Source organism: Hylobates moloch, unplaced genomic scaffold (genome assembly GCF_009828535.3).
Source record: "Hylobates moloch isolate HMO894 unplaced genomic scaffold, HMol_V3 SCAFFOLD_36, whole genome shotgun sequence".
In the NCBI taxonomy this organism is placed as follows: domain Eukaryota; kingdom Metazoa; phylum Chordata; class Mammalia; order Primates; family Hylobatidae; genus Hylobates; species Hylobates moloch.
In genome coordinates, this window is record NW_026652311.1 from 1,565,388 (window position 1) to 1,637,476 (window position 72,089).

At 40.1% G+C, this 72,089-nt stretch overlaps 2 protein-coding genes across 3 annotated transcripts; one reads left to right on the plus strand and one right to left on the minus strand.

The window, feature by feature from the left end:
- Nucleotides 1–2,507: 2,507 nt before the first annotated feature.
- LOC116463433 (P2Y purinoceptor 3-like) lies at nt 2,508–3,604 on the plus strand. The gene is given in 4 exon segments (XM_032146532.1): nt 2,508–3,182; nt 3,185–3,490; nt 3,493–3,561; nt 3,563–3,604. Coding segments are annotated over 4 exon segments (1,092 nt in total).
- An 11,495-nt stretch (nt 3,605–15,099) lies between these two features.
- On the minus strand, nt 15,100–39,488 carry MFSD1 (major facilitator superfamily domain containing 1). 2 transcript variants are annotated; one of them, XM_032146535.2, is made up of 16 exons: nt 39,228–39,488; nt 37,187–37,239; nt 36,086–36,198; nt 34,480–34,522; nt 34,099–34,166; nt 32,275–32,383; nt 27,484–27,586; nt 24,378–24,476; nt 23,803–23,914; nt 22,472–22,528; nt 21,985–22,141; nt 20,604–20,701; nt 19,899–20,011; nt 18,077–18,124; nt 16,814–16,871; nt 15,100–15,251 (listed from the first exon to the last, which is right to left on the minus strand). In XM_032146535.2, exons 1-16 carry the CDS (start codon nt 39,388–39,390, stop codon nt 15,248–15,250), a joined length of 1,398 nt encoding a protein of 465 aa, XP_032002426.1. In that variant the 5' UTR covers nt 39,391–39,488; the 3' UTR covers nt 15,100–15,247. The 2 variants fall into 2 exon arrangements, with proteins under 2 accessions (XP_032002426.1, XP_032002429.1); XM_032146538.2 differs by lacking the exon at nt 36,086–36,198 and having other exon boundaries at nt 37,187–37,235.
- Nucleotides 39,489–72,089: the final 32,601 nt, after the last annotated feature.

The window sequence follows — 72,089 nt, forward strand, 5'->3', positions numbered from 1 at the left end:
CTCTGACTCTCAATTTCCTCATCATAAAACAGGGATAATAATGTTTTGCTCACAAGATTGGTTCTGAGGATTAAGTAAGATCACGTGGGTGGACTGCCAGACCCAAGCCAGTACTAAATCATGGTGGATTCCCGCCTCTGCTTCCCTCCAAGAGCCGACACTGAGATGGGAAGTCAGCTTCACTAGAAAGTACTAAGCATTTTCCAGCCCCCCAGCATGAACAAATTATAGAATACAAAATGAATGAAAACGGCTTTTTTACTCGCCCAGCCATAAAAGCTTTGCTCTCCAGATTTTAAAGCCAGGGAGCAGGGTGGTGAGCCCCTCAGCAGGCTGAGGCATGGAGAGCCACCGTCCCCCCAACCAACCTCAGAATGCCAGTCCTCAGCCTCATGCTCACCTCAGACCCTCACCACCCACACAGTCCTCAACATTGTAGAGCTCAGAGACTCTCTCAACTCATCTGGCTCATGCCTCACATCCAATGAGGCCCATCACTCCTGCCTCAGCAGCGTCTCCTGCTCTGCATCCACCCTGCATGGGCTTGCTTGGGATACTGGTCATCTGTCACCTGCGTGCACTTCAACAGCCCCGCACTGGTCTGACCAGTCACTCTCTCTGTTCCAGGCCCAGGACCATGTTGCCATCTATATCTCCTATACAGATACAGGAGACGGGATTTGCTATGGGAATTGGCTTGAGCAGTTATGGGGCCGAGAAGTCCAACGATATGCCGTCTGCCGGCGGGGGAAGCAGGGATGCTGGCGGTGTGGCACATTCTGAGTCAAAAGGCCTCAGAATCGGGGGAGCCAATGGTATAACTGTCTGAGGCTGAAGGCCTGAGAACCCAGAGGGCAGATGGTGCAGGTCCCAGAGTCCAAACGCCAGTGAACCTGGAGTTCTGATGTCCAAGGGCAGGTGAAGAGTGTCCCAGCTCCAGTAGAAACAGTAAATATGCTTTTCCTCTGCCTTTTTTTTCTATCCAGGCCCTCAACCTGATTGGATGGTGCCCGCTCACACTGGGTGAGGGTGGATCTTCCTTACTCAGCCCACTGACCCTCACGCTAATCTCTGTCAGAAACACCTTCAAAGGCATACCCAGAAATAACGCTTTACCAGCTACCTGGGTATCCCTTAACCCGGTCAAGTTGTTACCTAAAACTAACCATCATAGTAGCCATATCCCATCACTGTCCTGCTAAGACATCCTCCTTACAGCTGCTGACTCTCCTGCCCTCCCTGGACACTCTGTGCCCTTTCGGCTTCTATTCCCTTGGGTGTGCAGTCCCCCTACCCAATGCCTCTCACCCATCTCTGCTAGCAAGCTCATGTTTCTTCTCCTAAGCAGTTCAAATGCTGCCTATTCTAAGAAGCCTGCCCTCAATTCCCTCAGAGGAGAATTCGCTGTTTCCTGCAGATTTTCACAGCACTTTGTTGACCAGTTTTCCACAACATTTTACAATCAGCTGTATCCATTTATGTCTTCCCCCACCAGACTGTGAGTTCCTGGAAAGCAAGAGCTGTGTCTTATTCATCTTCATGTTCCCAGTGCCTGACTCAACAAATGCTCAATAAATGTTTGTTGATTGACAGAGTGAATGAAGTCTCTGTTTCTTTGGTTCTGTCTATATTATAGTTTGCAGGCAACACTCAACTTATCCCCAAAATTACCTAACTTACGCTTTTCTCTCTTCCCTTGTTTTAACCTGTCTTTCTAAATATTAAGCTTCTAGTATGAAGCCCCAGAATTAAACATCTTTCAGTTGCCGTGGGCTCCATGCTGATTGGCTGGCTCACACGCTGACTCCCCTTCATGCTCTGCACATGACCTCCTTAAGCTACTTGGGCCCACCTATTGCATTTACTTTGTCAGCAAGGAAGGAATAAGGAAGAAGTTCCACCTGGCTTCATGGCTCAGATTTGTTTTCTTGGATGTTCAGATGCTAAGATGGTTAATAAGCAAATCGGCCTCAGTATTCAAATACTCAGTTAAGAAATACTGAAAGAGATACAAATCAAAATCCTCCAGCAGAGCCTGTAGGCAAAACCTGGGCTTTCCCTAATCCTCTCTAATCCCCAAGGGTCACTTGCTACTCTACTATGGTCTGTGTGGTTAGGACCAAACTGTGGGCAGTTTCAGCCCCTGGGAATATACCTGCTTCTCTGGCTAGAATACCTCCCCTTGGAGATTTCCTGACTCTATGCAAAGGATTCTAGCAGGAGGAGACACAGAGCTGGAGGTTCTGAGTACCCTGTTTAAATGACAGTGTCATCCCACCATTTCTATCACAACCCAGCCTAGAGTAGACAGCATACAAGTCAATGTGAGGTCAACCCTTTGGACCTGGTAAGTCTAGACGCCCAGCTTTGGAAGATTTGGCCCTTGTTGAATACTCTATTTTCCTGGGGTTGGTCTCTTTTAAACAAGGTCTCTGACTAGACTTTGGGAGACAAAGTTGAATGCCGGGTTGAGACAGAGGCTGATGCCAGGCTGAAGTCATGATGCTATGCTGTCCATTTTGCTTCCTTCCAGGGGAAGCAGAAGCGGGAGCCGTTGTGGAGCTCTGCTCCTGGAGGGAGCCTCCTGGGACATGGAGAAGCTGGACACGAACACATCACAGGCACAAGGTCTCTGCCAGTTCTCAGAGAAGTACAAGCAAGTCTACCTCTCCCTGGCCTACAGTATCATCTTTATCCTAGGGCTGCCACTAAATGGCACTGTCTTGTGGCACTCCTGGTGCCAAACCAAGTGCTGGAGCTGTGCCACCATCTATCTGGTGAAGCTGATGGTGGCCGACCTGCTTTATGTGCTGACATTGCCCTTCCTCATCATCACCTATTCACTAGATGACAGGTGGCCCTTCGGGGAGCTGCTCTGCAAGCTGGTGCACTTCCTGTTCTATACCAACCTTTACGGCAACATCCTGCTGTTGACCTGCATCTCTGTGCACCACTTCCTAGGTGTGTGCCACCCACTGCGTTCGCTGCCCTGCCGGACCCGCAGGCATGCCTGGCTGGGCACCAGCACTACCTGGGCCCTGTTGGTCTTCCAGCTGCTGCCCACACTGGCCTTCTCCCACACGGACTACATCAATGGCCAGATGATCTGGTATGACATGACCAACCAAGAGAATTTTGATCGGTTTTTTGCCTACGGCATAGTTCTGACATCGTCTGGCTTTGTCTTACCCTCCTTGGTCATTTTGGTGTGCTATTCACTGATGGTCAGGAGCCTGATCAAGCCAGAGGAGAACCTCATGAGGACAGGCAACACAGCCTGAGCCAAGTCCATCCGGACCATCCTACTGGTGTGTGGCCTCTTCACCTTCTGTTTTGTGCCCTTCCATATCACTCGCTCCTTCTACCTCACCATCCGCTTTCTGCTTTCTCAGGACTGCCAGCTCTTGATGGCAGCCAGTGTGGCCTACAAGATATGGAGGCCTCTGGTGAGTGTGAGCAGCTGCATCAACCCAGTCCTGTACTTTCTTTCGGGGGGGGGGCAAAAATAGAGTCAGGCTCCTCCAGAAACTGAGGCAGAACAAGTTGGGTGAGTATCCAGCTGGGGGGAAGGAAGAGATGCCCAGGGGTGAACAGATCTGGGTAATGCCAAGGTGAAGCCTGGGGAAAACAAGCTCCAACACCACTAGCAACAATTTGTTTGTACACAGACGAGTGCTGGTGGCAGAGGGGCTCAAGACCTCCTAAAACTGTCCTGCTGCAAAGGATACTTTTATATTGATGTTAAGTGAGTTTAAAATAAGTGTATGGACAGAGCCACCAAAACAAAGGAAAACTTTCTTATTTTAAAGAGAGCTGACATTGGTCTCGTCATTCAGGTCTCAGCTCAAATGTCACCTTCTCAGAGGCCACTCCTGCCCACCCTAGCTAATGTTGACCTCTCTCCTCATAACCCAATCACTCTATTTCCTTATATATTGTCTTTGCAACATTTATTACTACCTGGACTTGTTGACTCATTTACTTATTTATGATCTCTTTCCACTGAAGTATAGGCTCCAATAGGACAGAGATCTCCTCTGATGGCTGACCCCTCATACCAGCCTCCATAGCACGGCCTGGCACATAGTAAGGGCACAATAGATAGGGGCTGAATGAATGAGTGAGCAAATGGACCTGTAAATGAAACCCTTACTATGAAAGAGCACCTTTGCATGGAGGAACTCATTTAACCCTCCCAATAGCTCCTTGTGGTGGAGGCCATTGTTTCCTCCATTTACAGAGAAGGAAACTGACACGCACAGCTCCAAGTAACTTGTCCAAGCTTACCCGTGGGAGAATGCCCAGATCATAGGGTTGAATGGAGCTTTCAAAGCCAGGCAGTGGCGTCCGAAGCACATGCTCCTAAGCGTGAAAGCTATGCCCCCATCCGAACACCAGCCTAGAGCCGTCCCAAGTTCTCCTTGACAGCACCGGCTCGTCATTTTAGGCTGGCTCGCTTGTTGTCACAGTTGCTGTTATCTGCAGAACACTGAGGAGACCTTGTGTGTTCTTTTACTACATTTCTTAACCAGTGTTTTTGTTAGGAAAAGCTCTGCAGGATAAAATGGGAGATACAGAGTAAAGTGGCTTCAAGAAAACTGATTCGCCTCATTTTTATTTAAATTTAAACATGATGTCAGAGTTTATGAAAAAAAATCTTCATCAATGTCTTAAGTCATAATGACGTTTATTCCCTAAAAACGCTTTAGTTAAGATGCAAGGTAATCCAAAAAGATAACCTTAAAAAAAACCTCTCATTTCTAATAATAATGATTTCTAAGGATTTCTCAGGTGTACCCATAACATTATCTAGGCTGGGCACAGTGGCTCATGCCTGTAATCCCAGCATTTTGGGAGGCCAAGGCAGGAGTTCGAGACCAACCTGGCCAACATGGTGAAACCCCATCTCTATTAAAAATACAAAAATCAGCTTGGCGTGGTGGCGGGTGCCTATAATACCAGCTACTCGGGAGGCTGAGGCAGGAGAATCACTTGAACCCGGGAGGCAGAGGTTGCAGTGAGCCGAAACTAAGCCACTGCACTCCAGCCTGGGCGACAAAAGTGAAACTCTTAAAAAAAAAATTATCTAATAATTCACTAATCTCCCTATGAAGAGAAGGTGGTTAAATTCTTTTTATAAGAAACAAGCATAACCCCTCATTACTATCTCACTCCAATTATAGGAAATGTCTGAGTAAACCATGTATATGCCTACATTATAACATTTTATTCTAAAAGTACAGTTTATTGCTTTCGAGCACACACAATAATTAGAACTGGACTAAGTGTTGCTTAGCAGAATTCCCCAGAATAATTGGTTTAACGAATAGGCAAGGATGTTTTCTAATTAGCAGGTCAGCTGTTTCCACATAAATAAATGTTTCTATAGGAGCTGAGAGAGCTTAAAATGTTTGCTCTTTTGAACATTCTCTCAGCTCTCTGGCTTGTATCATTAATTTCTGGCCCTTTCTTTGCATAACACATAGGCAAGTTTCAGCTGAGTTACAGTCCCAATTATCAGCCCTTACAAATTAATAAGGTTTCACGTTACTAGAGAAACCGGTGCACCAGGCTCCCCCAGGAAAGGCTTGGAGCCAGCCCACGCGCCATGAAGCCACTAGCTCTTTGCCCACCAGCCTTTCAACCCTGGAGGTGGAAAGAAAACTAATGCAGAATCCTCAGGATGCACTGTCTTTTCTAAAAATAAAGTACATTACACTCCTAGCCAAAGATTTCCTGCCTTTAAGTTCTTGTTAACCTATGTGCTCGCAATTATTTCTCTGATCCATATAAGGCTAAATTGCTTCTGCACTTTTTTGACCTACTTAACAGCAAAGTATAAACATCCATTTTTAACTTATTTCTGGACAGTTAGGATCAAAAAAGTTTAACTGAGTTGACATCGTATCCTGGGTTTTCAGGGACAATTATCTCAAGAGACTAGGATCAAACTAGGCTATTCCCTTCGGGAAAAGGACCCCATTGTAAGTAGAACTAGGAATCCATTGTTGAACCTGAGGCAAGACGATATTCATCACTTCCTTTGTGATTAGAGAAAACTCACCTGTAGATGGGGATAAGAAAAAAAAAAAAAAAAAAAATGTCCTTCCTGAATTTACCCATTCAATGCCCTCCACCCTGGGGAAAGCTGGGATCCTCAAATCTGTTATCCCCCTGGGCCCTTAGAATCTTCCATAATCTTGCTGACTGTTTGGACAGGTTAAAACAAAACCGAAGGTCAGCAAATACTAAGATGTTCGAAATACAGTCACTGGGGCTAGTATTTTCATATTGGATGAAAATATGATGGCTATAGCAAGCTACAAAAGTGCCAAACACAATCCCAACCCTTAAGGAAGTTATAGACTGTCGGAGAAGCAAAAATATAAAAACATACAAACAATATGGGTACTAATTAACAGCTTAAGCAGCTACGGAAGAAATTATGTCAGTTGTTGATTATCAAAATGAATAATACAGGCAGTAAGCGTTAGAGGAGTTTCAAAGGGGACTGAGAGCACTCAGGCTGAGAGGGCCATGAAGAGCCTATGAGTACACTGAAGGCTGGGAGAAATTTCAACCAGGAGAATGTCCTAAGCAGTGGAGAAAATGGAAAGAGAGATCACTGTGAGCAAATTTAATTTGTGTGAAAGTCATTGGTTGGTTCCTGAAGGTGAGGAGTTGGAGACAATGCTGGAAGAGAGGGCTGACATGTGATGATGAAGCCCCCCAATGCCAGTGAAAGAACCACTTCTCGTGCCAGCAGGAATCACCAACGGCATTTCAGCAGAAGTGTAGTATGATCAAAGTCATGATTTAGGAACTTAATCTGGCTGCCCCCCCATGTTTTGAATGAATTAAAGAAAACGTCACAGCTTAGGCTCCTTCAAAGTCTCCATATTGACCTCCCTTCCCTTCACAGCATCTCCAGATTTTCTTTAGAATAGTATTTTCCATACATCCCACCCTCCCCAATTGTCCACTCTCCCCTGTATCTTCACTTCCACAGAATAAAGCCCAGCTCCCTCACGCTGACATGCTAGCCCTGTCACAGTCTACTCCCAGCTGAACTCTTCAACTCATGGCTCTCCCACCACACCCTGTGGCTTCCAACCTCTCTCACGTTTGCCACGCACCTGTCATCTACCTCTTTACAATCCCTGACAAAGCCTTCTCCAAATGCCTACGTTCCCAACTTCCACAGACCATGGGCTCGGCATCCTCCAATTGCCTCAGACCTCTGCACTGCTGACTCTCCCACGGGGCTTATTCCCTTGAAGTTGACACGGGCTTCTTTATCATTTCAGGTCTGTTTTATCTCCCTCACAACTCCATTTTTCAACCCACAGAACATGGTATCCCAGCAACATTGCAAGTGTGGTAGGCAGTGGGCACGGGTGATGTCAATCATGAAAAGAAAGATGATCAATATTTAGAAGACCACTGCAGGGATCCAAGAATGCATTTAACAGGCAGGACTAAGGTGGCATAAGGAGAACTAAAATTTTTAAACATATTGGAGAAAACAGAAATAAAAGGATTATTTAAACACGGCTGGTAGGGAGACATAACAAAAACTACTCTGAGACTCTGAGCCACGGGAATCAGAAGAATGATCAACTAGCACCTAGCACTCAGTGGGTGGGCAAGGGAGGAAGGGAGGGAGGGGACTGTGTGCTGTTAGGGAGAGCTCAGATTTAGACAAGCTACTGTTAGCTGCTAGTGAGACCTCAAGTTGGAAATGCAGGGTGGAGGTTGAGAGACAACCGAATCTCAAGCTCTGGGTTTGGGGCCAACTGGGTGGGCAAATATTCAGAGCTGAATCAGAAAATGGTATCTCTGAGAGAGAAGTGAAGAAAAAGAACAGAGGACCTAGGATACACAGGAATCATAGAAAGCATGACAGAGCGGAGGACAGGAGTTGCTCTCAGATAACAGAGCATCAGAAAATCAAGTAAGTAAACAGTGTCAAGACACAGAGAAGTCAAGGGTGTTAACATGAAACAAACTAGTCAAAGAGAATGAACAGTTGTAACAGTTGTCTGTCTCTCGGCAAACAGCTCAAATGCCACCTCTTCCGAAAAGCCTCCCTGGATCACCCATCAGAAGGCCCTCTCTTCTCTGAACATCCTCCACACCTCTCTTAGCACATCTCCCCTTCTGCAAAGTATGAGAGGCATTATTTAAATCCTCTTATCTCCCTCACCCCCAGATCTAGCAGAGGCTTGAGCATATGGGTGCTCACTAAAACACTGAGGAATAAATGAATACATAGCAAATGCTTCTCCTATGTGTGCTTTTCTGGAATTACTGAAAAATCCAATTTATGAATGTGTGCCTATAAAACTAAATCACAAGTTGTTTGGGATTTATTTGTTCTAATACCCACCAACTTCAATTCAAAGCAATCCCAGGACACACAACCTGCAAGCATTCTCACTTTTTCTTTTTATCCCAAATTTCAAAGGCAATAAAAAGGGGAAAGTTTTTAATTGCTTGCAATTAAGCATAACCTGAGCTTATAAAGTTACGTATTCTCATTATCTTTTACTTTCCTATAAACAAGCTAAATCTCTTTAGTATTTGTACTTCCCAACTTTTTGTTTTGTTGAGGATTTTTTTTTTTTTTTAACGTATCAAACAACTTCAAAGGTAATGGCCTCAAAAAGAATTCCATGATAAGAAGCCAAACTTATGTTCTTGCAGCAAGCTGTAGCTGGGCATTTTTATAGTGGTTAAATCACGAACAAAAAGCAAAGAGTGCCACTTCAGGAACATTAAAGAATTGCAGAGTCTCAGAATGTTCCACTCTGCAAGTAGAAAAACACATTAATAAAGAGGCCTTTATAAAGCATTAACCCGACAATCAAAGAAGCAGCCTCTGAAGACCTTCTTACACTCTCTTCTTTTATAGCCTAGTTTCTTGCAAGGGTAGGCTACAATTTTTACTGTAATGTCTACATTGAATTCATACTCCAAATCACTATACCCTGGCTGCTGCCTACCCCACCACCCCAGTCCACTGAAATTCCTCTCAAAAACAAACTAATGACTTCCCAGTTACAAGTTAAACAGACACTGTCAGCCCCTATCCTCTCTACCTTTCTTGGCATTTGACACTGTCACTCACTGCTTTTTTTTTTTTTTGAGACGGAGTTTCACTCTTGTCACCCAGGCTGGAGTGCAATAGCACAATCTTGGCTCACCGCAACCTCCACCTCCCGGGTTCAAGCAATTCTCCTGCCTCAGCCTCCCGAGTAGCTGGGATGACAGGCACTCGCTAGAACGCCCAGCTAATTTTTGTATTTTTAGTAGAGATGGGGCTTCACCATATTGGCCAGGCTGGTCTCAAACTCCTGACCTCAGGTGATCCACCCGCCTCGGCCTCCCGAAGTGCTGGGTTTACAGGCGTGAGCCACCACGCCCGGCCCACTCACTCCCTCTTAAAACCTCTTTAGCTTCCATAGACTGCATCTCTCCCTGCTCCCACCGGGTGAGTGGACGTGACCCAGGACTCTGTCCTTGGCCCTCTCATCTCATCCCACATTCTTTCTGAGCAATCTCATTGACTCCCCGACGGCTCCCAAATCACACCCCAGAGCAATCCTCTCTCACATTTTGAACCCATGTTCCTGTTCATACAAATATCGGGCACCGCAAGCTCCGCAATGCCAAAACTAAACTCTTTCCTCCCAACCCTGCACCTTCTCGCCTGTGGTCTTGATGGCCGAATGGCACCACTGTCCACCCTAGGCAGGAATCTGGGAGTTGTCCTTAACTCTGGCCTCTCCCCCACCTCACATCCAGCAAATGACCACCTGTCAGTTCAACCTCTCAAGCACCATAAGCGCCCGTCCCTCCTTTCCATCTTCACTACCACTGCCTTAATTCAAGTCCCATCATGTCTCCAGCTTCAATGCTCCAACCTATTAACCATTCTCCTGCCTCCAAATTTGTCTCCCTCAACCCCCAATCCATTCCCTTCCTACTGCTTAAAGGGTCATCTTTCTAAAATTCAAATCCTACCTTGAGAATCACCAGCATAAATATCTTCCAGAAGCTCAAAAGATTACGATCACAATCCTGAACATCGAAGAAACAGACTTCAGTGATCTGCCTTGCACAACTAAATTCCCCACATGCCACTTTCATTTCCATTAACTAGCAGCCTCTCTCAGGATTAGCTCTGGGACGTCTTCTCCTCCTCCCTCCCATCCTGCACCTTCTCAGCTTTAAATGAGCTATCCTACTCACCCTTTACAATGCAGCTCAAAGATCACCTCCTCTTCAAATCATGCAGGTGTCCTAGGTTCTCTGAACCTTATTAAGTCTTGTCATTGCCCTGACAGCCCTCATCACGCTGTATCAGAGTCACTGAATCACTGATCCTCTGTCCATTTCCCCACTCATTCATGAGACCCTTGAGCAAGGTGGTCCATGCTTTCCACATCTCTGAGTTGCCAGGTCTAGCAAAGAGCCTCAGTCAATGATGCCAGACACGAAGACCAAGAAGCCCATGCACATCTTACTCAGCAAGCAACATGACATCGCCACAAGCATTATGCTTGGTTTTCCCCACTACTGTACTTCTTTGAATCATGAAATGCTAGCAAAGATAAGACATATCCCAATTTCAGAAATGTTAAAAGGTGAAAAACTGTCTATGAAACATATTAAGTAGCGTGACCATAAAACCTTATGTAGTCATTAGACTCGAAAAGTATTTTAAAAATCTAAGTGCTGAAAAATAAACTAGAACTTTCTAAGGTAACTCAAATATTTCCACATGAAAAGAACACACACGTTATCTTAAAAGGCAGTTATATTTTTCCTTTGAAACATTAAGGAACTATTTGTTCTGCATCCTAATTGTGGTGTCATAGCACAAATCTCTATTAAAATTCACAGAATTCTAAAAAAAAATGGAAGTCATGGAAAACATTTTAAGAGATAATATGATTGTCCTCAGGCCCATTCCCTGTACCTTCCCGTCCACTAAGCCTGGCCTCCACCTCCATGGACCCCGCCACAGTCGGAAGAGGACTCTTACCTTCCCTCTAACACTCACTCCACCTCATGCGCATGACTCTAAAATCCTGGGATGACCTGCTGCCAAGCCCACCTTCCTACTACCTCCAGCCACTTTTCTCTCCCCAGTTCTTGAGCCCTGTTGCTTCCAGCTCCAACCCAGTCTCTCTCTCATCCTCCTCCCACCCACTCTATCCACTGTCCATCTCTTGTCCACTTTACCCTGTGAAATCTGGACTCTACTGGGCTGGAGGTGGGGTTTCCCTTTTGTCGTGAAATTTTTCTTTACCTCTTCCCCAGGGCAGACAGGGTTGGCTTCCAAAGGTTAAAAACTATCTGAACATGGTAAGACATAGAATCCCCACAGTAATCAGATTTTCCTTGGAAAACTGAACAAGCCTCAATACTGGGGGAAGGGAGCAAGACTTGCAAGAAGTTAGCCCACACTTTCAGCTGTTTGGGATAACTCACTGACTTTTAGAAATTCCATAGGGCATTCTGTTGCCCCTCCAGGGTGCTTCATTTACTTACCACAGTAATGTGAATGCAATCCTGGAAGGCCCAGCTTGCCCAACCCATCAACTACACAGGTATGGAGAGATACATCTGTAGACGTTTTAGGTCATCCACCAACATACATCTAACATATATTAGCTATATCCTTATGTCTCATAAATTAAGAATGAGAGTGCTACAGAAGGAACTCTAGTGATCTTCTATTTTGCTAATAAGAAAATGGAAACACGAAAGCTACTACATGGTAAAATTTGGGAGACACACACCGAAGGTGATCCTCTTCAAAAAGACAAAATAACAAATGCCTACAAGTACATGATAATCTGAAATGAAATGTCCTGTAGGTCCACTGATTTTCATTACATAATAAATCTACCAAATCTATGAGGGGAAAATCAGTCTAGGGAATACAGTAGATTACCGCAGGAGGCAGCTGCCAAAACCTGGAACTGATAAAGATCCACTGAAGAAAAGACATGTGCACAGGAATACATGACCATATACACTAATACACTTGAGAGAAATAAACGCTAGTAAGTTATACTAAGTTTGGCTGTCTGGCCTACACGATGTCAGGGCTTTTTAGTATTTCTTACAAAAACTCAAAGCTTTCTTCCATGAACCTTTTGGCAGCAAATCACTGCTGAAGGCCTACAACCAAATCCCCACTGGGGCACTCAGGAACTCTCAAATGGAAGAGGGCAAAGGATATGAGGCTGGAGTTGAGGCCTTCCAGATACCATGAACAGCATGCACACAAGTTGGAGCTGTTGTTTGCTACCAGTGAATACTAGGACTAAAAACTAAAGGCATTGTTTCATTTATCCTTGATGCCATTCTCTTCCGTTTTGTCCCTGAAAATTCCCTTTACATGCAATTTTATTCCTGGCAATGCAAATTTGATTTCTAACTCATGGCACTGTTGAACTCCCATCTTCACCCCCGGAGTTCTTTGAAAAACACTACCTGTTACTTTCCTCCGTTCTGAACACTGTCACTTTTTTAAAACAGCAGGACTCAAACTTGCACTGAATTATATTCTTTGTGGGGTTTTTAAAACCTTCATTACACAATAGAGTTATTGTGAAAAAATCAGAAAATATAAATAAGCCAATAGAAACTCATTATTCAGAGACACTGGTGTACATATCATGCAGATATATTTGTTTCTATAAAAATGGCACCACTATGAATCTTCCGTGTAAAAATGCCACCAACATTATTCCATGTCAATATGTTCTCTAACAAAACCATTTAATGACTACTTAATATTTCACTTTAGGTATGTAATATGATGTACTTAACAAATCCCCTATTATTGTAAATTAGAGCGGCTTTCTATTATACTTTAGGCTATTATAAACTCTAGCAGTGAAGACACTTTCTTAAAATATATTTACATGTATATTCGTCTGATGGTTTCTTTAGGACAAGTTATTAGAAATGGAATTGCTAAGTCAAAAGGCATGCAGCCCACCACCATCCCCCTTTTAGGTCTTTTTATTCATATTGCCAATTCATCCTCCAAAAGGGTTATTCTAATTTACTCTTTTTATAAATCATACAAAAAAAAATTTATTTTGTGCCTACTTTTGCTAGGCACTATCAATACAATCATTGATAACAAAACAGACGCAGTCCCTGCCCTCAAGGAGCTTACAATCTAAGGAAGACACCCACAACCACATTATCACAGATTCTTCATTATTAAGTTGAGGTAAGCTAAAAAGGAAAACTGCAAGATCACAGCAACTTAGAAGAACCCAATAGACCCTGAAGGATCTGGAAGGGCTTCCATGAGGAAGAATGGTTCTGGGCTGGGGACTATGGTTTTCCGGTATAAATCAGGTAAAAACAGGTTCTAGAGAGCCTTGGAGAAAACTTTCTAAGCAAACGGAACAGTGTGGACAAAGCCTCTGGGAGGGAAAGGAACACAACCCATTTGAAAACATGTAAGTGGCTCACTGTGCTGGGGCACAGAGGCAGTGGAGAGACAAGGCAAGAGGCCAGGTCACATGGGCCTTCCAGCAGAAGTAGTGTGGACTTCTGCACTCTCCCCCACTTGTGAGATCAATATTCAACACCCATGTGCTGAAAACAGTCATATGGCAGTCAGAGCCTAAAGAACTAACAACTCAGTAATGACACATGTATTAGTCAGTTCTCATACTGCCATAAAGATACTACCTGAGACTGGGTAATTTGTAAATTAGAGGGGTTTAATTGACTCACACTTCCACATGGCTGGGAGGCCTCAGGAAACTTAAAATAATGGAAGAAGGCAAAGAGGAAGCAAGGCACATCTTACATGGTGGTAGGAGAGACAGAGAGCGTGAAGGGGAAGTGCCACACTTTTAAACCATCAGATCTCATGAGAATTCCCTCACTATCACGAGAACAGCATGGGAGAAACTGCCCCCATGATCCAATCACCTCCCACCAGGTCCCTCCCTCGAACACATAGGGATTACAATTCGAGGTGAGATTTGGGTGAGGACACAGAGACAAGTCATATCAATACAATGAACTGTAAGTCAGAAAAACAGATGTAAATAAAGCTGCCAAGCTACCTTGCGTAAGGAACGTACTTTCAATCTGTTCCCAAACATTTACGCTTACAATATCATGCATGTGCTTTAAACAATATAATCAGCTAAATATATTCGTTTAATATTTTGTCTAAAATATCTGCATTCCTTGACTTTAACAAATAATACGTTAAGGCTGAAAAATATTAAAAAGTATTTAAAGTTTGTCAGAGAAGCTTCATACTCTTATTTAATATTAAAAAAACCACATATGTTACTTAAAGTTCTACTCTGGAGAAAAAGCTACCCCCATAATCTTTCAATGACTGTAATTGGGCAAGTTCTCTTTATTCTAACTTGGGTTTTCTTCTAGATAATCGTCTGCATGAATAAAAGTTAAAATCAGTGTTTTTGTATTTTTTTTAAATCAAAGGAAGACATCAAGTACTCCGTGTGCAGTTTTTTAATTTATCCATGTACATAGGCAATTATAATTTGAAGGACACTTTTTAGTTATTAGACTATAAGAAAAACTGTACAGAAAGTTTATACTATAAAATTACATCCTTAAGTAATTAGGGTCCTCAGTAACAAAAAAATAAACTGAAAAGGGTCATTGCTCAGCAATCCACATGACTACAGAATAGAGCGCAAGCTATTGGTCATGATCAGAAAGAGACTTCATAAAAACATCTTCACATATTCCCTAGCATTATGCCCTACTACTAAAAGGAAGGCCTATGACAATGCCATTGTTTATTTTGTGTAACACAGCCCTTCTATTCCCCTCAAAAGTTTTTTTTCCTGCTATAAGATAAAGAAAAGGCTGTATCTCTAAGATATATACCTAATGAAGATTATCCCAACAGAAGCGCCAATGTTTTCCATTTTTCACTGTCCTTCCTGAAGTTCACCTGGATGTTCCACAGCAATTTTCTAACCCTTTCATTGTCGATTAGCCTACTAAAAGTAGAATTCTTTAGCAACACACAATACAAAAGACACAGGCTAACACAGGCCTCACAAATACACTTTGAAATAGGTATATTTGGATATAAATATAACTTTCCAGTCCATTATTTTTTCTAATGACTAAACTCTAAATTTTTAAAAATGGAGGTTTTCAAACCAACGATGTGTTAAGCCCATTCTCATGACACATTCATTTAAACTTCTCATCTGCAAAAGATAATGCAATAAATTATCAAAAAGAGGAAGAAAAAACCATGAAGCTCACCTGCCTTATAAATTGAAAACCAAGCATTACAAGACATGTAATAGCAAATATTAAGCTACACATTTTTTTCTGAGTAATTTTTTAACTCTTCTTGATTCTAAAAGTCACAAAAGATCAATGTAGAAAATTTGAAAAATATTCTGAGTTTTTAATTAATATTCTGAGGTTTCAATTAACATGAGATTATTTCTAGTGGTATCTTTTCTGTTATATATAAGTAATTGGGTTTAAAACAAGCACGTGACAGCATACTTTTTCTTGAATAAAATTAGGATATTATATTTGCATTTTAATCTTTTGTTTACTTAGCATACGGCCTGTTAAGCATCTATGACATTAAAAATCCTTCTAAAACATGGTTTTAACAACATATCACATGGATGTGTCATGATATATTTAACCATTTTCCCTACTAGACATTTATGTTGTTTCCAAACTTTTAACATAATATGACTATCATAAAGATATTCAAAACTCATACTTCTGATTATTTTGAGATGTATTTGTTAAAAGGGAATTTAATATGACCAAAACCACCCCCATCTCAAAAAAACAGACTATTCTACCAGATTTTAACCTAGTCAAAAGTCACAACAATTCCAATCACATGGTATATATATTTACAAATAAATGTTTAAAATCATAAAAATTTCAATGTGTAAAAATATTAGAAACAGGAAACAAAATCACTATTATGTTTCAGTATATACTTTTAGAAAAAGAAATAAGTTAACTTAATAACCACGCTATATACTTAAATCTCTTCCAAATGAATCAGAGAACACAGAACCACATATTGTTACCAGAAGAAGATGAAAAATTATCAACTACTTAAGAAAAAGAAAGTATCTGACAGAATGGAAGGGTAAGCCCAGTCCAGGACCTCAGGACGAAGGCCTTTCCTCCAACAAATTACAAGTACTATAGATCGATCTCTCTCTCTCTCTCTCTGTCTGTCTGTCTCACAGAGAGCAACTTAAACCCAATTATTTTTTTCCTTCGTTTTAAGCCTTAATATCCATTTTTAAATTTTCTGAAGCAAACAAGAATGTTGTTATAATAGTTCCACACACATAATAGTTAGCTCTCAAAACTCAAGGAAGACTAATCTCTTAGAAGTTCAAAGCCCAGGCCAGGTGCAGTGGCTCACATCTGTAATCCCAGCACTTTGGGAGGCCGATGTAGGCAGATCGCTTGAGCCCAGGAGTTCTAGACCAGCCTGGGCAACATGACAAAACCCCATCTCTACTAAAAATACAAAAAATCAGCCAGACTTGGTGGCACACACCTGCAGTCCCAGCTACTTGGGAGGCTGAGATGGGAGGACTGCCTGAGCCGAGGAAGTTGAGGCTTCAGTGAGCTGTGACCATGCCACTACACTACACCCTGGATGACGGGCATGAGAATCAAAAAAAAAAAAACTTCAAAGCCCAAACCTTGAAATGAAATGCTCATATTTCAGATTTCAAAAATAAAGACAACTTTTCACCCTTTTAATACTTACTCAGTATGGGAAAATTTTATTTCTTCCCTTTGTCTTGCAGAATAATTTAGGTTCCCACCTAAAACACAAATAAACATAGATCTTTTCCATATAAGTATTATCAGTAAGTAAATTTCAACCATACACACATACATGCAACTATTTGCATAGATATACTGTATTTTAATAGAAAAAGCTATCGACAATGAAAAAGTAATGGTTTATCTACTGGAACCTTCCCAAAGGGAAAAAATGAAATTCTTGTGTGATATAAATAATCACCCCTTAATTTAAGCATTTTTTTAAGTTTAGACTTATGTATTGCTTCAAGTGTTGTTAATTAGGACATTGTATTAATATTCAATAATAGTGAAAATTAAGAGAAATTAAAGGAAATGAACAGGTGTGGTGGCTCACACCTGTAAATCCCAGGCTAAGGCAGGAGGATTGCTTGAGCTCAGGAGTTTGAAACCAACCTGGGCAACATAGAGGGACCCCATATCTACAAAAAATTTTAAAATTAGCTGAGTGTGGTGGCATACACCTATAGTCCCAGCTGTTTGGTAGGCTAAAGTGGGAGGATCACTTGAGCCTGGGAGGTTGAGGCCGCAGTGAGCTGTGATCGCACCACTGCACTCCAGCCTGGGTGACAGAGTGAGACTCTGTTAAAAAAAAAAGAACAAAAAACTATTAAAAAAAAAAAAAAGGAAATGACCTAAAATTATTTACACAGCATGTATATTATATTCTACTAAATATATAATACTCTTTAGGAGCAAGCAGGTAGAAAAATTACTAAGGACAACATCAAAATCTTATCAATAACAACAACAAAAAAATGCACTAATGCATACAGCATGAATTAGCAAAAGAAAAAAAAAATCTGTAATTTCTAATTCTAAACCAAACATCTTGAACCTTAAAACGTAAATTATAGCTATAAATTTGCTTAGTTCTGATTTTTTTAAATGTAGGACAATAACACAGAGGGGCTTTAGGTTACTTTTTAAATGCTGTATTTCTTTATGTTAATATAAAAATAACATCTAAGATTTTATAAGAAACTGATCTGGCTAGAAGATTTAAAAAAAGACAGCAATTTTAATAAATATGAAGGCCCAGAAAACACAACTATATTTTACATAATCAAATGTGTTTCCATCATTATGAACAGAAAGTCATTACTGCATGGACTAAAGCACTGGCCCCCAAAGAGGCAGACCCAGAAACCCCACAAGATAATCCACTGCGGTTTAAGAAGCAAATATCAGATCTTCTACTTACCCCGGGCACGATTCACCAAATAGAGTGAGACCACAGATAAAAGTGACACTAGGAGTGAAAAAATATAGGGCCCTTCAGATATGTATTTCTTCTCAATGATTCCTATGTAATCAACCACAAAGCACAGCTTAGACACAATCAAACCTTTATTAATTGCTATTTAAAATAAAAATATTATTCCCATTATTTTATTTTCCAAAGGCACTAAAAATAAGTTACACACCATTTTCTCCAAGGGCTCCTCAGCCCAGGGGTGGCAGGGCCAGACACAAAGAAGTTGAGGCCCCTACAAAAAAGGGAGCCGATCAAGCCACAGCCCAGCCCTGCCCCTCTTTCCTCTCCCTTTCTCACTGCTGGTCCTTTCCAGGACTTACCAAAAACTCCTGCCAGCCCCCGATTGTTTATCATTTCAGAGGAAGCCAAACAGTAGTCTTTTGGGGGCTTTAAGTCTGAAAATGCCATATCCATTTTACAAATTTTAAGCAACCAAATATTAAAATGTGATCATTAGACTCAAATCAATCAAGACCCCAAAATTCAAGTTTTCCCTTGGCTTTTTCCTTTAATAAGTGAAGAACACTGTTTAATTTACTTTAAAATAATAGGGCAGGCCTATTATTTTATTATTTTGGCTCATGCCTGTAATCCCAAAGGCAGGAGGAGCGCTTGAGGCCAGGAGTTCAAGTCCAGCCTGGACAACACAGTGAGACAGCATCTTCACAAAAAATTTAAAAATTAGCCAAGCATGGTGATGCACACCTGTAGTCTTAGCTACTATGGAGGCTGAGGTGGGAGGATCACTTGAACTCCACAGCTCAAAGTTACATTGAGCTGTGATTGCTCCACTGCATTCCAGCCTGGGCAACAGAGACAAATCCTGTCTCTAAAAAAGTAATAATAATAAAATAAAATAACAGAAAAACATACTCAAATGGCACATTGTTTTCTTTGAGACCTGAGTATGTGCTGAATTGTGGACTGACATTTAACCACATGCTGCAGCATCAAAAATAGACAAAAAACATTTTATGATTTAATGTTTGAAATTCTTATATGACCCACTTTTTAAAACATTTATTTTTAAAACTTGATGTCCTTGTTTCTAAAACAAGCACGTTTATTTATGAGATAATAAAATGCACTCAAGGCAACTCAAAAGCAATTATCTGCAAATACCACACTTCAGGTATGGATAGTCTTTATTCCCTGTAAATGAAAACAAAGTTTGATAAAATCATCACTGTGGTTTGTCATTTTAAGCACAATATTGAAGTATAAAAGACATCTTGATGTGTTAAGTAGAATTTTCTTTTCAGATAAGCACAATTTATATGTATGGTAAAGATTATCTATGGACAAATGCTATTATTTTTATATATTTTTCAAGTTTCCTAATGCTTCCTATTTCAAACCAATGAAATTACAGGTAAAAACTAAATTATGGACTAAAAATAAAAGTCAGTTAGAACTGCCTAATGAATAACCATGAGTACTCACACCTAAATCACACCAACGTTTCCACATAGTCATACCAAGGATATACTCAGGACTCTTCAAATGTTTCCACTTTAAGTGGGAAAATGCTTTTTTTTAATACTGTAAATAGTTAAAACAGAATATGAAACCAACTCAATCACTGCCTTTAAGGATAGGAATCTCCTGAAAAATGCCTGTGAATCTTCAGAGGGCTAGAAAGTCACCAGCTATGAAATTCTAATACACAGGCGAGAATTAGGCAAATCTGGGAGATATGCCTAAGTAAAAATAAGAACATTCTGTTATGTAGTAAAAGAAACAAAATGTTGTCACACGGAATACTCACAAGAAACACAGGCAATGAAGAACACTTCTAAAAACAAATACCCCCGAGAATCCAGTATCATACCAGCAATGATGGAAACGATGGCCAACCCAAGATTCTGAATGGACTGCATGCTACAATGGAATATAAAGACACATTTCATTTTCAGAAGTCTTCACACATAGGCTAACACTTCACTATAAATATTAGCATCTGTGAACCATATACTATTTGTGTTTAGAGATGTTTTCCACCAGGGATGACTTGATTAGATTCTGGATTGGTTTTTATCCCATAACTATTTCCACTACTAGACTGCTCAAAGGTAAAAGAGCTTGTCTCATTAAATGCAATGTGGATTCAATACCTTTGTGCTGAATCAAAGAAGGGCCATGTGAATACCAACCACAGGTGCGGTTTCCTCCTTCTGCCTTTCTGTGCCAGGGAATGGACTCAGCTTCTCACTGAGAAGCCTCACATAAACAGGCAGGGAGATTGTAATGTCAGCAAGGACCTCTTCTGGGTTAGCTTACTCCAGCCCTCTTGCTGGAGGCTCCTTTGTGGCCACAACAGTATCTTAAATAGATTTACTGACTTTTCCAGTTATCTCCAGGTTGAGAGCTATCCCAGAGGCTGGATGACGACTAGATTCAGACCTGGAGTTTTATGTGATAATTAAATTGACATAGCAGACAGACATATATGATCCACAGCATAAATACTTACAAGCCATATGCAGTTCCCAGCTGATGTTCAGGAACTACAAATGCCACCATTGGCCACAATGCACAGGCAAGCAATGAATAGGAGAGTCCCAGAAGACACTATAGAAAGCAACGCAGAAAAAGGTCATGGTCTTACATTAACCAAAAGGTGATTTTCCTTTAATGCAGATTAGCAAATGTGACAGAGTAGTTAATATATAAATATTCAAGCAAATTTTGTTGTGATTAGGCTAAAATTCATATTCAAAATATACAAAAAAGTCTCTGCCCTAAGAGTATCCCTCTAGTGACAAGATACATGCTGTCTTAACCATTTTCATTTGTCATCATATCATATGCATATATAACTGGCTGGGGCCCAAGATGCAGTCAAGGACCAAGTAAGAAAATAAAGGTAATTTTTAAAAAGTTCTTACCAATGTTTCAGGCAAGCTAATTTTCCAGTATTTATTAAGAGTTACAGATTAGGCAATCAAGGCAATATCATGCCAACAGTCCATCATCATGCATCTGAGTCACCAATACCCAGTAATCACCACCAATGTTTGGTAAACCTCACTTAATGCTGATTTTTTCTTCAATTAAAAAAGAAATACTGTGATTTAAATTTAAATGAGTATCACTTATACCTATCAGATTGGCAAAGATTAAAACAATGACAACACCCAATACTAGCAAGGATACTAAAAAAGTCACATTTGTATATTACTAAAGTTATAAATGGGTAGAAAGTTATTGGAGAAAGTTTCACAATCTCTACCAAGATGTTAAATATGCAAACCCCCTGCTGTAGCATCTCTACTTCTAGGAGTCTGTACTGTATCTGTTGAAACACTTCTACAGAGATTCCCACTCACTGCACAAATATTTATGTTCCAGATATTCCTTTATTAACAGGAAATGCAGCACTAGAGCCTCGGGTCTTAAAAATGACGTTTTGAAGAACAATAACAAAAACTTGAATTCATTATCACTTTTTAACCTACTAAGCAAGTCAAAGAAAAAGAAGAGTTACTGGTCCAACAGATTTTTGGTTTTTTGCCATCTATGATGGAATACCTTCTTTTAAGTCACTTATTTTAGAAAAACAAATGGGATTAATAAGCATTCTGGCTTTTATAAGGCTACTTTATTTCAAATTCTCTTTCAGCACTGAAGTTAACTGGTTAAATAAACCAAATGAAATTAAAAGATACTTGATATGTTAATAATTCATAATTATACTTTAAAAAATAATTATTCTGTAGAAATTGGAATCAAGTTGTCACTTCCCCACTATCATAGGCCTTGTCATCCGAATTTGCTGAGCATGCCTACTTAGATGAACATGACAGACTCCTTGCTGAAGCCCTGACCCCACCACGTACTAACACAGACGTTACCATAGCAATCCAAGGGTTCCACATCGTAAAGGCCAGCATCATGTGGGACACAAGAGTGGCTGCTACCGCGCAAAGAACCCAGATGATGTTCTTCCCTGTTTTATCCACCAGGAGCCCAAATACCGGGGACATGGGAGCTGATATGATATACACAACACTGCCCAGAGAACACATAAGACATTTCATGAAATGCAACACAGTCAAACATCAGTTTCAAGAAAGTCTTGAAAACATCAGGCAAAGCAAATCCTAACTCATTTAACATTCTTATAAAATGCTCATCAAAAAATATAAAAAGCAGTCCAAGACTTCTTTGGTTTTCCACTAATTTAAACACGGCCACTCAGGATTCAAGTCCCAATGTAGTCCCAGTTTCGCACTTTAAAAATATTAGGTCACATACATCTTTTTTGCTTCTTATAACATTTGATTATAAAGACCCACACTTCACATGCAATAGGCACTTACAAAATTAATTTAAAAATACCTGTTAATTGCACTTGCTGCCTGGGAAGAAAATCCAAATTTCTCTGTAAAGAAAACTCTAAAATTAAAAAGACAGAGAAATTAGCACACTAGAGACAACTACTCTGTTTTCAAAAAATAAAGTTGAATAAAAATAACTCAAGTTTAATTAGCTTCTTTCTTGATACTATTCTCCCACCTGATTTATATTTACCTTCAGGCAATCTGCTAAAGCTTCAGTATTTATATTAATGTTTACTGACTAAATAAAATATGATGCTTATTTTTTTTCCTTCTCTGGTATGCAGCAAGGAATACACACAAATTTTCAGAAAATCAAATATACTACCACAGGGACTTAAGGCTGCTTCTTTTCCTTAAAAGCAGTAATGAATGGGTTCTTTGCTAAATAATAAATAGGGTTCTTGTCTCAAATTATTTAAAGGGACAGCCTGAACTGAAAGGGTATAAACCATACACCTACACAAACACACTCACATCGCTCTGCTTAAGCAGCTGCCAATCAAAAAGGAGAGAAAAGTAGAAGATAAAGCAAAGAAGAATGTGCTTTGAACCCAGAATTTAAGTCTGGCAGAATTACAGTCCTAATAAATGGAGATGTTCCCAGGCACAGTGCACCAATAAACAGTCTCCATTCTCAGTAAGAGACTTTGTAACCAAGGAATAAAGAGGGAATGAAAAAGAATGCTAGTCTAAAATCAACTATTAAAACAAATCAGTATTATGAATCAAAAATTATTAGGTATTGACATGGTTTGGCTGTGTCCCCATCCAAAGCTCATCTTGAATTGTAATCCCCATAATCCCCACCTGTCATGGAAGCGACCCTGTAGAAGGTAATTGAATCATGGGAGTGGTTTCCCCCAAGCTGTTCTCGTGATAGTAAGTGAGTTCTCACAAGATTTGATGATTTTATAAGCAGCTGGCATTTCCCCTGCTGGCACTCATTTCTCTCTCCTGCCGCCATGTGAAGGATATGTTTGCTTCCCTTTCCGCCATGGTTATAAGTTTCCTGAGGCCTTCCCAGCCCTATGGAACTGTGAGTCAATTAAACCTTTTCCCTTTATAAATTACCCAATCTCAGGCAGTTTTTTATTAGCAGCATGAGAGTGGAGTAATACAGATATTTCTTCAAAAGAATAATAAAAGTATAAAACCAATACTAAACCTTAAGTTGAAAGAAAATGTATATCCCAGGATCTAAAGTAATTCCCATGAAAATATAAACTATAACCAGAGAAGCAAGATTTACTGCTTTAAAAACTACATTTATGTGATTGAACTCTCATGACAATTTAGACAAGAAATAATGGAAACATAGAGAATACTCACTTCCCAAGTCCAATAAAAGGGAACACAGCAACGTAGTAGCAGACACAGATGATAAATATAAGCCACAGGGGTAAGGAGAAGTCCTTTACATCAGTTAATTTAATAACTTCACCTTAGAGAAGAAAGGGAAGACACTATCAGCATAATTTTGCATACCTAAGGAGCTTTCATCTGTAGTCAAGATTATTTTTTAAAATCTTGTGATTAATCTTTGCAATTCAATTTAAAAAATACTTTTCTAGTAAATTACACAAACATCATTTCTGGGATAACTTACAAAGACATAAGAAAAAGCAAAACCTAAGACTGGCATCTACCTTCCCTGCTCCTTTCCAAGAACAATAACCATTTTGCAAATACACAATCAAGAATGTAAATTCTGCCAAAAGATTTAAGGGGAAAAGAAAATACATCTAAAAATTTAGAAAAGTGGAAATCAATTTGGAAATAAAAAATAAAAATCATGTCTTAAGCTCCACCTGGTTTTACAACACCTCGTTACGAACTTAGATCTCATTTTAAAATCTCACAAAGGCCATAATTCCCCTAAGTCCCATTCTTTCATTTAGACTTACCTGTTTTCCCTTGTTCTTTATGAAGGATTCTCTCTGCTCTCTGATCCAAGTAGGCAAGAGCCAAGGCACAGATTAGTGAAAGAATACACGTTATACCCCCTAAATTAAAAAAAAAAAAAAAAAAAAAAGAAAAACAGACTTTCAAAAGAGAACCAAACAGAAGGTTCCTAAAGAGAAGTACATTACATAAACAGCAGAAAACAGCAACTGAAAGGGATGTCACATAAAGACATGAGAAAAATCTGCAATTACTAAATCAGGACAAAAGAGGAAGAGTACATTCAAATACTCAGCAAACAGTAGTAGCTTTTACTGCATTATTTCACAGTTCAAAGTTAAATATTAAAAGGAAAAGACTAGAAAAAACTAGTCTAGTCCTATAATGCAGAATATAGACTGAAGAAAACTAATGAGCAGCTACTGAATTAGTCCTCATTTCTTCATTCAGTCTAAGCACCAATTGTCAATGGACACCAGGAAAAAAATGATGAAGCCACGTTAGGCTCTTTAACTACCTCTCTTCCTTCCGATGCTTTCCCAGAGTCCACGGCCTTTGCTCCTGCCCTCTGGCAGCCCAAGTGCCCCATCCTCCCAAAGCTCAGTACTCTCAAGCTACTTCCTGTGAGATCAGCATTTCTCTCTAATACCAATCTCACATCACTACAGAAAATCAGGATAAAGAGTGAATAACGATACACTTCTCAGGAAGAATTTCCAAAAGAAGCTTAATAAAATAAACGAATCTTTAATTGGCTGCCCTATCACAGGATGGTTGAAAATTCGCTGAAATGAGCATCAGTAGACATGAGCTCTAATGAGCTGAATCACCTTGGACATGGAACATAAGCTCTTTTGGATTCAATTTCCCCAGTTTTAAATAAAACGATTTGACTTGATGATGGCACAGGTCTTTTCTGGCTCTAAAAGTCTTACTCTAAAATTCCCCATCGTGGAGGAAATTAGATGGAATACTAAGAAGCCTTTAAGAGTAAAAAGGATTTTAAGTAAGGCAAAGGATTTGAGAGGGAGACTTTGAAACAATCTTTAAATATGCTTGCCTGTTTAGGATTACCACTCCACTGTCTTCTTTTACCAGGCTGTATGGATCAAGGAATTATAAGGAATAAAACACAGAAAGACAAATACTATTCATATGTGGAATAAAAAATATATATATTTTAAAAAACCTGATCTTATAGAAGTAGTGAGTAGATCAGTGGTTTAACTAGAGACTGGGGAGGAGATTGGAGAAAGGAGGACAGGGAGAGATTAATCAAGGGGTACAAAGTTACAATTAGGAGGAGTAAATTCTGGTGTTCTATTGCACAGCAGGATGACTATGGTTAACAGTAAGGGATTATACATTACAAAATAGCTAGAAGAGAGGGTTTGAGTGTTGTCACTACGAAAAAGTGATAGACTCATGAGGTGATGGATATGCTACATACTCTGATTTGATTGTTATACAATGTATCTGTGTATGGAAACATCAAATTGTACCCATAAATATGTATAATTATGTGTCAATTTAAAAATTGGGGAAAAAGGGAGTAAAAGATGTGCACATCTTGGGCACAGAACTTTCACCCTATCATTACACAGGTCTCTCTAGAGCCCTGCAAACAGCCAAATGCACACCACAGGGTTCAGTTAGACAAACTGCCTGCCCAGAGAAAAAGCAAAAGTGGTAAACCCTGAAGGCCTCGTGCCCTTCCCAGTGACCCACCCAGCAACTAGCAACATGGAGCAATGGCTAAGAGAACATAGGGACAGTAGTGGCCTATATAGTCTTGTTGAAAGAATTGTAATTATAAAGAAAAGAAAGCTGAGACACAAAAGGTTAACTTTCTTATCCAAGATGACAGAACTAGTTAGAGCTAGCATTAGAGCCCAGGGCTCCTGACTCCCAACTTCGTGTTTTTTCGACCATATCATATCACATCAAACTTCCATAAAATCTAAGCTTTCCAGGCACACTGACTGAAAAGGTCAGTATCTGATTAAAAGGAAACAATTCTCCCTTATGCTACGAACATTTTGTTTGTTTGTTTGGTTGGTTGGTTGTTTTTTTTTGTTTGTTTGTTTGTTTTGAGACAGAGTTTTGCTCTTGTTGCCCAGGCTGGAGTGCAATGGCGTGATCTCAGCTCACCTCAACCTCCGCCTCCCAGGTTCAAGTGATTCTCCTGCCTCAGCCTCCTGAGTAGCTGGGATTACAGGCATGCGCCACCACACCCAGCCAATTTTTGTATTTTTAGTAGAGACAGGGTTTCTCCATGTTGGTCAGGCTGGTCTAGAACTCCCAACCTCAGGTGATCCGCCCACCTCGGCCTCCCAAAGTGCTGGGATTATAGGTGTGAGCCACCGCACCCAGCTGCTACAAACTTTTAATTAACATCTTACCTGAATAAATTCTCAGGTTGTTCTCAAAGAGTTTTTACATACATAATCTCTTTGTATGTATGAATAAATTCTCAAGTTGTTCTCAAAAAGTTTTTATATACATGATCTCTTTGTATGTACGAGATGCAATTGACAATATTAAAGTAGACAACAGGCCAGGTGCGGTGGCTCACGCCTGTAATCCCAGCACTCTGGGAGGCCGAAGTAAGCGGATCCCCTAAGGTTAGGAGTTCGAGACCAGCCTGGCCAACATGGTGAAACTCCATCTCTACTAAAAATACAAAAATTAGCCAGGCATGGTGGCAGGAGCCTGTAATCCCAGCTACTCAGGAGGCTGAGGCAGGAGAACTGCTTGACCCAAGGAGGCAGAGGTTGCAGTGAGCCGAGATCACGCCACTGCACTCCAGCCTGAGCGACAGAGCAAGACTCTGTCTCAAAAACAAATAAAAACAAAATAAAGTAGAGAACAAGGACTAAGGCTATCCATTTTAAGAAACTTTAAATCCATTTTCAGAAAGTGGAAATTAATATACAAACGGGGTAAATGATAGCCTATTTCTAGTTGTGTCAAAGAGTTCATTAGAACCATGGAGACAAAACTATAACCAAAGTAGATACAAATTCCAGTGTTCCTTCCTCCCTGCTATGATACCTCCTATGACAAGCTTTCAGGAGAGGAGAGATGTGGGACATGGGATTCACTCACCAATCATAAGTGTGATCCCGAGGGTTGTGTGACCAGCAGAACCCAACAAAGCTTCAATCTTAGAATACAGCCATCCCATGAGGTTCATGTTTACTGTACTTCCCTAAATGAGAAGGGAAAAAAATCAACAGCATTTTCAATCATACATACCTCTGCTTTGTTCAAAAAAAGGGATTTGAGGTAGCTCAGAAGTAGGTATAATAGGATCAAAATTGAACAGGAGGTAATTTCCTTAAAAGACACTACAAGAAAAAATTGACAAACCAAGATAAAGCCACAGATAGTTACCACAGCAGAAGAAAAAAAAAAGCCAATTTATTAGAAACTGCTAGTATAAAAAAATATATAATAGGTGTAGAATTTCCTACCAGCCAAAGCAAAAGTGAAACATGAGTTATAAAATCCAGAGTATCTAAGACAAAAATATACCAGTAACAGAAAAAGCACAACTTTTCCTGGCACCGAAATCTGGGGGAAAAACATCTTCCTCTGAATGTCCATAAAGAGGACAGTAAAAGTTATAATAGATGATTCTTCATTCATTTATTCATTCACTCAGCAATTACTGAGCCCCTATTACATGCCAGTCACTGTTTCAGGTATTGGGAATACAATAAAGAATAAAGTGGCTGGGCACAGTGGCTCATGCCTGTAATCCCAGCATATTGGGAGGCCGAGGCGGGTGGATCACAAGGTCAGGAGTTTGAGACCAGCCTGGCCAACATAGTGAAACCCTGTCTCTACTAAAAATACAAAAATCAGCCAGGCATGGTGACAGGGTGATGGGCACCTGTAATCCCAGCTACTCAGGAGGCTGAGGCAGGAGAATTGCTTGAACCCAGGCAGCAGAGGTTGCAGTGAGCTGACACCATGCCACTGCACTCTAGCCTGGGCGACGAAGCAAGACTCCGTTAAAAAAAAAAAAAGAAGAAGAAGAAAGCACAAAAATATCCAACTTATTTTGGTTAAAAAAAAAAAAGTAAAATATCTAGTACATTAAATATTGACAAGTACTTTTAAAAAATAAGAAAAAAATAAAGCTGGAAAGGAGAATATAAAATTGGGAATAGAGGCCTCCCGACTGAAAGTGACTTTGGAGTATAAACTTGCAGGAAATGAACTGTGGGGATACCTGAGGGAGGAGCACTCCAGACAGAAGGAATAGCCACTGCACAGGCCCCAAGAGGAGCTTGCCTGGAGAGTTCAAGGAATGGCAAGGACAGCAGAGGCTGGAACAGTGCAAACGGAGAAGGGAGAGGATGAGATGAGGTCCCAGTGAGGAAATGGTGAGAAGGGGAGCTACAGAAGGACTTTCAGTTTTTATTCTGTGTGAGATAGGAAGCCATCGGGGTTTGAGTAGAGAAGCGGCGTGATACTTTGACAGACTCATACTGGCAGACTCACTCTATATTCAAAACAGACCACAAGGCAAAAGCAAAAGCACCAGTTAGGGAGCTATAGCAATAATCCAGAACAGAGATGATTGGGCCTTGCCCTAGGTGGTTAGCAGTGGGCATGGTGGGAAGTAGTCAGAGCATAAATATACTTGCACATAAGTTGTCCTGAGTTTCTAGAAGGGAATCTCAGGGGCTTCTTAGAGGCAGTTTGGGGATTATGAGAGTGGTAGGGAAATCTTGAGGAGGTGAAATGAGCCAGATCGCAGGCAGCCACCTCAGTTTCAGCCAACACTGCTCAACTTTTATCTGATTTATGTATTTAGCGTCCATATAAGATGATTTTATGATCAAAATGGCCAAGAGCTATTCCATTATTGGGCTGCTGGGGGTGACATAGATTCCGTCTTTTTTGCACTTCTCTTGTTCACTGTGCAGCCTCCAGAATGACCACAGAGGTCCTGGGTTTACCTCTCCATGATTTTTCTATTGCCTGAGGCTTTGAGTTTGATTGTGTTTAGACACTTGAACTATCAGCATATACCATATACCTTCAGTGGAGTTATCATTTTTCTTAGTATTCATGTCTTAGCTTGGGACTGGAGATCCAGCACCCTTTCAATTTTCCTTCACTATTGTTACTTGAAAACTCATTATTTCAACAAACATTTATTGAGTACTTGCTAAGCCAGGTCATGTTATTTTATTTAATAGACATTTTAAATAGTTAATAGAGATTTTAAATAGTTATTTAATAGGTATTTGGGAATGAAAGGATTATTAAGGCAACATCATATCTTTGAGGAATTTATATTTTTGATGGTATTAGAGAAAGCTTCCAGTAGGTCTCTGTTTACCTTGTTGCTTATTTGAATAATGCCATTAGCTAGTATTTTATAAGAAACAGCCATGTGAAATTTGCTACTGTATTTGCTGTGAGAACATTGTTGAAGGCATGTACATTTGTCAGTCTTCAGTAGTGTCTGACCTATCAATAGCATTTCGCACAGCTGACATCCTCTCCACCTTGATTTCTTTTCTTGGGTTTCGGGATACCACAGCCTATAGTTTCCCCCTTGCCTTTCTGCCCACCCCAATGGAGCCCTTTGGTTGGTTCCATCTCGATCTTCTCAACCTGCAAATGTGGGAAGTGCCCCAGGGCTTGGTCAATCGACATCATCTCTTTTCTTTCAATATCCACAGTCTTGGTGATCTTACCAAGTTTTGCAATTTTAAGTAGCATTTTCCTTGCTCCTGAACTTACATCACTTGCCCAGATTTTTCCCCTGAATTCTACACCTGTGTATGCAACTGCCTACTCAACATTTCCACTTGGATGAATGGTAGGCATGTCTAACCTAACATGACCAAAACCCAGTTGCCTTTAACTAAGGATGTGAAAACTACAGTAGGAGCTGATTTGGGGGATGGTGGGCAGAATATCAAGAGCTAGGTTACAGAGCTCACAGTTGCTTAAGCAAAAACTGTGCTGTCATCCTGAGCGCCTCCGTTGTTTTTCCCCCACACTCTACATATTTTCCGTTAGCAATCCTATCAGCTCTATCATCAAAAGAATATACATACATAGAAAAAGAGAGAAACTTAGGGCTCCTCAGAATGCAGCTTAATGAATTACAACTAACTTAAAATGACACAGAAAAGAACCTGATGTCCTGGTGACCAGAATGAAGTCAGTTGAGTCTTGCTCAACTGATTTCACTTCCTTTTTTAAAAAGTTGTTAGACAACTAGATTCACAAACTGCCACAAACATATCTTGACTTGCACAAGACTCGTAATGAAGGCTTTGGGAATATGCTTATAGGTAAAATTTAGAAAATATGGAAAACCACACTATTTGCCTAAGAGTTACAAATTCAAATATTTAGCTGTTTCCTATCAAAGTGATAAAGTAATTTTCTAAAAGTAATAATAGCCTGTACTATCAATACGACAATAAAAGAGATCCTCTCATATCCCACAGATGGGGATGTAAATGTCCCTGGAATGATAATGTGGAAATATCTCTCAATAGTCCTCAGATGACCTAACAAATACTCTGACTTAATCATTCCATTCCTAGCCACTTAGCCTAAGGAGACTAAAAGAGATGCATAGAACTTTCATAGCGAGAGTGTTAAGACTATAGCACTATTTATAATAGTGAAAAATCAGAAAGAACCTACATGTATAAAAAGACAGAAATACTCATACGATGAAGTATTATATGAAAATATTTTTATATTGAAGTTCTTATTCTCTGAGACTATGTTGTATTTTCATGACACTTATTAAAAGTCAAAGCTTCTGCTCGCCTTGGCAGCACATATACTAAAAATCAAAGCTTGAAAGCTTGATTTTTTGTGGTAAAAAAAAAAAATTTTAATACTCTATTCATGGGAATTAACGAGAGAAAAAACCTAATGGGACTTGGGACTGCCAACACACCTTATAGTTTGCATTAATAAAAACATAATGTTGTCTCTACAAAAAATACAAAAATTAGCTGGGCATGGTGGTACACATCTGTAGTCCTGCTATTCTATAGGCTGAGGTGGGAAAATCACTTAAGCCTGGGAGGTCAAGGCTTCAATGAGCCAAGATTGCACCGTTGCACTCCAGCTTAGGCAACAAAGTGAGACCCTGTCTCAAACAAACAAACAAACAAACAAAACCCATAATGTTGTTTCCCCTAGGTAGCCTCTAAGATGAAACCTGAAACACCATGATCATTTCTAGGTTCCAAATACCAACAGGAGTACTGGCTAACTAAGATTAAGTTCAGAGAGGCATGAGCACCACAGTAAGGGAGCTGAGATCCATGTCATATGGCTCAGGCAACCACAGGAAATGAGCACATATAACCAAGAACTTAAGAGCTGTCTACAAAGGAGCAAAGTGCTGATGCACAGCAGAGGAAGTAAACTTTACCTACAGAGAGCAAAAGTCAGAGCCATCAGTAAAAGCTACTTGTAAATGGAGGTTTCATCGCTATGTGAGGTTATGCTTCATAAAGTTCATGGAAGTAGGTGGGCTGCTTCATCACAGAGCAAGCTTGCAATCCCTGGAAATACTGCAAACAGAACCTGGACAGCCATATGTGGAGAGGTTCTAGCAGGGATGCCAAAAATGGGTAAGAAATTTGACAACGAAACTTACAGGATCCCTCCCTATGCTCAGATTCCTTGAACTAATGAATGTACACAGCCATTTTAGACTGTTTACTAGATGAAATAAGATTAGAAATGCTTTACTCAAGGTAAATGCCACGCTGTGTTCTAAAGTTAATATCTAATTTACCATACACAAATACATTTCATCCTGTGATTTTTAAGAGAACTATAAGATTTAATCTTTTGCTTCCCATTTGGCTTCATCAGGCTTTTCATTATACTTACAATTCTAGCCATGCTAAGTTGAAGTCCAAACACCAGGTTTAATTCTTTGCCTTTAAACCAGCTCACAGCATACGTATTCTGGGCAACTGCTAAGGACTCTCCACCAATCCTAAAAATAGAAAAAAAAAAAAAAAAAAAAACCAGAAGTCACAACTTTAAAGAAATACTACAGTTAGCAATGCAGCAGGTTTAAAATGTTGGCAATTCTCCTATAAAGAGATGGGGCCTCTGTCCCCTCCCCTTGAATCCAAGTGGGCTTGTGACTACTTCAACCAATAGAATATGGTGGAAATGAGACAGTGTGATCCCAAGGCTCAGTTATAAAAAGTGACCACCTTTTCACTCCGACACTCGCACTTGGAGCCCTGAACCACTATCCCCATACTATAAGACAGTAACCCACAAAGAGAGGCCACATGTAAGTGCCCCAGTCAGCAGTCCCAGTCTTTGAGGCATCCCAGTCCAGGTGCCAAACATGTGAGTCAATAAGCTTTCAGATGATCCCAGCCCCCACCCTTCCATGAATCTTACCAGCTGAGGCCCCAGACACTAGAGGCAAAGACAAGCTGTCCTTGCTACACTTTGTCCAAATTCCCGCCCATAAAGTCCATGAGTATAATGAAATGGTAGTTTTATACTGCTAAGTGTTGGAGTCACATGACATATTGCAATAATAACCATGACAGGCAATAAAAGGAGTCGTCTTGGTTACTACATTACCATCGATATTATATAAAATGCAGATGTGGGAAAAGTGGTCCATGCTTTGTGAAAACATAAAAACTCACACTTTTCAGAACAATATGCAAAGCTCTCCATCAATCAATCCCCACATTCACTTTCCATATTCAACACTCTCCTACTTCCTGGGTTTTAATTTTCCTTCAGTAAGTTTCAATATTTACGATTCTCCTCCAAGGGCCTTCAGTTAGGCGCTTCCTTCCTCCATATCCTTACACCGAGGCCACCTCAGTATTAAGGACTAAGAAACAGGCTTAAGACAACTAAGAAATAGTCTTATTTCTTGTGACTCCGTCCTAGCCCAAAAATATTTTCCCTCTCTTCTACTAATCCAAATCCTGTACTTCTGTCAAGGCGTACTTCATCTGTAAGGCCATTTCTGACCACATTTCTGTTTCTGAATCCCTGTCATAACTTTACATACATTCTTCTTCCTTCTCTCTCACTTACGGTACTTTTTGGGGTATGTCAGCTATGTCTACGTGCTCCTGACACCTGTGCAAAGCTTGAATAAGTTATGCTTTTAAAACTGAATCAGTTCTGTCATCTGGGTCCCTCAGGGCAGCAAGCCCAAGGCTGGTCTCAGAATAGGCTTACTGAACAGACAATACAATTCAGGTAGAACTGGTCTATAAGAATTCACACAGAATAGTCAGCTTACATGTATTGTGCTCATTCAAGCAAAGCTCTTGGACAGGGTTGAAAGGACCCTCACGTCGCTTGCTAAGAAAGAGTGAAATGTCCATCAGTCACCAACCTAGAAATCGATGGTCTATACTTTTCTAAATGTGGTTCAAATCATAGTCTTTAATACAACAGAACAGGCAAATTGCCTGGGAAAAATATCATTTCTAGAGAACTATTTAATACTCAAACCCCACACAGAGTTGATTAGGACCACTCAAAATTGTTGCTTATTTTAAAGGAAAACTAAGACAACTAAGAAATACTCTTATGCATATGAAGCTAGGTTTCAAGGATTTGAAGTAATTCCCCAGAAGAGACAAGGTTTTTTAAAGATCTTTCATAGATGAACACTAAAACAATAATACATTATGATAAATTAAATTACGCATAACTTACCCAAATACAAATCTTCCAAATTCCATCAGCCAAAAAACATTAAATATTCCACCCAGGGCAAAAACAACCTATAATGTAGAAGTTCATGTCAAATCAATGAAAAAGTAAATTCAAGGTATTAAAGAGAAGCAAAAGGAACATGATAAATCTCAACTTCTACAATAGTTTTAATATTTCTCCTTAATAAATCTGTGAGGTTAAAATATTAATGTTCATTTATTTCAAGGCTTAAAATAGACTATGGATTATATCACATGGGCATTTATGGGTTCTGCTTAATTAAGCTAGGCACCAATTAAACACATCTTTGCCAATGGAATTAATTAGATAAGAATTTAGAAGTCACTGTCAATAATCAATGAATGTTTTGGCCTTCCTTACCTGTCCAATGCATACAAAGCAGCTAAAAATGATTGTGCCCCATCTGTTTGGGAAAGAAAGAATGAGAATGAGAATGAAAATGAGAACGAGAAAGAGAAAGAGAAAAAAAAAAATCTTAATTTCTGTTTACATTAGTATTAGTAACCACAAAGTCCTCTAGTAATAATTCACTTTGGTTTTCTTTGCCCCCTCTGTATTCCCTCCAAAGAAAGAAAAATAAAGGGCTCATCTCCCTCTGAAGCCAGCAACTCTCAGACTAAATGCAAATCTACAGAAGTCTAGACTTCTAAGGGGATTCCAGATGCTTTAGCAATGGCATATATTAGTTTAAATCATTATCATCTCTTAAATAAAACTAATCAACTAATCTTCAAGAAGTTCCCAGGGTCAAAACTATTTAAAAATGTAAATTCTTTATAAAATTTCTATTAAGAGTTTAGGATTGATTCCAAGGAATTTTACAGTAAGTAATTTTAAGTGGTTATAATTCTTGATAACTAAAACCAATTTTTAAAAGGACAAATACCAACCATGTTATACAAATCTAACATCCTACAATCTGGACATCTGATTAATGTTGCCCTAGAATAATAAAATGCCAGTATTAGAAGAGTCCTTAAAGGCCATCAGGGTAAACCATCCTTCTTAAACTTAGACCTCTCTCAAGATCCTTGTGAAATGGCCATGCCGTCTTCTACTGAATGTTCTCTAGCACTGGAAAATTTACTATCGTCCCAAGAGAATTGTCATCTCCTGCCAATCTGACCAAGCAAACTCCTCATATTAAAAGGAATCTGTTCCCCAGAAGTTTCAAGCTAATTCTCTCTCTTGAGACCAAACAAAATAAATTTGATTCTTCATTCATATTCTAACTCTTCAAAAATTTTGAAGGTTGGTCCCCAGGTGTAAACTCTTAAAGTTTCTTTAATCTTTATCCACCAGACATGGTTTAAAGACCTTTCATCATCTTGGTCTCCGCCTTCTGAAAATATTCCCAGTCTATATTCCTCTTCGGTTCCACTAAGAACATACACACAATAATAAGGATGAACAGTGGCAAAGCTTATAGTGTTATTCCCTCCTCAGCATCTAACAGAAGTGGTCACAAAATGTTTTACATCCCAAGAAAAGCAGAAATAGAAAATCTCACTGGGGCTGGAGGAAGCACATACTACCTATGTGCCCAACACTGTACATCCATCTCTCACTTAATCCTCATAACCACCTTGCAAGATAGGAATCATCTGTATTTTGGCAACGAGAGAACTGAAGCTCAGGAAGCTGCAAACAGCTCAGAACAGCCAGGAAGAGAAGGTGGCAACGATGAGATTCAGAACCTGGTTTATCTGATCCCAAGGGAGAGTATAATTCTCCTATGGATAACTGAGTTACCTTATACCATCAGCATTTACTAGTCCTGACCTGAACTGAAATACCAAGTTTCAAAAACCAATTCCAGAGATATAAAAATCATTTTTCTAAAAACTCAAGCAAATTATTAGTTAATACAGAAGTTTATTCAGCTCCTTCTATAAATACCTTAATCTAGCTCTGTATTTTTCTAACAATCAGGTAAGATTTACCCATAGTTTCTTTTCAAGCTTACCGTATTCCAAATACTCGGTCTATCAAAAAGCCACCAAAGAAACACAAAACTACATTGGGCCAAGAATACCAGGCATACAGCAGCATGAATTTCGTGGTATTCACTTGCATATCCTATATGAAAAGAAAATAAAACTATTTTTTTTTTCCAAACAGTTAAGTTTAGCAACTAACAAATCAAAATATGACAATCTAAAGTGGAAAGTGGTTACATTCTTCTTTCTGTAAAGGGCAGTTTTTTTTAACCATTTGGAAGTCTCACTAACTTCTTTGAGAATCTCATGAAAGCTATGGCCCCTGGCCCAGAAAAATGGTCACACCTGGGAACCCCGGGAACTTCTTGAGTTCACATGCCATTTCAGGGGCTTCCTGGATTCCAGGATCAGATACCCTGCTACAGGGACCACTTCTGTCTGACTATATCTTCTATATACTACCTGCACTGGGGAGTCCGCCCACATATACAAGGATAATCTTAGCCTATCCCTACCTACCCTACCCTCTCCATCCCCTCAAGCATGCTCCTCCTACTTCCTTTCTCTTTCATTCTAGAATGAAAAGGGCCAACGTATGCATTTTTCCTGTCCAAAGGTTAAAAAGAACCTACAAAGAAAAGAGACTAAATACCCAAACAACTGTAAATATCAAGTATGTTTTTACAATACAAAACCAGACTAAAAATCCTGACATGGACAATCCTCTGCAATGAGTATCCACATTTAAAAAACAAAACAACTAAAACCTATTTAAGAAGGCAAAAAGCTATCTTAACAAATCATTTGTCATTCGGGTGACTACGCGCTGGGAGAGTGAAATGCAAAGAGAAACCTGCTCATATTTTTGACAATACTATGGAAATACCACATAATTATTTATCTAAGGTCTGAAACAATTTCAAGTCACATATATGCTATAAATGAATTATTTGTGGTAACTCATTTCAACTTAAGAACACCCCTTGCAACTTGTGGATTTCAGACTACAGATGTCAAAATAGATTCAGCGGACACTTCAGGCTAGGGCACCTGAGGGTTGGTAATGCCTCCACCGCTACACTTGCTCTAAAGAAAAGAAAAGAAACAAAGGTGAAAAATCAACTTACTCGTTTAACTTGAGTCTGAAGGGCAGCAGGATTATCATAGCAAAAATAGCTGCCTGGAAAAGAGCAAATACTTTATAAGTAATAATACTTCCCATATAAAAGTTTCAAGTTGCAGTTGCTACTGAAATTACAATTTTAAATGCTGATACTACAGGTTGACACTACAGAAATATTTCTGAACCACTTCCTTATCTGCTAGTATTTTCTAAGTTATATCAAATAACTTTCATAAATTAGTAGTGTTCATACACAGCAAATACTGGGAACCTGAATTAAAAAGTCAATAATCAACAATTAAATGTTTTTCTATTTTACTTTCATCATGCTTCACCATATACAATTTTATTAAAATCTTCATGAAGCATCTATATTTTATTTATTTCCTTATTTACAAACACACATAGACTAAAAACTTTACAAACAACCTCATCAGTTTGCTGATAATGTTAGCTTAAGGACAAAGGAATGGAGTGTAACCATTCTGACAAAACCAATATTTGAAACAAGTTCTCTAATTCTACAAACTACCCAAAATCAAATAATTTAGTGAATACAGGGCCAAGAATGAAAAAAAAACGAAACTGAGAATTCTAAAGGATTAAATTAAAACATGTCTTTGGGGGAACTGGAAAGAGAGAAGTAGGGAGAGATCTGACCATGCACTCAGATTTATTTTAAAGATAAAATAATTGAGATTCCTTGGTAGGCTACAAGAAAATATTACCTCCATAGCTCTACTAACTCTACAAGTACACGAGGCTATTGGTTATAATAACAATAAAAACTGTCATTAGAAAGGAATGAATCTGGCTTCTGAAATCTAGGCAGATAACCAGAATTTACCAAAAACTGTCTGTCTGCTTGAGTAGGGACCATTTTTTTAATGTTTTATTGTTGTTCTTTCTTTGTTGTTGTTTCTAAACCCTGCTTTAATCGCTTTTAAGGATTCAACGTCCTGCTTTAAAGCTAATGGATGGGCATCATCTTTTAAAAAACAGGGGAGGGGGAAAAAGGAGTTGCAAGGAAACCAAAGCTCAAAGCATCCTTCATGTCTACTTAAATGTTCAGCAGTAGCATAGTTATCCACCATAATGTTTTTAAACCTGCTGATTACACGGGCTCCAGCTAGCCTCCTGAAAAACACATTCATACCAAATTAATATTAGAATTTTGCTTAATAAATTAAAAACTGTAACATAGGAAGGAAAATTTTTTTCTAATTATCAAGAAACTGTTTTCGGAGACATCAGATTTCATAAGTGAAACCAACCACTGTCAAGACTACCACAAGTCCAGTCCAATATGATTGCTTCACAGTGGCAGAGTGGAAGATTAAGAGACCAATATCCACTCACTGAAGCTATCAGCAAGACACACTCATACATTTTCTCAAAGAGGGTGAAAAATATATAAAAGACTGCTGACGAAATAATTCACGTTTTTCAAAAGCTGGACAACATTGTAAAACCCTGTGTCTAAAAATAATAATAATAAAGCCGGGTGTGGTGGTGCCCCATCTGTGGTCCCAGCTACTTGGGAGGATGAGGCGGGAGGATTGCTTGAGCCCAGGAGGTGGAGGCTGCAGTAAGCCACGTTCACAGCACTGCACTCCGGGCTGGGTGACAGAACAAGCCCCTGTCTCACCTAAAACCAAACAAACAAAAGTCGTTTAGGAACAGTTAAAGCTTTCTGAATTTCCTCTGACCACGTGTGCCAAGAGAGGAACCTTGAAAATCTGGAGTTACCGTCATATCTATCGCCTCAAGGGCGAGTCGCTGGCCCCTGGGACTTACTGAAGAGCAAAGGAGCGCGACAAAACTCGCCCAGCTCAGTCCCTCGACCTCCACGTTCCAGACGCGGAGTAACTAGCAGCATCCACAGGTGTGGCTGGAATCGCAAAGGGGAAAATGAGGAGGCCCAGGAGCTTAAGACAGAAGCTGCGCTGAGGCCCCGTGGCACCAGTGACCACGATGACGATCTACCTCGAAGAGAAAGTAGGGCATTTCTTGAAGATTAGCCCCAACCCACCCGGGCGGCTCACCGAAGCCAAGGAAGCACATCAGTAACAGCACCAAAAGCCGGTGCGCCAGGCGACTGGGGTCGCAGAGGGCCGGCAGGGCCCCGGGGGCGGCGGCGGCACCGCTGTCGACCTCGTCAGGGCCGCCTGCCAGGAGGGCCCGCGCTTCCTCATCCTCCTCCTCCATTGCGCCCGCAGGAGACTGAGAGGGGAAAGCGGTGACAACTCCAAACCCCGGCAGGAACAGCGCCCGTGGAGCACCGTCCAGATGGCGGTCACATGACTCTGGGCGTCACGTGACGCCCCGGCGGGCCACGCAGGACCACGCCCATATGAGCGGCCGAGAGCGCTGGGAGAACGGGTCCGGCGGGCGATGAGAGGGCCTGGTGCGGTTCGCTTTCCCTGAGTGACTGTGTTCGTGGGGCTGAGCCCCTCGAGGTCCCCACTTCCAGCTTTCCACCAATTACCGCACTGTCTTTTCGTTTCCTGCCGCGCTGATGCGTACACCTATTTCAGACTCAGCGCAGCTCCGCCGGGAGAAAAGTGCGGGCCTCCCTCTCGGCTCCACACCAGACTCCGGAGTAGTTCGACCTGCGCTGGGGTCGCCAAGACACGCGCTGCCCTTCTCCCAGCACTGCCCTCCCCAGCGTCTTTGACCACTCTTAATACCCACAAACTTGGTCGGACAACTTCTGGTGTATCCAGCCATGCGTCACGTACTGGGAATACAAGATAGAATGAGGCAAGCTCCCTGACCTCAAAGATTTCAGAGTTCAGTTGGAGAAATCGACAGAAGCTAGTACTTTTAAAACTCAACATGATGAATGAATGTGGTGAGAACAGCGGCAGAAAATGGCACTGAATTCCATAAAAATATCTGGAAAGGGCATTTGAAAAGGGGAGAAAAGGTGCATAGTTTAACCAGCTTTCGGGGCAAGGGAGTGAGGGGCGCTGAAGCTCCTTGAAGTTGAAACCCAGGCTAGAATGCGCCAGTCAGGGTGCTTGTTTGAGCGGATTGGTTGCAAGGCGGGCAGTTACGAGGGATAATAAAGACAAAAGCGTGAAACAGAACTGGGTGTGTATGTGTTTGTATTGAACGAGAAAGAAGGAACTCCAGTAGAAACACTAAACCTGTTTCAAGAAGAGCCATACAAGGATTTCGAGCACAGCAGCAGGACTGCAAGCTTTGTGTTTTAAAAAACATTCGGTCTGCCAGCACAGCACCATCGTCGCTTTCTGGGGGCCCTCAGGCTTTACTAACAGAATTTTGAGGGCGTCAAAGCTAGAGGCTGAAAACTGTGAGGATTATTAGGAAGACGCTGCAGTCGTAACGATTAGAGATGACGAGGGCCTGTTAGCAATAAAAAGCAGGAATGGCACAGAAGAAACAATCAGTAATTATTTAGGCGGTAAAATGGGAATAACTGTAAAAGCCTATGCGATCTGAAAGAGAGGAAGGACTTGAGAGTGTCTCCCAGATTTCTAGCTTGGGCCCCCAACAGAGATCAAAATTTAGGGAGAGAAGGAGGTAGGAGAGAGTGTCAAGGATCAGGTGCTGCCTTTGAGATGTCTATACATATCTCCACTTTCACCATCCATTCTCTCTTCAGCTCCAGTGGAGGAACTCCCAATCTAATAAAACTGTCTTGCCGAGATGAGTAATAACTCCATCTTTCCAAATACATTAGTCACTTTTCTGTCATCTTACTCAACTTCTACCAATTGATACAGTTGACAGCCCCTCCTTTTTAGCCTCCTTGGCACCATACTTGCCTTGTGTTCCTCCCACTTTGCTGGCCTATCTCATTTGCTGTCTCATTTGTCAGCTCCTCCTCTTCTGTTCAAAATCTAGATGTTCAATGATGCAAGACCCATTCCTGAGCTCTCCTCCACTCATCCATTCCCATAGTTTTAAATACCCTCCCTCTGCTGTCCAGAAGGTAGCCATGTGTGGCTGTTGATCATTTGTAATGTGGATAGTTGGAAATGAGATAGGCAATATATATAAAATACCAGATTTCAAAGACTTGTATGAAAAATAGAATAACCTCCTAATTTGAATACTGATTACATGTTGAAATAATATTTTGCAGATATTGGGTTAAAAATTTATATATTAAAACTGGCCAGGCGCAGTGAGTCACGCCTGTAACCCCAGCACTTTGGGTGACCGAGGTGGGTGGATCACCTGAGGTCAAGAGATCGAGACCATCCTGGCCAACATGGTGAAACCCCATCTCTACTAAAAATACAAAATTTAGCTGGGCATGGTGGCGTGCGCCTGTACTCCCAGCTACTCGGGAGGCTGAGACAGGAGAATCGCTTGAAACCGGGAGGCAGAGGTTGCAGTGAGCCGAGTTCGCGCCACTGCACTCCAGTCTGGCAACAGAGGAAGACTCCATCTCAAAAACAAAATTTTATATATATATATATATATATATATATATAATTTTAGTTTAGTCTATATATATATATATATATGTAAACTAATTCCACCCATTTTTACTTTTTATGTGACTGCTAGAAAATGTAAAATTACCTATGTGGCTTACATTGTACTTCTGTTTATCAGTGTGGATTTATATGCTGTTGCCTCTAAAATACCTTCGTTCCAGACAAAATTCAGAAAAAAAAGAAGAAGGTACTTGTTTTTAGAAAACACATACTGAGGTATTTAGAAGTCAAAGGGCATGTGCATATAGTAGATATATATGTATATGGAGACAGAGAATAAAACAAATGTGGTAAAATGTTGCCATTTCAGGAGTCTGGGTAGAGTGTATGTGGGAACTCTTTTTACTAGCCTTACAACTTTTCTGTAAATCTGAAACTATATCCACCACACTTTGACCTCCTAAGAGTTTTGTGCATCTTTGTATCTCAAACATCTGGAACAGCGCCCAGCTTGAAAACTGCTTAATAAGTGAGACCCTGAAATCAGGAGCACATTGCACCACCTAGTGGTGTAACAAGGGAAGCTTACTGCTGTGGAAAAACCTGTTCCTGTCCACAATGAACTTGCTGATTCTAACTGCATTGACCTACTATTAGCCAAACAAACTGCACTTATTTTATAATTATCAAGTGATGGGAAAGTGAGAGCAATTTGGGGTGCAAGTATAGGCTTTATCATCTGGGACACAAGGTCACTAGATTGACCAGCCTGGTTTCACAGGTGTGGGGGTAGTTGCAGCCTCTGGGGCAAAGTTAGCCACACAGACAGAAAAGATAATAGGGTAACTCCTAAAAATCCAAGTTCTGGATTCAGTCTTCATGTGCATTTACTTCCTACCACTCCTGAGTGCTACGTGAGCCAAAACATTCTCTTTATCTTCATCCTTCATATTGGAAGCCAAACTGTAAACCCCTTCAATGCCTTCTTTTGTCTCCCCTGTCTACCCCACCCCCACATCTCCCCACCAGCAGTGCAGGTTTCTAGTATGGGACAAGAGGGAAGGAGTGTCTGGTTTTGCTTGGGAGCCCAGAAGCAATGAAAAATGAGCTTGATCTTGAAGAATGAAGAAGATTGGGAGTGGGGGTTGGAGGGGCAGAGTAAGGGCATTTCAGGCAAAACCAACATCATATACAAAGGCCTTAGAGAGGGATTCAGACTCTCTCAACTTCTGTATTAGCTTCATCCAACTCTACATAGAAGATGTGCAAAGAAAGCCTTTGAAGTCTAGTGAAAATAACTGCATTGATTTGAATCATGGGATTAGACGTTGGTTTACTTCCATATATTGACTCATGAAAAATAGTTTATACTCTGATTTATGTAATCACAGGAATGAAAAGTTTGTGTATTATTATGTGATTGAAGTACCAATTTTAAAAGAAAAATATGTACTCTAGGAGTCTAAGGCTGTCCTTATATTTTAGAGCTGAATTGGCAAAACTAGTGGCCAAGATCACTATACTTGGAAAGTATCCACTGAGAGGTCTAGAGAGTTCATGTTCTCACTCCTAAGTGACTGCTAAAAAATGTGAACACATGGCCAGAGAGAGTGGAATGATAGACGGTAGAGACTCGGAAGGGTGAAGAGTTGGGAGGGTGGATGTGAGAAATTATGTACTGAGAAATTACTTAATGGGTACAACGTACATTATTTGGGCGATGAATACCCTTAAAAGCCCTGACTTGACCACTGCATGATCTATGCATGTAACAGAATTGCACTTGTACCCTATAAATGTTTACAAATTTACATAAATGAATAATAGGTCTGAAAGAATGTTTATGTGCTTCATAAATACTGCTTTTTATTGTACACTAGCCCCCACCTTATACTGGGGGAATACTTTCCAAGACTCCCCAGGTAGATGCCTGAAACCATGGAGAGTACCAAACTCCTATGTAAACTATGTTTTTTTCCTATACATACATACCTATAATAAAGTTTAATTTCTATATTAACCATAGTAGGAGATTAACAATAATAACTAATAACATAGAACAACTGTAATGATACACTGTAATAAGAGTTCTGTGAATGTGGTCTCTCTCCCAAATATTGTATTGTACATACTCATTTTCTTATGTTGATGCCAGATGATACACTGCCTACATGATGAGATGAAGTGAGGTGAATGATGTAGTCATTGTGACAGCGATAAGCTACAACTGACCTGCTGTACTCTTGAATCTGTGTAACTATCCCTAACTTGCAGTAAACGGCTTGATGTCACTAGTTTTAGGGGATCCCTTGCTAAAGTCTTCATGTAGCTGAATGCTTTTTGGCCTAACATATTGCCATCAGTCAGAACACATTTTCTCCTCATGTCTTCCACCAACAAATGTAATACCTTTTCCATTTAACTAAGCACTTAGCACACACTGGATGGCCATAGTTTTTTCAGTTTGAGGTGCAACAGCAAAACTAGCATGAATTTCTTTTTCCTTTTTCACAATTTCACAAATAGAAGATTCATTCTTGGGGTGGAGCCAAGATGGCTGAATAGGAACAGCTCCAGTCTACAGCTCCCAGCGTGAGCGACGCAGAAGATGGGTGATTTCTGCATTTCCAACTGAGGTACCGGGTTCATCTCACTGGGGAGTGCCAGACAGTGGGTGCAGGACAGTGGGTGCAGCGCACTGTGCGTGAGCCAAAGCAGGGCGAGGCATTGCCTCACTCGGGAAGCACAAGGGGTCAGGGAATTCCCTTTCCTAGTCAAAGAAAGGGGTGACAGACAGCACCTGGAAAATCGGGTCACTCCTACCCTAATACTGCGCTTTTCCAACGGCCTTCACAAACAGCACACCTGGAGATTACATCCAGCACCTGGCTCAGAGGGTCCTATGCCCACAGAGCCTCACTCAGTGCTAGCACAGCACTCTGAGATCAAACTGCAAGGTGTCAGCGAGGCTAGGGGAGGGGCACCCGCCATTGCTCAGGCTTCAGTAGGTAAACAAAGGGGCCCGGAAGCTCGAACTGGGTGGAGCCCACCACAGCTCAAGGAGGCCTGCTTGCCTCTGTAGGCTCCACCTCTGGGGGCAGGGCACAGAGAAACAAAAGACAGCACTAACCTCTACAGACTTAAATGTCCCTGTCTGACAGCTTTGATGAGAGTAGTGGTTCTCCCTGCATGCAGCTTGAGATCTGAGAATTGGCAGACTGCCTCCTCAAGTGGGTCCCTGACACCCGAGTAGCCTAACTGGGAGGCACCCCCAAGTAGGGACGGACTGACACCTCACATGGCCAAGTACTCCTCTGAGACAAAACTTCCAGAGGAACAATCAGGCAGCAGCATCTGCGGTTCACCAATAGCCACTGTTCTGCAGCCACCACTGCTGATACCCAGGCAAACAGGGTCTGGAGTGGACGTCCAGTAAACTCCAACGGACCTGCAGCTGAGGATCCTGACTGTTAGAAGGAAAACTAGCAAACAGAAAGGACATCCACACCAAAAACCCATCTGTACGTCACCATCGTCAAACACCAAAGGTAGATAAAACCACAAAGATGGGGAAAAAACAGAGCAGAAAAACCAGAAACTCTAAAAATCAGAGCGCCTCTCTTCCTCCAATGGAATGCAGCTCCTCACCAGCAACGGAACAAAGCTGGACAGAGAATGACTTTGACGAGTTGAGACAGGAAGGCTTAAGAAGATCAAACTACTCCGAGCTAAAGGAGGAAGTTCGAACCAATGGCAAAGAAGTTAAAAACTTTGATACCTAGAATAATCAATGCAGAGAAGTCCTCAAAGGACCTGATGGAGCTGAAAACCACAGCACAAGAACTAGGTGATGAATGCACAAGCCTCAGTAACCGATGCGACCAACTGGAAGAAAGGGTATCAGCGATGGAAGATGAAATGAAGCGTGAAGAGAAGTTTAGAGAAAAAAGAATAAAAAGAAATGAACAAAGCCTCCAAGAAATATGGGACTATATGAAAAGACCCAATCTACGTCTAATTGGTGTACCTGAAAGTGATGGGCAGAATGGAACCAAGTTGGAAAGCACTCTGCAGGATATCATCCAGGAGAACTTCCCCACTCTAGCAAGGCAGGCCGACATTCAAATTCAGGAAATACAGAGAACGTGACAGAGATACTCCTCGAGAAGAGCAACTCCAAGACACATAATTGTCAGATTCACTGAAGTTGAAATGAAGGAAAAAACGTTAAGGGCAGCCAGAGAGAAAGGTCGGGTTACCCACAAAGGGAAGCCCATCAGACTAACAGCTGATCTCTCAGCAGAAACTCTATAAGCCAGAAGAGAGTGGGGGCCAATATTCAACATTCTTAAAGAATTTTCAAACCAGAATTTCATATCCAGCCAAACTAAGCTTCATAAGTGAAGGAGAAATAAAATACTTTATAGACAAGCAAATGCTGAGAGATTTTGTCACCACCAGGCCTGCCCTAAAAGAGCTCCTGAAGGAAGCAGTAAACATGGAAAGGAACAACGGGTACCAGCCACTGCAAAAACATGCCAAACTGTAAAGACCGTCAAGGCTAGGAAGAAACTACATCAACTAATGAGCAAAATAACCAGCTAACATCATTATGACAGGATCAAATTCACACATAACAATACTAACCTTAAATGTAAATGGACTAAATGCTCCAACTAAAAGGCACAGACTGGGAAATTGGATAAAGAGTCAAGACCCATCAGTGTGCTGTATTCAGGAAACCCATCTCATGTGCAGAGACACACATAGGCTCAAAATAAAGGGATGGAGGAAGATCTATCAAGCAAATGGAAAACAAAAAAAGGCAGGGGTTGCAATCCTAGTCTTGGTTAAAACAGACTTTAAACAAACAAAGATCAACAGAGACAGAAGGCCATTACATAATGGTAAAGGGATCAATTCAACAAGAAGAGCTAACTATCCTAAATACATATGCACCCAACACAGGAGCACCCAGATTCATAAAGCAAGTCCTGAGTGACCTACAAAGGGACTTAAACTCCCACACAGTAATAATGGGAGATTTTAACACCCCACTGTCAACATTAGACAGATCAACGAGACAGAAAGTTAACAAGGATATCAAGGAATTGAACTCAGCTCTGCACAAAGTGGATCTAATAGACATCTACAGAACTCTCCACCCCAAATCAACAGAATATACATTCTTTTCAGCACCACACCACGCCTATTCCAAAATTGACCACATAGTTGGAAGTAAAGCATTCCTCAGCAAATGTAAAAGAACAGAAATTATAACAAGCTGTCTCTCAGACGACAGTGCAATCAAACTAGAACTCAGGATTAAGAAACTCACTCAAAACCGCTCAACTACATGGAAACTGAACTGCTGCTCCTGAGTGACTACTGGGTACATAACGACACAGGAAACTGCTCCTGAATGACTACTGGGTACATAACGAAATAAAGGCAGAAATAAAGATGTTCTTTGAAACCAACGAGAACGAAGACACAACATACCAGAATCTCTGGGACACATTCAAAGCAGTGTGTAGAGGGAAATTTATAGCACTAAATGCCCACAAGAGAAAGCAGGAAAGATCTAAAATTGACTCCCTAACATCACAATTAAAAGAACTAGAGAAGCAAGAGCAAACACATTCAAAAGCTAGCAGAAGGCAAGAAATAACTAAGATCAGAGCAGAACTGAAGGAAATAGAGACACAAAAAACCCTTCAAAAAATTAATGAATCCAGGAGCTCGTTTTGTGAAAAGATCAACAAAATTGATAGACTGCTAGCAAGACTAATAAAGAAGAAAAGAGAGAAGAATCAAATAGACCCAATAAAAAATGACAAAGGGGATATCACCACCGATCCCACAGAAATACAAACTACCATCAGAGAGTACTACAAACACCTCTACGCAAATAAACTAGAAAATCTAGAATAAATGGATAAATTCCTCGACACATACACCCTCCCAAGACTAAACCAGGAAGAAGTTGAATCTCTGAATAGACCAATAACAGGCTCTGAAATTGAGGCAATAATTAATAGCTTACCAACCAAAAAAAGCCCAGGACCAGATGGATTCACAGCCGAATTCTACCAGAGGTACAAGGAAGAGCTGGTACCATTCCTTCTGAAACTATTCCAATCAATAGAAAAAGAGGGAATCCTCCCTAACTCATTTTATGAGGCCAGCATCATCCTGATACAAAAGCCTGGCAGAGACCCAACAAAAAAAGAGAATTTTAGACCAATATCCTTGATGAACATTGATGCAAAAATCCTCAATAAAATACTGGCAAACCGAATCCAGCAACACATCAAAAATCTTATCCACCATGATCAAGTGGGCTTCATCCCTGAGATGCAAGGCTGGTTCAACATATGGAAATCAATAAACATAATCCAGCATATAAACAGAACCAAAGACAAAAACCATATGATTATCTCAATAGATGCAGAAAAGGCCTTTGACAAAATTCAACAACCCTTCATGCTAAAAACTCTCAAAAAATTAGGTATTGATGGGACCTATCTCAAAATGATAATAGCTATCTATGACAAACCCACAGCCAATATCATACTGAATGGACAAAAACTGGAAGCATTCCCTTTGAAAACTGGCACAAGACAGGGATGCCCTCTCTCACCACTCCTATTCAACATAGTGTTGGAAGTTCTGGCCAGGGCAATCAGGCAGGAAAGGAATAAAGGGCATTCAATTAGGAAAAGAGGAAGTCAAATTGTCCCTGTTTGCAGATGAAATGATTGTGTATGTAGAAAACCCCATTGTCTCAGCCCAAAATCTCCTTAAGCTGATAAACAACTTCAGCAAAGTCTCGGGATACAAAATCAATTTGCAAAATCACAAGCATTCTTATACACCAATAACAGACAAAAACAGAGAGCCAAATCATGAGTGAACTCCCATTCACAATTGCTTCAAAGAGAATAAAATACCTAGGAATCCAACTTACAAGGGATGTGAAGGACCTCTTCAAGGAGAACTACAAACCACTGCTCAATGAAATAAAAGAGGATACAAACAAATGGAAGAACATTCCATGCTCATGTGTAGAAAGAATCAATATTGTGAAAATGGCCATACTGCCCAAGGTAATTTAGAGATTCAATGCCATCCCCATCAAGCTACCAATGACTTTCTTCACAGAATTGGAAAAAACTACTTTAAAGTTCATATGGAACCAAAAAAGACCCCGCATTGCCAAGTCAATCCTAAGCCAAAAGAACAAAGCTGGAGGCATCATGCTACCTGACTTCAAACTATACTACAAGGCTACAGTAACCAAAACAGCATGGTACTGATACCAAAACAGAGATCTAGATCAATGGAACAGAAGAACAGAGCCCTCAGAAATAATGCCGCATATCTACAACTATCTGATCTTTGACAAACCTGACAAAAAGAAGAAATGGGGAAAGGATTCCCTATTTCATAAATGGTGCTGGGAAAACTGGCTAGCCATATGTAGAAAGCTGAAACTGGATCCCTTCCTTACACCTTATACAAAAATTAATTCAAGATGGATTAAAGGCTTACATGTTAGACCTAAAACCATAAAAACCCTAGAAGAAAACCTAGGCAACACCATTCAGGACATAAGCATGGGCAAGGACTTCATGTCTAAAACACCAAAAGCAATGGCAACAAAAGCCAAAATTGACAAATGGGATCTAATTAAACTAAAGAGCTTTTGCACAGCAAAAGAAACTACCATCAGAGTGAACAGGCAACCTACAAAATGGGAGAAAATTTTCGCAACCTACTCATCTGACAAAGGGCTAATATCCAGAATCTACAATGAACTCAAACAAATTTACAAGAAAAAACAAATAACCCCATCAAAAAGTGGGCGAAGGATATGAACAGACACTTCTCAAAAGAAGACATTTATGCAGCCAAAAAATACATGAAAAAATGCTCATCATTACTGGCCATCAGAGAAATGCAAATCAACACCATAATGAGATACCATCTCACACCAGTTAGAATGGCCATCATTAAAAAGTCAGGAAACAACAGGTGCTGGAGAGGATGTGGAGAAATAGGAACACTTTTACACTGTTGGTGGGACTGTAAACGAGTTCAACCATTGTGGAAGTCAGTGTGGCGATTCCTCAGGGATCCAGAACTAGAAATACCATTTGACCCAGCCATCCCATTACTGGGTATATACCCAAAGGATTATAAATCATGCTGCTATAAAGACACATGCACACATATGTTTATTGCGGCACTATTCACAATAGCAAAGACTTGGAACCAAGCCAAATGTCCAACAGTGATAGACTGGATTAAATGTGGCACATATACACCATGGAATACTATGCAGCCATAAAAATGATGAGTTCATGCCCTTTGTAGGGACATGGATGAAGCTGGAAGCCACCATTCTCAGCAAACTATCGCAAGGACAAGAAACCAAACACCACATGTTCTCACTCATAGGTGGGAATTGAACAATGAGAACACATGGACACAGGAAGGGGAACATCACACACTGGGGACTGTTGTGGGGTGGAGGGAGGGGGGAGGGATAGCATTAGGAGATATGCCTAATGCTAAATGATGAGTTAATGGGTGCAGTACACCAACATGGCACAGGTATACATATGTAACAAACCTGCACGTTGTGCACATGTACCCTAAAACTTAAAGTATAATAATAAAAAAAGAAGATTCATTCTTATCATAGATCTTAGCAACCCCAGCATACAATTTTTTTTTCTTTCCTTATTAAGTCAAAGACTTTCAACTTTTCACTTAAAGGAAACACTTTATGGCTTCTCTTTCACATATCTGAATTGCCAGCATCTCTACTCTTGCACTTTGGAGTCATTTTTAGTAAAATAAGGATTACTTGAACACAAGCACTATGATGCTGCAACAGTTGATCTGACAACTGAGACAGCTACCAAATGACTCACTGGTGGAGAGTGTGGACACAGTGGATGCACTGGGCAAAGGGATGATTTCATACTGGGGTGGATTTCATGATACTCAGTATGGCATGTAATTTAAAACGTATGAATTATTTGCTTCTGGAATTTTCCATTTCATTCTTCTGAACCGAGGTTGGCTGCAGATAACCAAAACCATGGATAAGGCAGGACCACTTTTGTACATCGAAACACGTAGGAATCATTTAAATTTATTTTTATTCAGTTCCAAGGAAATAATTTGCTGTTTTCCTCATTTATTTATAGCAAACTTGAGTTCTGAAGGAGCAGAATAAATAATTCCCTGGAATTACAATACAAATTAATGACTGAACAAAGATTAGACAGTAAAAAAAGTTTCCTTTTATATAGACCTCCAGACAGGCACGTTCTTATCATCTGTTTTGAAAACTAATTAAATAGAGATAAACGATCTACCCCCAAAGATACTAAATTGGTATGTTAGGATCAAGAGGAGAGGGACTCGTGGGGTGGGAACAAAGACAGGTACCATGCCTTGGATGAAATGTGATCCTAAATTGCCCCAAATTTCGAATGCCAATGAATACATTCATGTCCTACAGTATTCAATTTTTAATAAATGTATGCCTCTCTCTTATGTTTTGTTTGTTCATGCATTCTTAATCTGTTTCTATTTTCTTTCTCTTTGTGTATGTATCCAACTACGTATTCATCTGTATGTCTACCTATCTATACATTTATCTGTCTTCAATTGTGAAAACATACTCGCATATTTTTCCTTCCTCACAAGAAGTGAAGGGAGTCAGGAAAGAACAGGTGATAGTATATTCTTCTAATTGAAAAAAATGTTAAAGGATCCCTCCAGCTTAGTACAAGAAAAAATACATAGAAATTAAGCAATAAAAAAATAATGTGCATCTGGGCACTGTGCCTCACGCCTGTAATCCCAGCACTTTGGGAGGCTGAGGCAGGTGGATCACCTGAAGTCAGGAGTTTGAGACTAGCCTGGCCAATATGGTGAAACCCCATTTCTACTAAAAAAAAAATACAAAATTAGCCAGGCGTGGTGGTGCATGCCTGTAATCCCAGCTACTTGGGTTGCTGAGGCAGGAGAATCTCTTGAACCCGGGAGGCAGAGGTTGCAGCGAGCCGAGATTGCGCCATTGCACTCCAGCCTGGGCAACAAGAGTGAAAATCCATCTCAAATAAATAAATAAATAATAAAAAATAATGTGCATATACTTGTGAATTACATATAGAGAAGGAGAAAGACAAAAGATGAGAATGTATTTTGTGAAAAAATTAACCTGCTGAAGGAATTGCTATGTGAAGTATATATGAGCACTTCCCTTGCAGGTTATGAATTACTGTCTCGGGTCCAAGTTCATTCTTTTCACACTGTTTAAGTTTTCCTTTGCCAGCTGGCATGATGTTCAGCTTTGTCAGTAGATGGCGTCGGAGAGACGTCTCAGGAAAAAATGGTTTTTCCTCCAGTTCTGCAGCACACGTGGCGGCTTCTGTGCCAGCCTGCTGTTTTTTGTTTTTTTAATAGAAATTTTTACGAGCCCCACATCTTAATAGAATAAATAAATGCAACAAAGATAACTTTGAAATTCAAAGTGAGAAGAGGAAAGAGAGCAAGATAAGAAAAAAAATAAAAATAAGCCCATTGGGATAAAAGCAATTGTAAGGGAAACGTGAGCATTACTCTACAGAAGCAGGACAAATTTTACAATTTGGAAAGTAGTAGGGTTTTCCCACATGATACCAACTCAGCCTTCCCGGCCAATGAGGGACTACTGAAAATAAGGCAGAAATGTAAATCAACACACACCCACGTGAACAGATCAGTGTGAAATCTTGGAGTGAATGAAATTACCAGACTCAAGCATGACTTGTCTGTGAATATTGCAAGACGGCAGAGTCCGTGTCTGGTTCAATTCATATACCTTAAACCCAAACACATGTGTTTATTATCTGCTTTGGGTCTCTTATCTACCCATCTATCTATATACACATCAGATAAGTGACCTGACCCCCAAGTCCCCAGATAGACTACATTAATATGTAGGAATGGCTGGCATGTGGAAGCCAAAGATAGATGTTGTACCTGGCTCAAAATACCTTCCCCACTGACCTCTACCATTCCTGATTCACCTGAAATTTCTAGTACTAAAAACTTAAATGATGACTGAATTAGGTCAAAAAACGGCACTGATATGGATGTCAGTTGTTAAAAGTTATCTCTCTGTCTGCCCAAAAATATGTCCTGAGAATTGCACCATATCAGTTCAAACAGGTTTTCCTTGTTCTTTTTCTTACACCTGCATGGTACTGCATTGTGGGTATGTATTAATACTATAGCTTCTTCAACCACCCTTCTATATTTGCATATTTAGTAGGTTACCAATATTTTGTGATTGCAAATCATGTTGTAATAAGCAATCTTGTAAATATGTATTTTTATGTTGGTGGAAGTGTGTCTTCAGGCTAAAGTGGAATTGCTGAACCAAAGGATAAGTGCATATATGGTTTTGTTAAGTATTGCCAAATTTCCTTTTAAAGGGTTGTAGCATTTCACATTATGAAAATACTTATTTTTGGCCAGGCACAGTGGCGCACGCCTGTAATCCCAGCACTTTGGGAGGCCAAGGCTGAAGGATCACTTGAGCCCAGGAGTTGGAGACCAGCCTGAGCAACATAGTGAGACCCCTTCTCTACATAAAATTTTAAAATTAGCCAGGCATGGTGGTATGAGCCTGTAGTCCCAACTACTTGGGAGGCTGAGGCAGGAGGATCACTTGAGCCTGGGAGGTTGGAGCTACAGTGAACCATTATCACACCACTTCACTCTAGCCTGGATGACAAAGTGACACCCTGCAAAAAACAAAACAAACAAAACAAAACAAAACAAAAAAAACCTATTTTCCCCAGTCTGACCAAGAAATTGTATTGTTAAGCTTTTGAATTTTTTTGCCATTTAAACTGAGACATGTGGCATAGATTTCCAGAAATAGCATGAAGATCTGTCTACAGTAGTGGATATAAATTTTTAAAGGCAGAAATCATTTGCTTTTTGGACAGATATGTACAACTATTAAGAGTATCTGTCTTCAAATGTTCTCTTATTTGACACTTATCAGAGGTAACATCTCTCTCACACAGCCAATAAAGCTGTCTGGCCAGTGGATGTCACTCAAGTGCTACTTTAAGAGATAAATTCTAGTACATCTCTGTTCCTATATTTTAGGACAATAACTCTCTTTTAAAACCCTCTCCATGTGCTCATTAGATAAATGAGGCAGGAGATTCCTGGGGTTGAGTCCTTTTTTATTTTTTTACTAACCTGTCTTTGTAAAGCTAAAAGTCATTTTTTAAAAGCCCATCAATAATGTGCTTAGCAGGAGGGAGCTTTTTGAAGGGGTAAAGAAAACCAATTCAGCATGTTCTGATTTAAACAAAGTGTATAGTGGTTTTGATCTGATAACTAAAATTATCTAAATTAAGAACAAAATTCATGGCAATAAGAACTAGCCATAACCATGTGGCTCTTTGATATATGTAAATATTAACAGCTTGTCATTTTTATGCTTTGATGAAACGCCCTACACAGGTCCAGAGAACAAGAGAGAGGCTCTACCTATGCTTCTACAAACCCCTCTCTAGCTGAGAGCCATGACTTTTTCACTTAGAACAGTCTCCAATCACGAAATGCAAATGTCTTAGCTAAGCTCTTGCAGTCCTTCTCCTAATACTACCTTCCAAAAAATAATCTTTAAAAGAATTCTGAAAGCACTGATGCATGAAGAGAAAAAATGAGAGGGCCAGAGAATCCTTTAATTAATTACTTCATGGATTAAAGGACAGAAAATCTAAGGTATTAAACTGTACATCTTTAATTTTCATTAGTTTGTTTCAAAAAGCAGGTAATTTTCAAATAAAAAAGAAAGAAAAGGTTAAGTTCGCAGATTACAGCTGTGTTGTCATCAGTATCACTCATTTATTAAAATTAATTAAATATCATATAGATAATATTTTTAAATAGATGTTTTAACAGTAGAGTCTCAGCAGAAAAACATTAGGATACATCAGAAAAAGTTTTAAGAGTCTTAACAAAAACCACAAAAGTTTAATTGCGAATAACCAAACTCCCCATTCTGGAATAAGTTCAATATTTATTAAACATGCGTATGACTAATAAAACTGATGACAAAAGACACACATAGAGTCATTATATCAAGAGTTAAATTTATCCTTATGATACCCTTAGCCAGGGGTGGCTAAGAAATTACATCCATTCTATATTTTTCTCTCTGCTCTGTGGAAGTTCTGCCACATGTTATCACCCATTGGCACAGGCCTGCTTGGGTTGTACAGCCCTTATTCCAGTTGCAAGATGGTCCTGAGTTCTTGGTTATGCTCTTCTTCCAAGGTCACCTGAAGGGCAGTCTTCACAAGGGAGTTCCTGGAAGTGCCCTCTTCCTACCACTGTGCCTGCTAGATGTTTGTTTCTAATCGCTTATAACCATAGGACTGGCCTTTGGCATTGTGTTTGTGAGGCCCTGTGGCTATTGCGTGTTTCTAACTTGAGCATCTTAAACTTTCTGGCCTTGTCTTTTCTGTTATAGAGGGAGTGATTTTAAGTTTTCTCTGTGAATATTAGACTATTTTTTTAAAGGGAAGAATAAATTGTATGGATAGTAGAGGCTTGGAGGAGTTACCACATCATTTCCTTCCATTTCACTGAGTCTTCCTAGCAACCTTGAATGTAGGAGTTGCCCAGATAAATCACTCATAGTTATTTGAGAGGAATAGTATTTTGCGTAGAATTTTGATAATTTTTCAAAAGCTGAAATGGAAAATCAGTTAAGATTTCCTAAAGGACCCATTGCCATTATAGTCTGCTGCCAAATTGCAATTATTATATATATTTCATATATTTTATAGATTTCATATATATAATTATATACTAATTGCACGTAGGTAGTAGTAGTGAACACTATTATCATCTACTGATCTGGTTTTCTTCATTGTAGTTTTGCTCTCTCTAGATTTTCATATAAGTGGATTTATAGAGTATGTAGTCTTTTGTGTTTGTCTTCTTTCACTTAGCATAAATCATTTGAAATTTGTCAATGAATTTCATAATGAATCTTGTGTACATCCGTAGTTTGTTTTTTTGTTGAGTAGGATTCCACTCAATGGGTATAGAGCAATTTGTCCTTTCACCTGTTGATGAACAACTTGGGTCCCCTTCCAGTTTGGGCTACTATGAATAAAACTGCTGTCTTAGTCCTTTCAGGCTGCTATAATAAAATACCTTAGACTGTGTAATTTATAAACAGCAACTTACTGCTCAGAGTTCTGGGGACTGTGAAGTTCAAAATCAAAGCACCAGCAGATTCAACATCTAGTGGGGGCTCCTTGTCTGCCTCATAGATAGCAACTTCTTGTGTCCTCACATGACAAACGGGTGAACAGGCTCCCTCCATCCTCTTTTATAAAGACACTAATCCCATTCATGAGTGCTCCACCCTCATGACCTAATGACCTCCTAAAAGCTACACTTCTTAATCCTATTGCATTGGGGAACAGGTTTCAGCATATGAATCTGAGGAGGGATACAAACATTCAGACTACAGCAGCTGCTAGGACATTCATGTACAGTCTTCTTGAGAACTTATGTTTTTATTTTTCTTGAGTGAATACCCGTGAGTAGGATTACTGAGTTGTGTGATTACTTTTCAGGATTGTTTTAGCTATTTGATGCCCCTTACATTTCCATATGAACATTAGGATCAACTTGTCAATTTCTGTAAGTGCATGTTTAAACTTTTAAGAAATTGCCAACTGCCATGAAAACTGGCTTTGGCTTTTTGCATTCCCACCGGTTTCTCTATAGCCTCATCAACACTGTATTGTCAGATTTTTTAAATTTTGATTTTAGCCATTCTAATAGACGTATAGTAGTATCTCATGGTAGTTTTACTTTGTATTTCTCCAATGACTAATAATATTGGTAGTTATAATCCCTCTTTTATTCTTGAGTTTTGGTCATTTGAGTCTTCTCTTTGTTGGTGGTGGTGGTGGTCGATCTGGATAAAACTTTGTCAATTTTGTTGATTCAAGAACCAACTTTTGGTTTTGCAGATTTTCTCTATGGTTTTTCTGTTCCCTATTCCATTTATTTTCATGCTAACTTTTATTATTTCTCTCCTTCTTCTTGCTTTGTGTCTAGTTTCTTTTTCTTTTTCTAATTTCTTGAGGTATAACATTAGGTTATTGATATAGTATTTTTTTCTTTTTAAACATAGGCATTTAGTTATAAATTTTCCTCTAAACATTGCTTTAGTTGTATCATATAAATGTTAGGATTCTGTATTTTGTGTTTATTCATTTCAAAACATTTCCTGATTTCCCTTGTGATTATTTGACCCATTAGTTATTTAGAAATGTGTTCACTTCCATATATTTATGAATTTCCTAAATTTTCTTCTGTTATTTCTGATCAGAAGACATACTTTGTATTATTTAAATCCTTTTCAATTCATTGATGCTTTCCTTGTGGCCTACCATATGGTCTGTCCTACAGAATGTTCCGTGTGTGCTTGAGAAGAATGGGTATTCTGCTGTTGTTGGGTAAAGTATTGAATAGATATCTGTTAGGTGTCTTTGATTTATAGTTTTCCGAGGTTTTCATGTCTTCCTATCCTTCTTGATTTTATGCCTAGCTCTTCTATCCATTATTGCAAGTAGGGTATTAAAGTGTCCAATTACATTGTTGAATTATTTATCTCTCCTTTCATTTCTGTCAGTGACTCATACTACCATTCCAGAAACCTCATCTTCTATTCTTGAAGATTTTATGTTTATAATTTCAATGAAGTCCAATTAACCTATTTTTTCTTTCATTATTTCTGTGTTCTTGTGTCTTATCTAAGACAGCCTTCCCTAAGTTCACAAAACTTTTCCCTTGTGCTTTGTAAGTTTTATGATTTTAGCTTCTATATTTAATTATATGATCCAGTTAACTTCTGTAGATGGTGGGACTAAAGGTCAAGGTCCTTTCTTTTTTAGATATCCAGTTGCTCCTATATCATTTGTTAGAGATACAATCTTTTCCCCCTCTGAATTACCTTATGTAAAAAATTAATTGAAAATATATTTATGGGTCTACTTCTAGACTCTCTATTGTATTCCATTGGTCTTTGTGTGTATCCTTATGCCAATTCCGCATGTTTTGATTAATGTAGCTTTTTTGTCCATCTTAAAATTAGGTATATAAATTCTCCCACTTGGTTCTCCTTCTTCAAAAACTGTTTTGACTATTCTATATCCTTTGACATGTCATATAATTTTTTTAGAATATGCTCTTTAAATTCTACAGAGGAGGTTTACAGTATATGAATATCATTAAATTCAAACTAAAATTACAGATGGGGTAGTTGAAATAATTAACTTGGAATCAAGTCTCCATAATTTATGTAAGGTTCTGTATGGTATGTGGACTGAGTAACAATGCAGAATCATAGTATTGTGGTATAGTGGAGGGAAAAATCTGAAGCCCTTGCTTGGCACTTGGTTCTGACATACCGTCACTTAATGTCCCTGAGTCTTGATTTCTGCTGCTGTAAAATATAATTCATTATTTTATTCATTGTTTTCTGGTTACAAATGATCCCAAAATTTAGTGCTTTTAAACAATAACCAATTGAAACTATGTAGAGGAAAAGCACTGTACAACCGGGTGAGCCCTGTGAAAACATAAGGGATTATTATAATACTGAGACTCCAAACTAACTTAAGCTCTCTCCAGTTTCAGCCTACATACTTGAAAAAGAGTAAAATGTATAACAATGCACTCATGGCACAGTTTTGAGCAATCATATTCCCAGCCAATATTTAATTAGCAATGTCTCAGGCACACTCCAAGGTGAAATTCTCCCACAGAGACAGAATGGGGCATAAATCTCCCTCTTCCCTCTCCAGGTGAGGCAAACTATGGAGCCTAGTCCTCCTAGAGAAGAAAAGGAGGAGGAAGATGTCAGAAGCAAGATGACACAAGAGGAATAGAGGCAAGGAGAAAGGTGACTCATTCATTTCTTCTCCCAAAAGAACTGTAGCTCCCAAGGCCTTCCAGATTTTGTCAAACGTTCCTGCCTGGCTCAAGGATTATCCAAGTTTTAGCCTGGCCCTATCACTAACTTCTGTGTCATCTTGTACAAATCAGCTTCACCTTCCTAGGTATCAATTTCTTTATTTGTAAAATGAAGGAGTTTAACTAGGTCTCTAGATTCCTTCCAGTTTTGAAATTATATGATGCAAAGACAATGGTTGCTAAACCCCTATGAGTAGAACAGTTTTGAGCACACAACTCTAAAACATGTATATTTATTTAGTTTCAAAAGGTATACATCTACCACAGTACCAGTACCTTATAGTAATAATCAGGCATGCATACATACACACCCATTCACACACATGTGAAAATTATAAAAGATGACAGTCTTAAATGAAATAAACAATATTATAAATTTCTTGTTAATTGAGATGTTCCATACAGCAATATCAGTATCTCAAGCCAAAACATAGACTTTGTCAATAAGGATAGTGAAGCAAATCCATTTTTCAGACACTATCCTTAATAATAAAGTTTTAATTTGTTGGTGTTTGTTGTTGGGTTATTGCTGTTTTCTTTTATTCTCATGCTTGGAGAAAGAGGCCTACTTGCCTAACCACTCTCTTGTTCATTTGTCCCTGCCATAATATTTAGCTGAGGGTCAATAAGTAACATTTGGTTGGGTGCAGTGGCTCATACCTGTAATCCCAGCACTTTGGGAGGCCAAGGCAGGCAGATCACTGAAGGTCAGGAATTCAAGACCAGCCTGGCCAACATGGCAAAAACCCATTTCGACTAAAAGTACAAAAATTAGCCAGGCATCGTGGTGCATGCCTGGAATCCCAGCTTCTTGGCAAGCTGAAGCAGGAAAATCTTTTGAACCCAGGGGAATGGAGGTTACAGTGAGCTGAGATCACACCATTGCACTCCAGCCTGGGAAACAAAAATAAATAAATAAATAAATAACACTTTTCCCTTATTCACTTGAGTTCAAAGATAAAGGAGTCAGAGAGACGGAGATCAAATTGATAGGCTAAAGCATTACACTAAATGTGCTTATGTACAGAAAAGACTTATACACCAGGCCTAACTAAGCTGCTATCCTTGAAAAGACCAGCTTCCAAGGCTGGCTCTTGTCTGGCATCTGGGAACTTAGATTTTGGGAGGATTCTCTCCATTAGTAGATAACAGTGGCTCATTGTGCCTGAACCATTTATACAAATAATATGGTTTATGCTGACCACCTGCTTTCCTTCTGGGAGCCAGGAATTTGGGTATGTGCTAAATAGTGCTGTGTCATCACCCCCAATGAAAACCCTGTGCACGAGTCTCTAATGAGCTTCACTGGTTGGCAGCATTTCATACATGTTGTCACAGCTTGTTGCTTGGGGAGTTAAGGGTGTCCTGTGTGACTCAACTGGGAAAAGACCCTTAGAAGCTTGTACCTTGTTTCCTCCAGACTTCAGTCCATGTGGCTTTTCCCTTTGCTGATTTGGCTGCGTATCCTTTCTCAGTAATAAATCATAATCATGAGTATGACTTACGCAGAGTCCTGTGAGTCCTCCTAGAGAATCACTGAACCTGGGAGTGGCCTTGGAGACCTTGTGTCACAGCCTGGTAACACGCTCCCTAAAATAAACCAACCCCAAACAGCAGACCTCCTTCTGTTGAGGTATTTAAAAAGAAATTGCTTTTGTCAAACTTTCCATTCATTTTTGAAAACAAATATAAACCCACATGCAATATCTTAAGAACAGTAGCAAGAAACACATTAGCTAGTCAAAGAAAGGCAATACAAATTTATACCTTTGGCCCATGCAGATTTTGTTTTTCCATGACTTCTGGGCTTACCATGCACACACAAGGTGAACACAATAAATGCTCATAAATTAATACACATTTGGCACGTGCAAAATAAATATGATGTATTTTCCAACATTTTTCGCATTTTTTTCTCAAATGTTTACTAAAACACTCAAATTGGCATTAGGGAAATTTGGTAGTTCTTTTAATCATGCTGCCAACTACGTCATAGTTGAACTAGGTACATTTTTGTCCAAATTTGCTCTAATGCTGTCTAAAACTAAATATTCCTCACTCATTACCATGGATTCATAATTATAAATAATCTTGTCCTGTTAAAAAATTACTTAGAATTTAGACTCTCTTATTTTGATTTATATTGAAGTAGTTCTTGAATTAGTCAAATTATGCCACCCTAGTTGTAACTACCCTGGTGAAACAAGCATGAGACAGACAATCCACATAAAAGTAAACAGACTTCAAGGGAATTATGCTGAGTGAAAAAAAAAAGAGTCAATCTCAAAAGGTTACAGACTATGTGATTCCATTTACATAGCATTCTTGAAATAACAAAAGTATAGAGATGGAAAACAGATTAGTGATTGCTGGAGTTGGAGATTGGGAGAAGGTGGGTGTAAAAAATAAACAGAATATGATTATTAATCAGGAGTGTACAAAAATGAAATCCTATATATCATTTATTTTTAAAATATTTATCTTTCAACATTTGATCTTTTTCATTTTCAACCACATACAGTTTTCACCTTGAAGGTGACCTTGCTGAATGGAAAACATAATATCTTTAATACATGAGTTAAATCTAAGATGATGTTCAAATGGACTGCAGGTAACTGTTTATGTCAATAATAAATACAGTAGATTACTTTTAAAACCCATACTTTGGACTTTTTATTACAGATGCAATTGCTGACTTACCATAAATCAATGTGCTTAAAGTGCCATATGATGTCAAATATTTAGCTTAACAGCATAAAATTGAACAGAAACTGTAAAACATGTTTTATAGGTGCTATAAAACCCTAGGGCTTCAGGTCCTGCTTTTTTGCATTACTCTGATCCATCAAGTTCCTTGGAAATTCTAGATAGCCAATACACTTGGGAATCGAAAATTGGCTTTCAGAATTTTACTCACTTAGGTTATTATGACCTCCCAGACAACATCCTCTGTTTCTTAATATGAGGAGAGCGCAAGGAGAGAGGCACAGGCTAGTACAGGACAGACAGAGAGTTAAAATACTTTATATCCTTTATAATTCTCTTCTGTCAATAACCCATCCTGCTGCATCTGGCCTTCCACCCACCCAACAAAAAATGGGTGAAAAAGGCTAATTGATAAGGTAAGATGGTAGTCATTGTTTATCTTAAAATGTTTGTTTCCCATTTGGAAACATTTGTCCCACAAATTGACTTACTGCTCTGAGTTAAGCACTGTTTTGTGGTTCAGAAACGGACAACACAGGACAGAGACAATGAGGACATAAAGATGGAGGGAAGTGGGCGGATGTGAGGGGCCTTTAGGTGATGGAGGCAATCATATAAGGTGATGAAAAAGGATAAGAAAGAGAGGAGGCAAAGATGACACCGAGGTTCTTGGCTTGACAACTGCATAGATGGTGGTGCTGTTCCCTGAAATGGAGTATGGAGAAGAGCCAGGGACAGGGAGAAAGGGCAGATACATTGAATTTAAGGTATCAGTGGGTCTTCCAAGTGGAAATTTCCAGTAGCAACTGGTTATATGAGTCTGGAGCTCAAGACCAGAAGGTAAATTTAAAAAGTTAATTGTGGTAAACACCACTGGTTTCTTACCACAAACTATAACATTCCAAAATATCACTTTCTCACTACCAAAACCATCTCTTACTATAGAGGATTAAAATACCATCTACTCATTTTCCCAGTCCTTGCAGCCAGGACATGTGACCTGATTCTGAGAAATGGCCCCACAGAAGTTTGATAAGGAGGTTTTGAAATGCTTTCCTTCCTGATGAAAAGAACTATGTGAGAAGAAAACTACTTTTATTTTTCCATCTTGGACATAGTTGTGTGAAGTGTGATGCCTGGAGTTATGACAGCCATCTTGAAACCATGAGAAGATAAGGCTGTGGATGAAAACCAATATACCAAGAATGGTTGTGTTAAAAGATGAAAAGAGCTTGGGTCTTGAATATCATCACTGAACACTTCACCAGTTCTCAAACAGCCCTGTCTCTGAACTCTTGTCATGTGAGATTACTAATGTCCTCATTATTTAAGCTACATTAGTAGTTGGATTTCTTGCCACATGTAGCTGAAAATATCCTAGCTAATACATCAACAAATAAATCAGTAAATAATAAAATAAAATTTTTAATTAAAAAGAAAAATTGAGCTCTATACATATTGTACGCATGTATCAAAATATCACTTGTACTCTATAAATATGTTCAACTATTATGGATCCGTTTTTTAAACATACAAATTTGAACTCTTTTTTTTTCTTTTTATGTTTCTGCCAGCAGGAAGTCAAAATCTGAACTCTTTTTATGTTTATATGCATCTGTTTTTTAAATGACCTGATGAAATTAAACCTGTTGAGAAAAATTAAAAAAAAAAAAAGAAATGAGTAGGCCAGGTGCAGTGGCTCACGCCTGTAATCCCAGCACTTTGGGAGGCCAAGGCAGATGGATCATGAGATCAGGAGATTGAGACCAACCTGACTAATATGGTGAAGCCCCGTCTCTACTACAAATACAAAAAATTAGCCGGGCGTGGTGGCGGGCGCCTGTTGTCCCAGCTACTTGGGAGGCTGAGGCAGGAGAATGGCATGAACCTGTGAGGCAGAGCTTGCAGTAAGCCGAGATCATGCCACTGCACTCCAGCCTGGACGACACAGCGAGACCCCATCTCGAAAAAGAAAAAAATGAGTAAATAGAAAATGGAAGTAGAGGGTACAAACCTCTTGGAAAAGAGACCCAAGAGACTGCATGTAACTAGAAATGGCAGGAGAGACAAAAGATATATTCTGAGGAGAAACAGAAAGAGTGATAGCAAACATGCCAAAACACGTGAAGGTGATATTCCACAGGAGGTGGGTAAGGGTAGCTAGGAGCTGGGAGTATTAGCTTTAGAAACACCGAAGTAAAAACTCCTCCTTTAAAATCAAAAAAGAGGCCGGGCGTGGTGGCTCAGGCTTGTAATCCCAGCACTTTGGGAGGCCAAGGCAGGTGGATCATTTGAGCTCAGGAGTTTGAGACCAGCCTGGCCAACATGGTGAAACCCCGTCTGTACTAAAAATACAAAAATTAGCCGGGCATGGTGGTGCTTGCCTATAACCCCAGCTACTCGGGAAGCTGAGGCATAAGAATCACTTGAACCTGGGAGATGGAGGTTGCAATAAGCCAAGATGGTGCCACTACACTCCAGTCTGGGTGACAGAGTGAGACCCTATCTCAATAAATAAATAAATAAAATCAAAAAAGCCAGGAAGAGGAAAGATGATAGAACAGGTATCAGATAATGCCAGTTTCTTTTACTAACCTCATCCAAGGATTACAGAAAATTAAGCAATTAAATAATGAGTGATGCTTAATTTTGACTTCAGAATGTCCATAGCATGACTTCTTTTCAAACGACAGACGTATCTGTAAGTGTAATAAAATTGGGAAACATGGCTACATTTGGAGCCAAGGAAGTTTTACTATACAATATTTAGAATAACTGACATTATTTCTCTTTTCTGTTGTTGAAAATACAGCCCCTTCCATTGTAAAACCATGTATCTCATGGATCCCTTCAAAGAATGTGATTTTCCATCTCTATTTATCCTTCCAGCCCATTCATTTCTAAGCTTAAACTATCTATTGCTCACCCTGAGCACTTGGAGAATATTACTTTTCCTCTTCAATTGATGGAATCCAGAACTGAAGGTAGCCAGGGATTAGCAATGAAGAAATGGAAGCAGACAGTAATGAAGTCTATGGCAAGTTAGTGAAGGTGTAAAACAGAATAATAAAAAATATTTTATTAATCAAAACAGGTAAGAAAAAAAGGAAACATAAAACAGACAGGTCTACATATAGAAACCAGTGGTAGACAGTAGAAATAAACTCAACTGTATCAGTTTTAGTATAAATTAACTAAATAACCCAAGTAAAAAGCCAAGACTGTAATACTGGATAAAAATATATGCTGCTTACAACAACCACATTTTAAGTATAAGAAATAGATTGAATGTGAGAGGATAGAAAAAGAGTAACCATGTAAATATTCACCACAAGGGAGCTGAGGTAGCTATCCTAATATCAGACAAAGGGGATTGTAATGCAAGAAGTGTTACCAAACATAAAGAGGGGCACTTTATGTGATCAGGACTCAATCCAACAGAAAGATATCACAGTCCTAAATCCAAATACACTCAATAACATAGCTTCAAAATACAAAAAGTAAGAAATTGACAGATCTAAATTCCACTGAGATTGGGAGGCCAAAGCAGGCGTATCACTTGAGGTCAGGAGTTTGAGACCAGCCTGGCCAACATGGTGAAACCCCATCTCTACCAAAATTACAAAAAATGAACTGGGCTTGGTGGTGCATGCCTGTAATCCCAGCTTCTCAAGAGGCTGAAGCAGGAGAATCACTTGAATCTGGGAGGCGGAGGTTGCAGTGAGCCGAGATCATGCCACTGCACTCCAGCCTGGGCAACAGAGAGACACTCCATCTCAAAAATAAATAAACAAATTCCACTGAGGGAAGTCATTGATAGAATTCAAGACAAGTCTGAAGAGTGAAACTACTAATTCTGAACTCATTATCACAAAGCTCTTGACTTGTATGAGTCCTGACTGGCATGAAGTTGTCTCAGGGACTCAAACGGGGGCAGCAGTTTGATGGTTTGCTTCATCTAGCCCACTAGATCCCTTGCTCAGTGAGACCTCTAGAAAACATCTCCGGCACTTCATTTAAAGTATTGTGGGTATATTATATCCTTAAGTAAGAAACGGTGTGGCCTATCTGCATTTTTCTAAATGAATTCCAATCATGGTCAGCCAGACACCAGAGCCCTGTCCCAGACTTGGGATCCACCAGCTCCTGTTTTTGTCAAAAAATAAACATAATCTGGCAGCTGCATCTTGGAATCCGGCAGCTCAGGAGTCCTCATCAGACACTTAGAACAGCAAAGTGCTCCAGGATTATGGTCCAAAGGGTCATAAATATGTAGCAAATTTTAAAATGCTGGTTTCCTCCCCAGCAAGGAGTACATCACTCAGTTATGCTGTGTCACCAGTAATAACTACCCCAAGAGCTACTATTTCAGGAGGACCATTTATCTCTCTCCATCCTGTCTGCGTAGCAGGCCAGTGCCTGCCCCCACAACACTCACTGCCCCCTCTCAAAATCTCAGGCCATAATCTCTGCATTAGGATCACTTTCTCCAGAAACAGATCACTCTGCTACATTTGCCCAGCTTTAACTTTCAATTTCAAGTTTCAGAAGCTTCTGAAGTTTCAAGCTTCAGAACCCACAACCCAGCAATACTCAGTGATTGTCTTTTCTTCTTCTACTGCAAGCTTTGTAGTCTAATATGTACCACAGGAAGAAAATACACAGGACAAGTTTGGTTAGTCTGAAATTTCCTAATTATCTCTTAGAGTGCTGTGGGTGGTTGAGGGACTCTGGAATGTCATGGGACTTTAGCTTACTGTAATTTACCAGTTGTGAAATATATCAGTTCCTTTTTCTTTTCTTAAAATTTTCTTTTATTAAAGAGTCAACAAATTTAGCACTTGATGGGTCCTCTTAAATGTAAATAGCCAGGTACCTTTAGAAGTCTAAAAGTAAAATGAAACTAACCAAATAGTTAGTGGCTTCTCTACTGGTGTTGGCCAAATTGGGAGAGACAGAGGACCTAGAAATTCATATCTTTCAATTATTGAATAGGAAAAATTAAAGAAATATAGCTATCATTTAATCCAGCTTCTGTCTCTCACAAAAAATGGATTGAGTGGCTTGTGCAAACCAAATGTCCCAGACCTCAGAAGCTCTAGACACCCAAATCAGGCCCCACTTCCAGTCTGTAACACAGCCCCAGCCTGTAATGCTCCAATTTAGTTGGTCAAAAGAACTTAGTATTTTATCAGATTCTTCCCCCTCACATCCACCCCACCAAATATCTCAAGGGAACCCAGGCTGTTACAAGATCCACACTCCCTCCTGACAGCCACAACTGCCCCTCCAGCCCCCAGGCCTGCCCTGCAGCCTTCCCACCCTTCCCCAGGCCACTCTCCCCAGCCCTGGCCTCCTTCCACTTCCCGCCTTCCTCTTGTGCAGCCTCTCTCAGGCACAGACACAAACCCCACTGGAGTTGTGTGGGAAGATCCCAAGGCCCTTCCCAATGCCACCCTGCAGGGTACTGGGATGCATGGGGGTGGTTGTGGCCTGTGGCCCCAGTCATGCCCCTGCCTCTTGTCCCTCATGTCACTTCTTTCCCAGGTGAACATGGTCCTTTTTTGCCTTCAGTCCCCAAATCCACTTGTACAAATTTGCCAGATATGGCAGGCTCTCCATGAAGGTTTTGGGATAACACAGAGGGAGCACAGCCTACCCAACAAACAGAACAACCTTGAGGTAGAATAGGGTCTGAAGGCAAGGAATCTAAGGTTGTTTCACACTGACTTCATAGAACTAAATTGAAAGGAAAACCCTAACTTTCCATGCCTAAGTAACAAAAGGACCAGAGGCTACTCCCTTTGCAAACCCCCACCTTTTCTGCAGGGCAGATGGGAAACTGAAAGTATCTCTGATTGGTGCCAAGCAACCAATCAGATGTTTGCATAGGAGTGTAACTTCATAACTTCACTTCAGCCTCTGACTGGTTGCTGTCCACAGCCAATCAGACTGATTGCGGACCAGGTCTTCCTTTGCATAAAAGTACAACTTTGTAACTTCACTTTAGCCTCTGATGCTAAAGTGAATCTTAGGAGTTTGCATAGGAGTGTGACCCTTGTAACCACTTCAGCCTCTGAGTGGAAAGCAACCAGACTGATTGCGGACCACCACTTCATTTACACGGGGTGAACACCAGGTGGCCAGTGGGAAACCTCTAGGAGGTATTTGGACCCAAGAAGATTCTGTATCAGGACCCTTGTGTCCCTATGCTCGGGCCCACCCCCACACTGTGGAGTGTACTTTCATTTTCAATAAATCTCTGCTTTTGTTGCCTCACTCTTCCCTTACTTTGATTGTGTGTTTTGCCCAATTCTTTGTTCAAGATGCCAAGAACCTGGACATCCTTCACCAATAGCAACCTGAAATTGAAAACAGCTAATCATTGTTCTTAAAAGGTCCTTGGCCATCCAAGCCCTGGGGGTTTTCTACTGGCAGCCCTCACTCTCATCCCACCACCAGTCCCTGGGTCCTCCCCATCCTTCTGCTCTTATCTCCACTGCTTCTCCTTTCCCAGGCTCTTCATCCCTCTCCAGAGCTACCCTGACATTTCAGTTTCATCTTCTTTTATTGACTGTGTGTTTCAGCGATCTGAGTGTTACTGTCTCCCATTCATCCTCACCTTTTGGAGAAAGAACCAAAAACAAAAACAAAAAAAGTCAATATAGGCCTTTCAAGATACTCCAAAAACTTAAGAAAAAAATGTTAAGGCTATATTACAAGACCCCAGAAAAATGATGCTCCGAAGACAAAAGCAGTAATTTTTAGTTTAAATAGTACTTTTTCTCTTGCAGTAAGTACATCAGGGAGAGTAAAGACTTCCTCTTGGAAAAGTATACCATCTGGTTCTTGTCACACTGTTGTGCTCCTTAATTCATTTCATGCAAAATTTCCAGTACCATGTTTGAGGGACCCTGATTACTCCTCACCCATGCAGTTTCAGAGCCACAGGAGAGATGCATTTGGGTGGGCAGAAGTGGAAGTTGTTTATGAGCACAAAGTATTTCTGAGAAATCAACGCATTGATGTTGGGATTTGAAATCTGATTTATCTCTTTGATGATTACGGGAGGAAATTTTATTATAAGCAATGATATTTGCTGGCATATGCATGGATGTCTGAACTCAGATGATAAAAACTAGAGGATTTTGAGCATCTTGGAAAAAACATTGTACAATTAATTTAAAGATTTCTTACATGACCTAGAAAATGAAAAGGGGAAGTGAATACACTGGGAAAAACAGAAGGTGGAGGAGGATCACATTACTCCTTCACAGTTAATTAGAAGAACTTTCAACCAAAACACATAACTGGGTAACAAATACCAGGTAATTTTCTTTGACTGAATTTTTTTTCACTTCATTTTCTTTGAAGTGAAAAAAAAGTAATTTTTAATTTTTAAATACAGGAAATAACATTTTATGACTGAGTATTCTTTTCAAAGAATCTGGGTCAGCAACTCATTTCAACTTTTCAGTGCCTAGAGGATGACAATACTCAGTGCTGTTTGCTGGTGATTTACAACACTTTTGTGGCTTAAGACCAAGAATATACATATTAAAAATCATGCTCTGCCTGAATCCAACAAGCAGATGCCCCACCTTCTTTTAAGGAAGAACATGACAATAATGAACGGATAATAGAGTACAAACAAAGACACTCAAATTGCATTTCCTAATGTTGCAAATGTTAATATTGAGTAACAAAGCATCATTTCTATTAAAGCTGGCCTTCAGCCACTCCCTTATGAGGTGGAAAGAAATCTTTTTACTTTCCCATAATTCTACTACTTATGGGAAAGCAAGTTGACTTTGCCCAGCATTGATGCAAAGAGCATGACACAGAGTTCAAGCCACGGTACTGCTGCTCAGGAGAGTGGAAAAGAGAAAAGTTATTGGCACAATAGCAACCACGTGTTCAATCTAAATGTTCTGTTTCTTGAGCTCCCAGGTAACTCAGCTTCACATTTTTTCCTTGTACGGGTCAACTCCACTTAGGTAGAATGTGAGTTTATAGTATGAGAGGCCAAAAATCCACATCTATATAAGCAAAATTATCTCCCCCACTGCCAATTCATAAAAATAACACCTGCCAGAATGGAACAGAATGCTGAAAAGTCACCTTGAAAAGATGAGCGATTTTCAAGCCAAGAAAACTTGAATGTATGAAACCCCCTAGAAAGAATGTGTCATCCAGGGAGTAATTGGCCCATCGCAGAAACATGGAAAAGAGGAAAAGGAAGACAGCAGGGGACACTGTTCATAAGAAAGAGACACAGGATACTTTTTAAGAAACTTGGGTGTGAAAGCAAAACAGGCAATATTTAGAACTTTTGGTCAATGGGTGGAAATGGGTTAAAATAGGAGCCGTTTGCACATAATTATATTCTAAGGGGAAGGAAGCAATAGAGAGAGCAATTGAAAATGTAAGGAAGAGAGGGAAGAACTGATGTGGGTGAGGGTGCATGTTTAGAACATGGGCTGGGAAGAGTCGGCTGTGGGAGTCACACTGCTAATAAAAGGCAGGGACCCAGGGTTTTTGGACCTGGGTGCAAATTGTGGTCTTGCTACTTTCTATCTGAGGGACCTTGTCACCCTGATGGTGAAAAACAAGCCTATAACAGAAGAAAGGGAAGACAAGAACTGGGAAGCTGTGATAAGGGAGCTGCATATATCAGCAGTGCAGCAAGTCTGGCTGTTGACATGGTTCTTGGTGAGCCCAAGAGAGCTGACTGCTGGAAAAGAGTAGAGGAGAACATTTTCAGCCTCAGAAATACCACTGGCCTCTGATGGGAGAGATAAGTGGTCTCAAGGCCTAATGAGTGCTGGACAATTCATTCGTTCATTCAGTGAACATGACTGAGGCCTCTCACTTTGCTAGACATTTTGGAAGACAGGGGTCAAAATCATAGTTCCTACTCTCAATGAGCTCACAGCCCTGTACCAGTGATGGACAAAGAACCAGTATGTGACAGTTCAGACTAATAAGCCCAACAAGAGAGGGATATACAGGACACTGTGGGACCCCTAAAGGGAGCACCTTGTGCAGAGATAGAAGGACGAGAATGAACGAGGGGTGATGGGTAACAGGAAGAGAGAGAAGCACCACGGGAGTCTCTGCAGAGTGTTTACAGGGGGTGAGAGTCTTGCTGTGCAGAAACCAATAGGGGCAGGTGAGAAATGCTGACCCCAAGGGATGAGCAGGCTCATGTCAGGGTGCTACAACCGTCCCCTCCTCTTCACTCTTTCCTGTACCCCAGATTCCAAGTCTTAAACTAGGTTATCTCCCCAGTGGCCTGGCCTGCCCCCCGAATGCTCCCAAACCAGTATCTTCTAACCCTAGTCAAAAATTACCCCTTCCCTTCAGCTAGCCATTAGAATTGAAACAAATTCCCACCGCCATGTGAAAGTCTGATTATCCTACTGTTCCCAAGGCACCAGCCTTTTAGTGGGGTGCTTGCTGTAGTAGATTGTATCTTCCAAAAATGGCCACAAAATGTGTCTGAGTCCACATGCTCATCCAGAAACTTTCTACTCCCTCATTAAGGGATAGAATCTATTTCCCTTCCCCTTGAAATTGGACTGTCTTTGTGACTTCTTCAATAAAAAGAGCTGCTTGGAACCCCCACCTACAGCTCTCACCTCCCCTGCATCCATGAGCACATCCCTCTGGGACTATACTGTCTCCCATTGCCTCCCTGACTTGGGACTTTGGCTCTGGAGTTCACTCCCTCCCCCAAGGCCCTAAAAAGCCCCCACTGCACTCTATAGTCCCTGGGCTCCAGCCACTGCCCTCTCCCCAGATTTCTCTGTTTTCTGCCATCTCTGTGGGATCCGCATGGTCTGCCTCCAGCAGTTTCTGGGAGTGAACCCAGCTATCTTGCTGAAGGTAGGGTAGGGGTGGATGCAACAATGGGCTGATTGTCATTAATAAGTATGGCAAGATATTATCTTGAGATATTAATCTGTGGGTTTTTCTTTGCTCACTTCCTTGTACAGTGACCAAACAGCCTCACGCGAGAGTACAGTTGGTAAAGAGGGATTGACAAGAGGCAAAAATGTCAACGTTCATATCTGTGACTCTAAAACAGCATCTGAGAATCAAAAAAGCGAGGCTTGGGGCACAAAGCACAGAGACACGTGGACCAGGGATAGGGATAGACAGACAGCCCCATCCCAATGCCTCCAGGGAGACCAGAGTAAGGTGTGCTGGGCCGAGGGAGGGGAGGAGCACATGGTGAGGAGCAGGTCTACACTGGAAGTCTTGGGAGCCCCAGGAGCCCCTCAGCTGGTTGCATATTCCCAGAGATGTTTGCCGAGCCCTGATTACATATCCACACTCCCCCGAATGGACACACCCTCCCCACTCCAGTGTCTAAGGACTCTCATAATCCCTGCAGATCTGTCGGGAACACTTTCAGCTCTAAGCAACAAAAGATATGATTAACAGTGCCTTAAACACTACCAGTGTATTTTTTCACACAACAAGAAGGCTATAAGTGGGTAGTTTATTGGTAAAAATGCAGTTTATCCAGGACCTAGTTCATGAGCTTAGGATTCAACTAGTTCTGGAATCATCCCGAGGAACCTATAATTCTGAAAACTTCCTAGGTGATTCTAATTTGCAATCAGATTCTCCCAAGTTTACTAAGGCTGCTGTACTCTCCCCTCTTCTGAGTTTTCGGAGTCCATT

Coding starts and splice junctions, on each gene's coding strand:
- MFSD1 (XM_032146535.2), bottom strand. CDS start 39,390: ATGGAGGAGGAGGATGAGGAAGCGCGGGCCCTCCTGGCAGGCGGCCCT. Junction 37,240..39,227: donor GATGTGCTTCCTTGGCTTCG/GTGAGCCGCCCG, acceptor GCTCTTTTCCAG/GCAGCTATTTTTGCTATGAT. Junction 22,529..23,802: donor CCTTTTATTGGACTTGGGAA/GTGAGTATTCTC, acceptor TTTTAATTTTAG/AGTTTTCTTTACAGAGAAAT.